The 72,089-nt window shown below is 38.5% G+C and overlaps 3 protein-coding genes across 3 annotated transcripts in view; all 3 read right to left on the bottom strand.

Moving 5' to 3' along the window:
• The window catches only part of LOC141467186 (pancreatic alpha-amylase), a 5,505-nt gene extending 2,681 nt beyond the window's left edge, over positions 1 to 2,824 (bottom strand). The window contains exons 1-3 of the mRNA XM_074151585.1: positions 2,657 to 2,824; positions 796 to 942; positions 406 to 603 (exon numbers count right to left, since the gene is read on the bottom strand). Coding sequence (XP_074007686.1) covers positions 406 to 603; positions 796 to 942; positions 2,657 to 2,824 — 513 coding nt within the window. The remainder of the gene's footprint in view (positions 1 to 405; positions 604 to 795; positions 943 to 2,656) is intronic.
• Positions 2,825 to 8,455: 5,631 nt separating this feature from the next.
• LOC141467026 (pancreatic alpha-amylase-like) lies at positions 8,456 to 19,552 on the bottom strand. Its single transcript, XM_074151312.1, has 11 exons — positions 19,457 to 19,552; positions 17,774 to 17,989; positions 16,012 to 16,158; positions 14,679 to 14,876; positions 13,121 to 13,351; positions 12,047 to 12,180; positions 11,837 to 11,959; positions 11,624 to 11,723; positions 11,290 to 11,411; positions 11,053 to 11,178; positions 8,456 to 9,873 (listed from the first exon to the last, which is right to left on the bottom strand). The coding sequence occupies exons 2-11, from the start codon at positions 17,939 to 17,941 to the stop codon at positions 9,684 to 9,686; spliced, it is 1,539 nt and encodes a 512-aa protein (XP_074007413.1). The 5' UTR covers positions 17,942 to 17,989; positions 19,457 to 19,552; the 3' UTR covers positions 8,456 to 9,683.
• A 6,599-nt stretch (positions 19,553 to 26,151) lies between these two features.
• On the bottom strand, positions 26,152 to 37,896 carry RNPC3 (RNA binding region (RNP1, RRM) containing 3). The gene is made up of 14 exons (XM_074151283.1): positions 37,651 to 37,896; positions 36,536 to 36,583; positions 35,293 to 35,411; positions 34,050 to 34,130; positions 33,203 to 33,314; positions 32,642 to 32,710; positions 31,268 to 31,416; positions 30,201 to 30,326; positions 29,182 to 29,318; positions 28,202 to 28,363; positions 27,936 to 28,030; positions 27,797 to 27,855; positions 27,145 to 27,277; positions 26,152 to 26,211 (listed from the first exon to the last, which is right to left on the bottom strand). Exons 1-14 carry the CDS (start codon positions 37,870 to 37,872, stop codon positions 26,152 to 26,154), a joined length of 1,572 nt encoding a protein of 523 aa, XP_074007384.1. The 5' UTR covers positions 37,873 to 37,896.
• Positions 37,897 to 72,089: the final 34,193 nt, after the last annotated feature.

The following is a 72,089-nucleotide window of genomic DNA, read 5'->3' on the forward strand; positions in this document are numbered from 1 at the left end:
AAAGAACTGCCACACATTCCATCTACAAAAAGTGTAAGTCACTCAACCAGGGTACAACCTTGAACTGCTCTCAGTTTTCCAAGGGGGCTCCTTATCAACATCAGCTGAGTTTACAAGCTATAAGAAAGAGCTGAGTACACTGGGCTCAGCTCAAGTGAGAAGTCCTGCATGTGCCCACGTGAAACATGCAGGGAGGGTTCTTGATTTCTCAGTGCCTAGAATATTTTGCATCATGAGTACCTCTACTGTACCTGTGTTCACTACTGCATTCACTTGTCAGGTGACTAAGCACAGGTTTTGCAAGAGACCACGTACTTTGCTTGGTCTTACTGTAATGTTTACACAACAGGGTAAAAAAAAAAAGCTAAAAGAAAAAGATTTCAAAATTTTGCCAGCAAAAGTTACCTGATACACATCACCATAATTTTCAATTTCTCCACTTCCAGTTCGGCATTTGCCATCATTGAAATCCCAGCCAGAGTATGGCACAGCTGGAAAATCTCTGCTCCCAGCATTAAAATAGCTTCCACAGGTAGAATGCGTGCCTGAGCCACCTGCAGCCCCACACATGTGGTTGACAACAGCATCCACATAAATACGCACCTGGAAAAGCAAGAAGTGCATTTCAGTATGTTTTGTAATGATGGCGACATAATAGCCAGAGGTTTACATCACTATTAATTCGATCTTTTTTTCCCCTTCAGTTTATGCCTCCTTTGGGGACAGCAGCAATAACTTCCCTCAGCTGGTACAGCACTGCCTGCCATATCAGGTACAGATTTTCAAGGCACTTACTCCAACGTTGTTGCATCTGGTCACCATGTCTCTGAATTCATCTTCGTTTCCTGATCGACTGCAGAGCTTGTAGCTGATAGGCTGGTACCTTTCCCACCAGGGTCTGTTTGGGTCAGTTAGGACAATATGTTCATTTGGAGGTGAAACCTGCAGAGGAAATTATGTACTTTGATAAGAAATAAGTTGGTTTTATTTCAACGTTTAAGGGCAAAATCTGCATTCAGCACCTCTGCCCTCAAATGCAGGCTAGTGCCCAGCCCAGTCTCCCTCTCCCACAGCACAAGCTCTGGTCTGTGAGATGTCCATCTTGTAGACTGGCAAGAAAGAAGTTTTCTTTTGCTCCTGTGGGCTGCCCAGGTCCAGCATGGGCATGTTTTCAAGGATACATCCATGGGAAGACTGAAGCCACAGGAATTATTTTTACTTGGAATAGAGACATCCTTAGGAAAGCCAAAACTCAACGCTTATGCAATTCCCTGGGAACAAGGAAAAGAGAAAAACTTAGCTTTGCAGGGAAAGCGTTTCAGAGGAAAGCGTGCCCCTTATAACTGCTCTGCTAGAGGTTTAGTATCGTTCATTAGCCCTGCAGGCTCCAGGGTTGCATCTAACAGCAGTTACTACTTCCACCACCTGCTTTACAACACCAAATTTACTTGGAGCTGGCTGTCTCCAATTGTGGTGGGTTGACCCTGGCTGGACTCCAGATGCCCGCAAAAGCAGCTCTATCACTCCCTGCCTCAGCTGGACAGAAGGAGAAAAAATACAATGAAAGGCTCATGGGTCGAGACAAGGACAGGGAGATTCCTCAGCAATTACTGTCACGGGCAAAACAGACCCGACTTGGGGGAACTAGTTCTATTTATTACCAATCAAATCAGAGTAGGGTAATGAGAAATAACACCAAAGTTTAAAACACCTTCCCCTCACCCCTGTTTTCTTCCTGAGCTTAACTTCACTCCCAATTTTCTCTACCTCCTGCCCCCACAGTGGCGCAGGATGATGGAGAATGCAGATTGTGGTCAGTTCATCACACATTGTTTCCACAGCTCCTTCCTCCTCAGGTGGAAGACTCCTCACACTCTTCCCCTGCTCCAGCATGGCATTCCTCCCACGGGAGATAGTCTTCCATGAACTTCTCCAACGTGAGTCCTTCCCACAGGCTGCAGTTCTTCACGAACTGCTCCAGCGTGGGTCCCTTCCTTGGGTGCAGTCCTTCAGGAACACACCTGCGGGATCACAAGTCCTGCCAGCTAACCTGCTCTGGCGTGGGCTCCTCTCTCCGCAGGATCACAGGTCCCGCCCAGAGCCTGCTCCAGCGTGGGCTTCCCATGGGGTCACAGACTCCCTGCAGGCACCCACCTGCTCCGGCTTGGAAGCTGCAGGTGGATATCTGCTCCTCTGTTAACCTCCATGGGCTGCAGGAGGACAGCTTGCTTCACCATGGTCTTCACCACAGCCTGCAGGAGAATCTCTGCTCTGGTGCCTGGAGCACCTCCTCCCCCTCCTTCTTCCCTGACCTTGGTGCCTGCAGAGTTGTTTCTCCCACATATTCTCACACCTCTCTTCAGCTGCAGTTGCACACGTTTTTTTTCCCCCTTCTTAAACATGTTATCACAGAGGCACTACCACCATCACTGATGGGCTCAGCTTTGGCCAGCAGCAGGTCCGTCTTGGAGCCCACTGGCATTGGCTCTATCAGACATAGGGAAAGCTTCTGGCATCTTCTCACAGAAGCCAGCCCTTTAGCCAACTCACTACCAAAACCTTGCCATGCAAACCCAATACACCGATTCAGGCATCTTAATTCGTTAATCAAATGCTACAACACCGTTTTCCTGCCTACTCAGAAGAAATAACTTACCTGAACTCCTCCAAATCCATTAGGAGCTAAATAGCGTTCACACTCAAGAGCAATATCCACCCAGCGCCATTCAAAGAGATGTACAATAGACGTCCTCCCGGCCTGAGTATTGGGGTTGTACTGTGCCCAGCAAAACCCTACAGCTGCGAGGAGGAGGAGGACCTGCATGATGCCTTCAGTGTAAAGCTGCTGTCTCTCCACTGGCAATTTATACTCCTGCAAGATGACAAAGTTCCAATTGCAGCTGTGAAAATTCACACAGATCAACGCTATCAGTTATTATTTGGCTGCCTAGCTAGCTCAATATCCTTCTTCTGGTTTGTTTTTTCCTGTATTGCCCAACAGCTGAAGATAAAATACCTTTTCACAGTGATTATACGTTATCAGAAACCAAGAGGACTGTGAGCAGTGCACCCAAATTCAGAATTGCACTCTTTCCAATCATGTAAAGAAAAATACTTCATCAAAAGTATTCTAAAAGATAACGCATAGGCCCTCAAAGGGGACTCCGGAAGGTCAAAGGAAAGGGAAGTGATTAAAAGACAAATGAAAATCTAACAGCTCGAGGAGAATGAATGAGTTTGCCAGCATTCTGAGGCATCTAGCTGTCAGGATTCGTCCAAGCTCAAACCAGGTACCATCAGCCACTCTCAGTCAACAACAGATGTATCACACAGCACATCGTGGGTCTTCACCAGGCAAATCACACTCCGGATTAGAAACTGGCCTCTTTTTGTGCCTAAGGATTTTCTAGCATCGTTGCCCGATCCCTGCTAGGAAGTTACCGGTTTTCTTCATGGGGTCATGCAGAGCAACTGTTGCTCGACCTGACTGAAAGCGACCACAGCTGCAAGTGTTTTCCTCTCACATAGAGACTCTGCATAAAGTTCCATCTCGCTTTAAATGACCAGTGATTCATCTGAGACAGGGAAGGAAACCCAAAATCAGATGTAAAGTGATCCTGCAGATGAGTTTGAGCTGCCTGACATAAAACTGAATTTGAAAGGCAGAGCTGTTGCCCAAGCCCCATCTGGATTTCCCTGCAATTTCTGTCTTCAAAAAAAAAAAAACCTTCTGACTTCTTTTGCTCATGACATAATTTCAGCTCTGCGTTTGGAACTGACTTCTACGGTCAAGCTGTAAGCAAGAATGCTCCATGAATAAGCTCCATGAATAAGTCATGCCAATGACAAAACACCACTCTGAGAGAACAGGAAGACCAGAAAATCCCTGACATTTGACAAATACCTGTGAGGAAACCAAAAAAAAAGTCCACAAAAATGGCACATCTACTCCAAGAGAAAAGAAACCTCAGGGCACTTTGTACTTGAACTGCCTCTAGTATGTTCTCTATGAAGCTAAGTCACGTCGTTGAATATATCACACGTGTCCTACTCTTTCCCAGAACTTGTCTTCAAGGACAAAACACAGAAGCAGGTCCCATTTGCCCACCTGTTCATTTTCATATCGAAGACCTTATCAGAGGTCTTTTTTTCTACTATGACAATTAAACAGTAAATTACTGTGAATGACTTTGCCTATTCACTAACAGCAAGGAACCAGTGAGATGATTGCATCTTGTGATTACCTTGTGAGAAAAATCTCCTCCCCTTTCTCACTATTTGACACTGTCCCTCATAACATCCTGGTCTCTAAATTGGAAAGACATGGATTTGATGGATGGACCACTCGGTGGATAAGGAACTGGCTGGCTGTCCGCACTTAAAAGGGTTGTGGTCAATGGCTTAAGGTCCAAGCCAAAACCAGTTGACGAGTGGCGTTGTTCAGGGTTCAGTACTGGGACCAGTGCTGTTTAACATCTTTGTTGGAGACATGGACAGTGGGATTGAGTGCATCCTCAGCAAGCTTGCCAACGACACCAAGCTGCGTGGCACAGTTGACACACTGGAGAGAAGGGATGCCATCCAGAGGGACCTGGACCGGCTTGAGAGGTGGGCCCATGCCAAATGCATGAAGTTCAACCAGACCTACAAGGTCCTGCACCTGGGTCACAGCAATCTCAGGCACAAATACAGGTTGGGCAGATAATGGCAGGACAGCAGCCCTGAGAAAAAGGACTTGGGGGTGTTGGTGGATGAGAAGCTCAACATGAGCCAGCAATATGTGCTGGCAGCCCAGAGAGCCAACCACATCCTGGGCTGCATCAAAAGAAGTGTGGCCAGCAGGTCAAGGGAGGTGATTCTGCCCCTCTACTCCACTTGCGTGAGACCCCACCTGGAATACTGTATCCAGCTTTGGAGTCCTCAGCACAGGAAGGACATGGACCTGTTGGAACAGGTCCAGAGGAGTGCCACGAAGTTGATCAGAGGGCTGGAGCACCTCTCCTATGAAGACAGGCTGAGAGAGTTGGGGTTTTTCAGCCTGGAGAAGAGAAGGCTCTGAGGAGACCTTATAGCAACATTCCACTACCTAAACGGGGCCTACAGGAGAGACAGGGAGGGACCTGTGAAGGGGGCGAGGCACTGGAACAGATTGCCCAGAGAACTTGTGGATGCCCCACCCCTGGAAGTGTTCAAGACCAGACTGGATGGGGCTTTAAGCAACCTGGTCTAGTGGGAGGTGTCCCTGTCCACGGTAGGGGGGTTGGAAGTTGATAATCTTTAAGGTCGCTTCCAACACAAACCATTGTATGACTCTATTACTGAGAGCAACAAAATGTGCCTGAGTTTAATTTTTACATCACCATTCCATGTGGGCTTCTATTGATGTGACGGCATGTCGCTGCACAACACTCAGTTTCCAATGACCTGTGTTTTCCACTTTTCCACTGAAATACACTGCTATCAGCCAAGGAGAGTATGGATAGCCTGATGCAATGGATGGCCAACCCACTGGGAAGGGGACTGGCAGCCTTCAAACGACAGGCTATTCAGCAGCTCAAGCTAAACAGGCTGCAGGATTTTACCATGCTGAAGAAATGCATGAGGGCAGGACAGAAGGTGGCCATCCAGCAGTGGCAATTTATGAGTCTTTCAGAAGTATAACCCCAAGTAGGAAGTATTTAATGTGCAGTTTCAAACATAGCATCTCTTTCAGTATGGTAAAAACACCACGTGCCTGACAAACTGGCTCTAATTTTCAGGGGAATTTTAGGGGAGTTGAAGCCTTGGGTTCTAGACATTGAAATGAGACCCTTTTATTTGCAAGCTTTTACACTGCAAACCTAAAAAAGCAAGCCTGCTCTTGTACCTATGTCCCTATGTGGTCATAGCACAGCTCTGTCAATTGAATACACAATCGATAGCACGCTGCAACGGCAGCATTTTCCCAACACGCTGCTGCAGTGACAATGCGTACACAAGACCTACCAGCATGTGACTGACCAATAAGCCCCTCCAAAGGAAGAAGGCTCAGAGGAGACAGGCAAGAGTGACTTGCCCCTGTAGCTCAGAGAATAATGCAGGCTGTGACTGTCCACAGGTGTTGCAAAGAACAGTGTCTTCATCTCAACACAGAGAAAGCTAGAGGATGGCCTTTATTTTAGATAAACAGCTATGTCAGTTGAGAGCATCAGCGGGTGGTGTAACTCTTCATCCCCAAGTTAATTAAAAGAGCGTGAATGTCTCCCTGGTTCAGCCAAACCAGCATGGGAAGGAGCATACAGATGGATCAGCACAACAGAGATTAGAAAAACTGAACAACTAACAAAAGAATCTCAAAGATAGCAAAGGTGTTTAGCTGGTTTCAGCCCACATATTCCTTTCCAGTGACTGGGGACGCCCAGCATCCTGATGGTGAGGGTATTGTAGACACCACTAACGGAGATCACATTGATGAACTGGATTGTACTTTGCAATTGCTATGTTTTGCTAAGTCTAACTTACCTTTGTGTTGTGATCTCAGTATATTTTTGTATCACTCTGCTAAGGCAGAAAAAGTATCTAGCATCAATTATCTTCAAGTAAGTAAATCTGATATTAAACATTACACCCTCCACAAGTGGAATATCTAAAAGAAGCTGGTCAGAGAGTATTGGACTCTGACACAGAGCAATCTCAATGCAGTTGTCCACCTCACTGCTATTTAGCTTGACCAAATGAATAATCAATATTGTTGTGCTCTGTCCTAACAATGGCTTGAAGGATATGAAAAGGCAGCTAAGCGTGCCTGTGTATTAAACGCAGCATTCAACCATTCCCGGACGGGTTCTTAGAAACAACGTAAAAGACCAAGAGAGATGACAGTCTTAAAGATGCTCAGGTAGTGATATTGGACTTCCATTATCAGCTTTGAAATAAGAACGTCTACATTTACTGCTACTCACCAGAGAGGTGAGATTCATAACATGCTACAAAGTTGAGATTCTCCTCCTCTCGGGAAAGAAACAGTTCTCAAATTTTGGTGGTATCTGCCACAGCAAGTCCACTGCAAATCCCAGGAAGGCTGGTAAACAGCAGAAAAAAAGCCAGTACAAGAAAAGAATAAGCAGTCACAGCTGTAGGACCTAAAAAATCATGCCACTTTCCACAGCAGAGATGTATTCATCATCTTGATTGTAAATTTTCAGCTGCCAGGATACTGCTACTATCACGCACTACATGAGATGTCATGCTTCCTTGAAAATAGCTCGCAGGGGTGTTGTAGCACAAATGGATGTGAACCCATCCCCTTGCTACCCCAGTCTCAAAAACAAGTCAAGCCAATCGACTTCAAAGGAGCAGGAGGGCTCCCTGACCCGACCCTGGGGGCAATTGACAGCTTTGCAATGGCTATTAAAAGCCTGCCACGTGTGTCTCCCCATCATAGGCACCGCTCCAGTGAGCGGATCCAGGGGCTCTGTTTTGCCAGCGTGCCCCTGCCCTCAGCGAGGTGGTGCTGGTCACAGCGAGCAAGGGAGACAGACGGTAGGTCCAGCCTCTGGGCCAGGGACACAACCTGTCCACTTCCTACCACACCACGACGGCCTTGCCAGACACTCACGTATCCGCCCCCAACACCCGTGCAATCTCTGTCCCACTACAAAAAGGAACCAGCCCTTAAAATTACACCTTGACCTCAACAATAATAAAGCCCAGCATTCCTCTTCCAGTTGCCCCTTCACACTGGGTCACAATGAGCACTTTTGGCCAAGCAGACATTGTGACTTAAAGCAAAGGCTGCACTCACATTTACCTCAGCATTTTGTCACGGCTGACAATGATATTGGGAAAGCCGACAAGCCTGTGCTCCATCTGTGTAATTCTCTGAGATATTACAGAATAAGCGAGCCTAACGCACCACAGAGACAAGAAAATCCTGTGCTTCAGCAACCTCACGAGATCTGAGCAATGCTTGCATATACAGTAGCTTCTTCTGCATACACCTTTGGAACAGCCAGAGTGAACATTCATTTGCAGCAAGCCATTGGGGCTAATGACGGAAAGTCTGTGGTTTCGATTTGTACAGGCACAAACTGACTGAGAACCAGGGAACCCGCTGCCTTAACTGGTGTCTTAGGCTGGAATAATCAATTGGCACGGCACAGCTTCCTCTGCTGACCCAGACCCTGGGTTTAGTTTGTCGCAAGAAATGGATAAACCGTCTGTGTGCATAGGCACCGCTCGTAGCTGACTGCCCACAATGTGGCTGCTCTGGGGTACAGATCTGCATGTATGTATGTCCCTTGGAAATACTGCACTTGGTTTGGGTTCTTTTTATTTTATTTTATTTTCTCTCACTGTGTTTCTGTTATCTGGCAAAGGGAGTGTTGCTTTGCCTTAAAACCCACCATTGCACTGCCACTAGTTATGATGTGATAAAGTTACAACCCAATTCATTAAGGGATAAAGCATTATTCTTCAGTTTGATTGCCATTTATTATGCACTAGATACAGAGAATCAGTTATGCTCGAATACCAGGGAATTGCATACAGGGGAAACAGAAAATGTAAAGTCCAATGGAAAAAACCACATTTTCCACTGAGTTATAATTGGCATCAACTTGAACACCTGCGGGTGTTGGTCTACTGTTGGCTGAACATGAGCCAGCAGTCTGCCCAGGTGTCCAAGAAGGCCAACAGCATCCCGGCCTGTATCGGGAACAGTTTGGTGAGTAGGACTCAGGAGGTGATAATCCCCCTGTACTCAGCACTGATGAGGCCCCACTTCAAGTGCTGTGTCCAGTTTTGGGCCCCTTATCACAAAAAAGACCTTGAGGTGCTGGAGTGGGTTCAGAGAAGGGCAACAAAGCTGGTGAGGGATCTGGAGAATAAGTCTTATGAGGAGAAGGTGGGGGAGCTGAGGTTGTTCAGCCTAGAGAAAAGAAGGCCGAGTGGAGACCTTATCACTCTCTACAACTACTTGATAGGAGGTTGTAGAGAGGCGGGGGTTGGTCTCTTCTCCCAAGTCACAGGTGATAGGACAAGAGGAAATGGCCAGGGGAGGTTCAGATTGGATATTAGGAAAAATTTTTACACTGAAAGGGTTATTCAGCATTGGAATGGGCTGCCCAGGGAAGTGGTTGAGACACCATCCCAGGAGGTATTCAAAAGACGGGTTGACATAGTGCTTAGTGACATGGTTTAGTGATGTGTTATTTTGGTTTTGGTTTTTTTTAGAGTTAGGTTGATGGTTGGACTAGATGATCTTAAAGGTCCCTTCCAACCTAGGCAATTCTATGATTCTATGAATTGTGCCATGTTTCAGCACAAAGGTGTCTTCTCTTGATTTTTGGACACGCTGTTAATTCCCTGCTCAGCTTCACATGAAGAGAATCACATTTCTACTTACGCACAGAGCAGCACAATTTAAAATTAAGTAATTTCATTTTTCTCCTTTCATTTTTTGTTAGTACTTTAACTGAATAAAGCGCACTTACAAAGGTGTATACTACCTCTGCCAGATCTGCACTAGCACCACTATCTCCTGTCTCTGTGTAGCAGTTACTCAGTATTTTATTTATATAAGTTAATACACTTTGCTCTATCATGGTTCGTTTGGTGCTGGAGAGCCAAGACAATCAGACCACCTTGTACGCTGTTAGCAAAAATATAGAAGAGAAGAAACAACACGTGCACAACAGATCTGGTTACAATTTAGCGTCAATGTGAATTGCAACGAATGGGTCTTCATCCTCATTACTGATCAGGAAATTAGCCATGCCATCAGCAGCAATATGAACTTCAAGTGCTGTACAGTAGTCACCTTCCTTTTGCCCAGAAATGACATCGCAGTAAGTGCCAGCAGGGAGACCAGTCTGCAGAGTTACATTCAAAGACCTTTGGAAAATATTGAAAAGCAATAAGGATTATTTGGACTCTCAGATGCTTTGCAATTCATCTTAGAGACCTTCTCAGATGTCAGGTAATTCTGGAGTTGTTATTCTGCAGCACTTCTCTGGACACGTCAGAATCTATTCTCCCACAAAAATGACAATACTCTAGGACTACTGAGTGAGGAGCCCAGAAAAAACACCAAAGTTCAGGCATCATAAGGCGGTCAACACACACTAGTTAGAACCATTTTTCATGTGAACTCTTTTACATTGTGGGCACTCAAAGGAATTTGGTTCTAATCACACAGGATTACACTCCTTTACAATGAATAAAAATAATTACATAAACAAATTAATTAATATAGTAATATTTAAACATTTACCACAAATGACAGGAAGCTTGGGTGTTCTCACTCTCCAGGAACTTTAGGACTCCAGAACTTCAAATTGCACTGTAGTGCAATTTTAATTTTTCCCTACCAAACCGCAGTTAGCTATTTTAGATTATCATATTACAAATTCTTGGAAATGTCTGTTAGTAACCTGTTCTGTAAGAAGCTTAAAGGTACCTGAGAAATGCCAGATTTCATGCAGATATTGTATTCCTGACATCACAGTACACTACAAGAACATACCAAAATAGCCTAAAGAACGGTCATCCCTAACAGAACTCCTCTCAAGTCTTTGCAGGATGTCCAAAAGGAACTGTTGTGATGGGCAGCACAGTAGGCTTGGAAAACAAAGTTAAATAAGAACTCAACCACTACATTCTTGAAATTGCTCATCACCCCAACCTATTTCTAATTGTTATAGATATGACACAATCCTGTTCTCTTAAATGACATCACGTTTGTGTACAAGACTGCAACACAGTTTTTAAAATTTCCACTTTTGGACTATATCCCTGAGTTGCCAAGTTTCCTCACTTCTATAAGTTCAGATGCTGCTGGCTGACCTTGCTTCTCAGTGATGCAGCCCACTCCAGGAACTGGGAAATACCAAGAGCACAGTAGAAGGCCTAACCTCAGACAGTGAAGAGAGCTCCGGATAGGGTGGACAACGCTAAGTTTACACTGCCAATCAAGACTGAGGAAGTATGTAACAAAGATCTGTTGGAGCTCACAACACCTAAAAGCTTTCTCTGCTAAGTAGGGGAATTATAATTTATTCCTCTTGTACTTACCAGTCATCATTATTGAAAACGATGAAGCCTTTATTTCCACGGCCAAAAGCTACTTGATTGCTGCCATTGTCCCACCAGTTGGAGAAAGGCTGACCCTCCACCACATTACGGAAGATAACCATGTTCCTGAAAATGCAAGGAACGGCTGTCAACGTGGCTGCAAGAGATCTAAAGCCACGAGGAACATCAAGCAAAAGCAACTGCCTTCACTTCTTTTTTCTCTCCACAGTGTCCTACTTTATTTGGCGCCAGCGATGTTCACAAACCCAGTCGTTGCCACAGGTCGTGTCTGGATTGATTGTAACAGGCTTTGTTGATCCATCCGAGTTACTTGGTGGTCCAACCCAGTCATTGATGTCCTGCAATTTGAAAGATAAGTGTAAAACTCCTCACTGAAAATGCAGAGAGCCTATCTGTAGAGAAAAGCTAGATAAAGCATCAAATTTCCACCTGCTAGACCCAACACGGGACAGAGAAATCAATTAACTGATTTAAATCCATGGGACTGCTTCTCAGGCCCCCTTCAGATCCTTATTCACCATTGAGTGCATCTCCAGCGTTACAAGCTTACCCTTCCATTTACAAAATATCTTGGCCAGCGAAAACTTGACATCACACGTGTGAATCCGTACGGATGAGCAAGCATGAAACCAACAGCCATTTTATAAAGCCTGTTTGTCAGACAAAAAAAGCAATGAGACATGGAAAGGGAAACCATGCCAGAGAACAGAGAGACAAACCAGCAAAAGCAAAAAACATCACCCAGACAAGAGCAATCCCTTACCTGGCGTCCCAGAAGGTTAGAATGGAAGCTCCACCGGCCCCGTGCCCCCGCTGGTTGTCGTGATTATCCACAAACACCAGGGCTCTGTCGGAAGGCACAAAGCCCCAGCCTTCTCCCCAGTTCCTAGCCAAAAACACAAAGACTTGAAGCTACTCTGTCAACCGGTGTACCCAGCATGGCCCACATAAGTCACAGCATCTTCATCCTTACTTTAAGTAGGCCATCTTTTCTCCATTCCACTTGCGGATCACTGTCCCCAGTTTTGCACCGTATTTGAATTCTGTCACTCGTCCATTTCCAAAGTAGTCACTGCCTTTGATCGGCTCTCCGCCCAAGTCAATTACCTGGCACACAAAGGAAAAACGGTGCATTGGTTCTCCTCTCACTGAGATAAGAAATACAGGAAGACAGTGCATTCCATTCTACTTAAAGAAACAAACAAGTACAAGGCATTGCCTTAGACATTGTTTTAAGGAAGAGGAACTACTTGATCTAAGTAAATTATTTGGCTTACTCGCCAAATCATATTTAAAGATATTTTCTTCATTTTATCTCAGCCTAGCTGTGAATTTGTTTTCTGTCTCCCTCCTATATCTCCTTGCCATTACTGATCACTACCACATAGTTAAGGCTTGGGCTGTACCAACTTTAGTCTAGTCATCAACACCTGTGCTTCCAAGCACACTGTCAACCTCATTTCACTATCTAGCTCAAGAATATTTCACTGTTTGCCCTAGACTTTGCATGCAACATCTGATTTAATGAAATGTGTCTAGTATCTTTAGCTTCTGTTGACTGAAACCAACAATTACGTGCTTCTTAGGTCCTGTTAGGATTTATTACTCAAACGTAAAACACAAATTCAGAATGTCAAGTAACACTGCTAATGCCATTGGCAAACGAAGTTTCAGATTGTAATCATCATTTATATCTTCTGTTGCAATTTATTACCAATTCAAAGAGTGAAATGTCTTTTTTAAACCAATACAATTTTTACTCTAAACTAGATACAGTATATTTAATCTCAAGAGGAATTTCCAGGTTATTTAGTTCCAAAAGGTCCAAAACAACTGGGGCATTTTGCATGTCAATTACCATTTTGGGGGCAGATTAGGTATTTGTAAATGATGGTTATTAAATCTCAATGCTGTTTTCTATAGATCTTGAGTCTGAAAGCCTCTAGGGCCCAGCTCAGGCAAAGTATGGCTTCCAGTGTGGGACTGAATCTCTACTGTGCATGCAAGAAATATGTTTGTAAAGTACACTTAAAAAAATAAAGATTACCTCCTGGTAAATGAAAGGTTTAGCTCCTGCAGAAAACCATTTAGTATTTAGATCTTTCAGCTTGTCTAAAATAGCCTTCACATCCTCAGGCCACATATGTTTGGCAGCATCAATTCGGAAGCCTGCTACACCAATATCAATGAGGTAGTTCATGTACTCAGCAACTTTTGAGCGTACGTAGTCCTTCTCCAGGGCCAGATCAAGAAGGCTAACCAAGCGGCAGTCACGGACCTATATAAAATTTTTGAAATGAAACATTTTTCACCTAATAAACTAAATGTAGTGTTCTACATACATTTTTAATTTTGCTACCTACATTACCATGCCAAATAAAACCTTCACTAGCCATTATTCACCATGCATATCTTTGCCTTGGACAGTCATCTACACAGAAGGAGCATTAAGAAGTCTGCATTCACCCAGTTTACACAGCTGTATGTGCTGCAGGATTATATGTCAAACCATTAAATCAGCTTTTTAATGCAAGTATAGAGCAAAAATATGATAAAATACTTTTTCTCCAGTATATTAAGGAACAGATTCATTACTATTTCAAGTGCACTCATTTCTTCTCTGGTGTAGGAAAGATTTCCAGAAATTGGATTTCTAAGTATTTTAAAAATCTTGAGTTATTATACCCTTACAAAACATTAAATTCTTGTTTTCTGTATCAATTTTGCCTTTGTTTCCTGTAAATACAAAATGATGGGCATCAATTTTCATCAAAAGAATACTTTGAACATAAACTGAATATACTGAAATGCTTTTTTAGTAACTCTTATGATGGGTTTCCATAGCTATGCACATCTGTCTGGAGAGAGCAAGGTGCATCACCCTATGTTGCAAACTGTACTAAAGAATTGGCTATAAAGATGCTCCTTTAGAACTGCTCAAGAATTCAGGGACATTTAAAGTCTTACCTTCTTCTGCCATTTCTCCACAACACCTCTCCCCTCAACTTAGATTCAGGAAATATCAAATGCGTTTGAAAGGCATAAGACATTATTCAGGAAAGATAGGTATTTATCTTTATAAAATAATTTTTCATTTTGTGGTAGTTTTAAACTCCTGACTTCGTATTCTGGTATAGAGGAACAGATAGACTCCTAGGACGAGAAATCTCTAAACAGAGGGTTGATTTTCAAGATTTTAGCATTACTATTTCTCTTTATGAAATTCTAATCTCTCTCTTCTGAAATTGAGACCAGAATGTAAATTTCCAAATTAAAAGGCAAATAACAACTATTACTCTTTTTTTTTTTAAAGCAGAAAAAACCCACAAACGATAATCCCTAAATAGATTTACTGAGCTTTAAAACAGTCTTTATAAAGTACTTAAGCACATTTGTCTAAATCTGAAATTGTGCCATTAGCTCAAGTAGAGCTATCCCTTTAGGAAGTGGTGTTCCTGATAGTAACGTTAACGTCTATTATCAATTTGGATGGATTTCCATACAGGTTTTTGTTTTGCTTTTAAAAAATGTCTGACACTAAAAGGGAGCAAAGAAGTTACAGCCCAGGATGTACATGAGAAATATATTTATAGTTCTAGGTTTACCTGAGATATATCATGATAATCCTCAATGTCTCCACTTCTAGATTTACATTTATGATCATTAAAATCCCAGCTAGAGTACGGCACAGCTGGAAAATCTTCAGTCTTTGCATTGAAATAGCTTCCACAAGTAGCATGGTCACCAGCACCAGCATTAGCTCCACACATATGGTTGATTACTGCATCCACATAAATATGTACCTAGAGAATAATATTCACATTTCAATTTGAGAAAGCTACTTCCCACAGCACCACTAACTAACATTCTCTCTTCCTTACCTCCTGCCCTATCCCCCTATATTTCCTTGCTTGCTTCCCACAACACTTTATTTAAAATATTTCTCTTTTATTAACATATAGCAATGGTGATGCAACATGCATCTCAACAGACAGGCAAATAACATTGTATCCATTTTTAAAAAAGGTAGAACTACCCTTTTTAAAACTACTGACATGTAGTCTCACCTTTGCACCTGGGAAGATCATGGAACAGATCCTCCTAAAAGCTATGCTAAGGCATACGGAGGACAGGAAGGTGATTCAAAAAAGAAAAAGGACTTGGGGGTGTTGGTGGATGAGAAGCTCAACATGAGCCAGCAATGTGCGCTCGCAGCCCAGAAGGCCAACTATATCCTGGGTTGCATCAAAAGAAGTGTGACCAGCAGGTTGAGGGAGGTGATTCTGCCCCTCTACTCTGCTCTGGTAAGACCCCACCTGGAGTACTGCATCCAGCTCTGGGGCCCCCAACATAAGAATGACAGGGACCTGTTGTAGCAAGTCCAGAGGAGGGCCACAAAGATGTTCAGAGGAATGGAACACCTCTCCTATGAAGAAAAACCGAGAGTTGGGGTTGCTCAGCCTGGAGAAGGGGAGGCTCCAGGAAGACTTTATTGTAGCCTTTCAGTACTTAAAGGGGGCCTATAAGAAAGATGTGGACAAACTTTTTAGTGGGCCTGTTGTGATAGGACAAGGGATAATGGCTTTAAACTCAAAGAGGGTAGATTTAGGCTAGATATAAGGAAGAAATTTTTTACAACAAGGGTGGTGTAACAGTGGAACAGGTTTCCCAGAGAGGTGGTAGATGCCCCATCCCTGGAAACATTCAAAGTCAAGCTGGACAGGGCTCTGAGCAACCTGATCTAGTTGAAGACGTCTCTGGTCATTGAAGGGGAGTTGGACTAGATGACCTTTAAAGGTCCCTTCCAACCCAAACTATTTTATGATTCTATGAAAAAAAACCCCATCTTCACTCCAGTGCTACCATGTCTTCCCTTATAAATTACCAGTTGTCTGTATCCTTGCATTGTTAACACCAGGAGGCTTTCAAAGCACTTACTCCAACATTGTTGCACCTGGTCACCATGTCTCTAAATTCAGTTTCATTTCCAGATCGCGTGCATAGCTTGTAGCTGATGGGCTGGTATCTTTCCCACCATGGTTGCTGGGGGTCAGTAACGACAACATTTTCATTTGGAGGTGAAATCTGTGAATAAGATGGTGTCTCTTAGTAACAGGATACTGATAATGGTCTATTTGTTTGCCCAATGTTGTTAGAGAAAGAACATAAAAATAGAAAATCAGGTCACTTTAACGGAAGACTCTCACAATACCTAACCCATGTAGATCCCCAGTATCCTCTGCTTACACTGTAGTGGGCTGGAAATAAAAGACATAGGCCTGGACCTGCAGCAGGTAGAAACAGACTATAAAAATTACATCCGTGGACACAATATGTCTTAATTATCTATACGAATGAAGGCCTCAAAGATCAAAAGGGTCTGAAATCTGAAGGACTAGGTCAGTAGAGACAGCCCTGAATCAGGAAGGAATTGACTGCAGAACTGATGTAACATCCTGCCTTCAAAATTTATCTGACTTACCATTTTTGTAATGTTTTGATAAAAGCATTCTTGACATGAGACCTGTCACAGTTTCCAGATAAGCTATACCTCTTCCTTTTCTGGACTCTTTCCAGGATACTTTTCAGGCAACAAGCCTTTACTGCAACCTCCCAAGGCTCCGGGCATAACCACCTGATCCCACCATTTCTCACAAAGATCCCTAGGCTACCATGCCTTTGTGACCAGCTCAGCAAGTCTGCACCTGAAAAAACTTACTGAGATCCTGTCACAGCATGGATTAAAAAGATATCCAAGCATATACCACAGTCTGAGAAATCAGTTTAAAATCAATCAGGCCTGTGTGGCTGGAAAGAAGGTTGCAAAGAAAAGATGTATTATTTGAAAATTATGGGAAAGTTGTCACTCAGGCCAACTTGTAAATTCCTGGGCTACAAGAGACAGGCAGACTTCTCTTGCCAATTTTCTCTGAGCAATCTGACAAACAAACGGAAATAGCTTAACAAGTGACTGCTCTCCAACCATGTGACACCACTGGTTCCACAGGAACACGTGTTCGTTGTTCAGAGGGAACATTTCACTGAATTTCACTGAATTTTTTTAGAGTTGGAAGGGACCATATAGATCATCTAGTCCAACTCCCCTGCTGAATGTTCAGATTCACATCAACACACCTCCGCCAGAACCTGTGTTCAGTTCATTTCTGCCTGCTCATGCCAGGTTCCTCCAAAGAAGGGTCTCTTAATGGCTTACACTGACACTAGGCTTTACAGAGAGAAACTTGCCAGTTGGGGTGAACATAATTAGTGACCTTTACATTTATTTATTTAAAGCCTTCAGCACTTTAATATTCTCTTTGGGAGCCCTTTTTTTTCAGTCATAGCTTCATTTTATGTTTACCTAGCTCTTAAGAGTTTCATTCGATTTAAATAATATTAAGCAGATAAATTTAGGTTACTCTTCACAGCAATAAAAGAAAAAGATTTAGCCAGTTATATGCAATTATAATTCATTGAAATGTAATAGCACAGAGTGCAAAACATACATTTTGGAGCAACAAAATAAATTCACTCTTGCACAATTACAGCTGAAGAATGTATTTGTCAGCATTTACTACTTCCATTACCAATTTCTGTTTCTTTCTCCGTACCTGTCCTTTGGTGAATTGAACATTTTCTCTGAAAAATAAATTATCATCTATGTAGCAATTTTACTACTTACTGATAGGAACAGACATACCTGAACTCCTCCAAATCCATTAGGAGCTAAATAGCGTTCACATTCAAGAGCAATATCCACCCAGCGCCATTCAAAGAGATGTACAATAGACGTCCTCCCAGAGAGAGTGTTAGGGTTGTACTGTGCCCAGCAAACCCCTATAATTAACAGAAGAAAATAGATACCCATCCTGTGCTCTCTGATCAGTTGCACTCTTCTTACTGCCTATTTATGTTCCTGCAAGAGGGTAAAGTACACATTACAAAATACACATTTAAAAGTAAAGCCCATCTCTGGCATCATATTTACTTAACTTTGATTGTCATTTTGTTTCAGAACTGGGTTCTATCTAAGCTATGTCAACCTCCCATGCTAGTGGCAACTTTGTTTTTCTGAAGTTAGAGTTCAGATATTGTTTACTACAGGTTGTCTATAGTGTTCAAAAGTTGTATATTTTGTTAGTATAAAGCCAAAAAAAAAACCCAACCAAAATGCAAAGGAGTACTTATATAGACTGAATCAGACATTTCATTTCTCATTTTAATATATTTTATGTTCCTATTTATCCTTGAGAGGTGTTTTGGTTTTTTTTTTTTTTTCCAATCTGTATTGCTATGACTTGTACATATTCAGTCAAGGCCTTGGAGAAGTTGCATGTTTCTTATTATGAGTTGCTATCAGCTGTCACTGTACTTCACAGGCAGCCAGAGTTATTTAGAATGAATCATCCGGTAAATTTAGCTTGTTTTTCTGCTTGTAAAAAAAGTAATTTAAATGAAATTATTTACTTGTAGATCTTCAGTAGAGTATACAGATAAATTTCAGCCATAAGCAGTTGTTCTGTGTGCTTCCATTCTCATGAAAGAATGCTTCTTTGCCCTAATAGGGAGAACATACGTTAACAGAAGATGAGCTAAGAAAGTTCAGTCTTCTCTGATGGGAGAAGCCGTTTATCAGATTGGCAGTTTTTACTCACAGCAGTAAGCACACAAAGCAGTAAACTACACAAAGCAGTAAGAATGACGTATTTTGACCCAACCAGCTTCAAGGCCTAGTGCTTGAAGAGAAGACTCAATGGAGTTTTTAAATTCTTTGAAATAGGTTTATGGCTGCTTTAGATTCAGTACAAGCAATGACAAGCAAATGGAGGTTTTGAAATCCCCACCACACTCCGAAGGCTCTAGCTTCAAAATGCTTTTGAAACTTGGGAAAAAAGAGAGAAGCCTGTATTCTTCTATGGAAGAAAAGAGAGCACAACTGATCGCAATTCAAAGAACATGGGACAGAATTATTTCTGAAGAACACTACTGCTGTCTTGGACAACATGAGAACTCAGGTCAGCTTGTCTTCTGCTGAATTAAAACTCTGCAGTATGAAACTCAGCAGCTATCTCCAAAATACTAGCAATAATATTTAAATTTGCGGGAGGTTTGACACAGGCCTGCTGAAGCTTCAGATGTTAAAGGCTGTTACAGCAAAGTAGTTTCCATGTGAACGTATAGTCACTCCCCCCAGAAACTCCCTCAGCAGCCGCACGTTTCATACAGACGAAGCAACTCCACTCCGCACCTCCTTTAGACGCGACACTGCCCCTGACACAACGCTCCTCAGGAGCGGCTCTGCCGACCGCAAATCCCGCCGGGCCTCTTCGGCAGGTACAGGCGGTAACCACGCGGAAAGCAAGCAGCAGAACTCCATACGCACATTTTGGGGCTAGCCTGCGTCATTTCCAGCCGACTCCAGCAGCATCACCCCGCACGCCGAGCGCCGCCGGGGCAATAGGGAGGGGAGCCCAGCCCCTTCCGCCGGGGCGGAGCGGGGCGGAGCAGCGCGGTTGCCCTCCAGCGCGCCCGAGGAAGCGAGCTCCAGCCCCCCTCGGCCCCGCGCCAGGTTTGCCAGTGGGAAATTGCTATATAGTAAAATAAACTGGTTTATCTAAAAGCTTTGTATTATACGTGGTTACGCTGAGCCAAGATAAAACTACATTCTGAAATATATTCTCGAGATTTGAGAAAGGAAATCTCTCTGCATGTATGCTTCTCTGCTGCTTTTTTTTTTAAAAAAGTATTTATGTCTTTGAGTAGAACACCACCTTGCTGTTATCCCGCTTCACTGCTTTGAAAATTTACGTAGTTGGCCTTTTATGCAATATTTTAATAGCTTGATTGTGTACTTGTAACTCAACGTGGGTGTTAGGATGTATTGCATGTTTCCCCTATTATATACCTTTTAACACGTAATAAATTGAGTCACAAAGCTTTGTAAAGTGGCTCTGTCCAGATTCAGACTAAAAATATGGTAGCACAAGGAAGGGTTCTGCATCTTTGAAGGCTACAGCAGATTAACTAGTATTTTCTACTTTTATCTTGTTACAGTGGCTTTGCCATACAAAGTAACAAATGGAGTTTGTCATTATCAGAATAATATTTCTGTTCTCTGGGAATAGTCAAAGCCACAACTACAGTAAACATTTGTCTGTATAAAACATAAAAGGATCTCATGCCAGGAGCTGCTTGCTAGGCTGGAGTAAGAGGCTCAGGTAGGAATTGCAGGACTTAAGTGTTTGTTCTACAATAGGAACAGTAACAATGTAAGGTACTTAATGAAACCAAAGTATCTACAATGGCAAATGTGTTCTCATCAGTCTTGTATCAAGTAGAGAGATACATTTAAGGAATAAACTGGAAGCAGTTGGAAAATGTCCTAGGAAAAAATAAAGGAAAAATGATTCTCAGCTTGGCATTAGGTCCCCTCTCAGCTGTCAGCTTCCAAAGATATGAAGGGATAACAAAGATGCAAACTATGTAACATGTGAAATGTCTTAGTGAATTTTCCAAGTCACTATTGTCATAAGGATCTAATTTAGCTTCTGCTATCACAAGATCTTTGCTGTATCAAGAAGGCAATTTATACAAGAGCACTATAGTAAAATTCATGACTGCTAGATTTTCTGAGTCAGCCTCACCTGAATAACAGTGACGTGAGTATACTCAAAAGTTTACTTAAATAAGAAATATTGCTGTGTCTATACGTCATTAGCTAATGAAGAAAAACTGTGAAATAAGCCTGCATTCACCACTTAAGTGTGATCTCGGAACCCGGCCCTAATGACTTGTTAAAAAAAGAGATCATTTGACCTGAAATGTCAGATCAAACAGAACAAACGTTCTATGGGAAAGAAAAAAAAAAACAAACCCACAACCCAAACACCAACCAGCAGAAATGGGTATATAAAAACCCAGCTGATTTAAGGGAATGAAAGCTTTGCCTTCTGACTTTAAAAAAAGTTCTCTCAACTGGACTGCAGAAGTTTCTTTGATAGATTATCAGTATTGGATGGTGGAGTGTGTTCTATAAAGAACACACAAAAAATTTTAAGCCAGTTTTTTTTTTCCCTAAGCATCATAAACCCTTCAAAAGTTCTCATAAAACTTCCTTTCTAGTGTATTTTTCCTGGCCTATTACTCCAAATACAGATAAGATAAACTAACAAACAACTACACAGTCCACATGGGAACACAAGCAAATAAGCTACGAAGAATTCCAGTAAAAGCATTCTGAAGTAATCCGTTATGTCAGTTCATACAGAAAAAAGAGCAAAGATACACTTATTTTAGCCCAGCAATCAATACTACTGATTTAGGCTCTTCGCAGCTGGAATGATGACAAAACAAAAGCCTTTATACCAGCCTGTTATCACACAATCAACTATGAATTATGGAATAATTTTCTCCTTAAATCCATTGGACTGTCTTGCTGGATAAATCTTATTGCAATGTTTCCCATATGGTTTTGGAAAGTTACACTAAACTTCCTAGTATGTCACAAATCTTACTATGTGACCTCCACAGCATTGATTTTTATTAAACACAGTTCAACAGGGCAAGGACCACACCTACACTGGTTTAACACTGTTTTAAATGCTACGTTTATTTTAATGACCTCAGTCTCATAAATTCTCTCTCATATTTCTCAAGATGTGGATGAACAATGACAGTTAATTACTAAGGAAAAAACAGTGCCTAATTTTCACACTACCAAGTCATACCAGTGCACTAGTCCTCCCTCCTTAGTCTCCAAGACAAGAAAGAGATATGCACTAAAATAAGATTATCCTTAGATTTTTCTTACCTTTTAACCCTGAAACACTAACAGCTAAATATCACACTCATGGCAGTGCATAAGAATACATACTCTGAATCATCTGAATCATGCTGCACAGCTACAATTGGACTGTTCACCTTTTCAAAAGAACCCAACCCCGCCGCCCCACCCCAAACATGTCTTCCTCCTCCTTCCCACTCCAAAACTCCACAACAAAGCAAAAGTCAAAATGAAGAGAAAAAGGCAAAACTAAGAGAAAGGAAATAATTTATTAGAGATTTCACAGGCAAACTAACATAAATTTATCATTTAAGTTTTGTGACAGTTTAAAGATATCTGGAATCTTTAAGATGAGAAAGTTTGTACTCTGGCTTAAATACTTTAGAAATGCTACTACGCACAGTTAAGAGTCCTGATGATTACACTGCTTCTTCCCCCAGCTTGATAATACTTGAAAGAGATGGAACACAAAAGGGACCTGGAACATCACAAAGGCATGTTAAAAGTACGAACAATCAGAAAATGGTAGTGTTATGCTTTCATTTGACAACTAAATTGAAAGATGCTTAGTATTTAGAAAAATGCTGAATGTCTGGAAAATAGATACAGGCTGCATTAATTTTATATTACAGTAAGTTAAACAATAATGTAATATGAAACCCAAAAGAAAAATGTTAGTCACTGGCAACACTACCTCAGTGCATAGAACAATGTAGAAAAAAAACCCAAAACCCCAAAAAAAACAACCAACAGAAAGGTAGCAGTGATTAATAGTTCAATTCAAAATAATTCATTGCAAGGTATTGTTAGATTGTCTTCTCTACTCAAAAGAGAAAAAGTAAGGAATGCACAAACTAAGTCAACTACAGATTGTTTCTCATATACCAGGACAACAATAATAATCAAATGATCTAAAATACTAGCCAACCCTTTAATATTATTAAGAATTGCTCTGCAACGTATTTTAAACCAACTTACTATTATTATATTTAAATTAAAACAAGATTAAATCCTCAGTGTGAGCTCAGCATAGCTCCACAAACATCAGTGGAACACTTCTAGCTCATACAAGCTAAGGAACTGGACCACAAATTCAAGTTATATGACCTCTGAGGAAGAAGGTGGAGGCCACCTTTTAAGAAAACTTCATTGTGTCTATTCACACAACACAGACAACTCATTGATTTATTACCCCCCCGCCCCGCCAGAAAAAGTGCCCTTTGCTTTTAAAATTACCAGATGATTTCAAGCTCTAAAACCTGTAAACTCCTCCCCATACCTACTCTATATGAAAACTTAGATGTAGTTGAGTGCTACAGGAAACATTGCACAAAAAAAGGATACAACAAGAAAGGATACACTCTGCATGACAGTATTACTGCAGAATTTACGCAGGAATGTTTCTAAAGAAGAACAGCAGAATGTGGTTTAATTTTACTTGATTCTCAGTATTGCACACACATAACTTTATGCTACCTATCAAAAGCAAATATGCCTCTTGATAAAATACAGTTTTGACCACTTATGAGATTCAATGAGAGCTGATGAGTCTACCAACACTAAACTTCATACTCAAAATTAAATACATTTTTTGATAACTTGAACTACTAAGACAACACCAGACTTTTGTGTCTCATTAATTCTCTTTTAAGTCTTTGCTATTTTAAAGACTCGCTTTTTCCATCAGGTCTAAAACCCAATCACGTTTCCATTCAATGCAGGCTTTCAAGCCACTTCTTCCCTATGACAAAGTGGGGACCTCTCAACATCAGTTTCTTCTACATAACCTTTCTCCCAAAAAGGCGTATTTAACTACAGAAAAAATAGTCATCCCAAATACCAACTGAACTTTTTGCCAGTCCCTCACAAAAAAGACATTTCAGCCAGCAAGGAGTTACATAGTATTTTTATAAACCATACATATTATTTTCTCTACAAAGGATAAAACCTCTGTAGAGACAATACTAAAAGTAATAAAAATATTTGCAATAGCTTTTCATGAATTTAACACAGCTTCTTCCTGTTTAAAAACAATCACAAGTTTAACTTATGTCAATTTAGTTGTTAAATAAAAAAGAACAATAACATTGAGACTTATGATACAGATCAAATTTGAAGTTTGCATAAACTTGTTTATATGCATATTTATGTTTCAAATGAGATTCTGACACTGTTCTTCCTTACAGACTCATATTTCTATCATGGAATTTTGCATCATAAATCAGCATCCCTAAGAGTATTCCAGCAGGAACTGGAAAACACAGTCATGCAGAAATAGGGTTCAGTTTCATCATTAGTTGGGAAGTGAAATAAATATTTTTTAATTAAACTTCATGGATCCCTAGAAATCTGTATTAGTCTGCAGCACATTCTGTGATCTTTGCATACAAATGGTCAAAGTAAGGAAGACATTCTGCCCATGATACTTTGGTGCCATTGATTTAATGTAACTCATGTAGACTTTCAAGCACGTAAGTCAGTCTTGTGTAAGTACATGTTCTCTCACTCAAAAAAAAAAAAGCTTCCGAGTTGACCATCAACATGATTAATAACCAAATAACACGTCATTATTTTCTTTACAAAATTCAAGTATTAATTAGCATTTTTAGTGAAGTCAGAATAAGATTTAACACACAAAATTACTTGGAAAGATATGGAATTCCTAAAAGAATAGAAGTGTTCAGACTTCATTTACAAGACTTTCCAATAGCTAAAATACTTCAAATTTCTTCTTTGCATTTAAAGAAACCTTAGGAATTTTCTTATTATTAGACACTGGATAAAATAATATAAATACAAGGTTTTTTCGGTCTTGTTTCATTTCCTTGCTAGAAACTTTCCCATAAACCCTTGTTCCAAATAGAATACTTTAGCTAAGTCTCATTTGTCTCTTTCCAATGACCAATACAGAAGAATGCCTGTAAAAAAAGTGATCTTTAATTTGATAAAATTAAATAGAGATTTTGCAAATCACAAATCAGTAACTCAAAACAGGAACTGGTAACACCAAAGAGCATCTCGAAAGTGAGGGAAACGTGCTTAAATACAATCTGATGAAAAAATCCTTAGACAAATAACAGAAAAAGAAGCCTACAATTAAAGTAACTGTTATAAATAGAAATACTACCCTCAGAGTAACTATAGTGTGAGGTATCCAGCCAATTTTTACAAAACCAAAACCAGCTGTTCACATCCTTTATTTCAAACTACTTTTTTCTTTTTTTTCCAAAATAACAATGATCAAGACATCCAGATTACAAATATATCCTGGAGTAAATAGAACATTTCAGGAGCATTCAGTCTAATCTTTGAGTTCACTTGGTCTTAAGTGGAGGCCCAACTGTGTAATCTGTAATTAAGCTAAACAACCCTTTAAATTTGAGCTAGCTCATCTATCAGAGGGTGCAGATTGAGAAATAAGTGGTTCCAATTCTTGCACCAGTTACTTCATGTGCCGATTTAAGACAGTTCACGACTCAAATTTCTATAGGCCATTTAAACCTTCATAGTTAAATTAGAGCTGATTTTGCTTGAGCTACTCTCATATAAAGCAAATACTTAGAGTAAGCAGTAAAGCTATATTGTAGGAAATAGTTAAATAGTGATTACTTTCTGCTAAAAGTTACTTCCCCATCAAGTTTAGACAATTAACGCCCAAAATCAGGACCTATGCATTCCGCAAAGTAAGTCTTGATCAATGCAATGCTAAGTAGCACTTTCTGATACAGTATCCTTTTCTTAAATCAGGCAAGTTTAAAGGATGCTGCCACAGTACCAAGTGCTAACTTTCTAAAGTTAGGAAAGCCAAAGGACCTTTACAGAGCTAGCAGAAGTGAGTTTATTACTGGAAACAGTTCTTCAGAATCCTTCTACAATGGCAGGAATGGAAGGGAAAGAGAAGAGAGGCAACTGTCTTCAAAGCCAAAACCCCAGAAGGTTACTAAAAGGTAACGATCAGATTCCACAGGGAATTCTACTCAGCTCCCCTGATTAAGGATTAGAGAAACTGACAACTACCCTAGGACATGAGGATTAGGGAAACAGCAGTCTCCAAGTTTCTAACAGAGGAAGAAGCAACATTTTAAACTTACACCAACTATACAACTTGCATTCTGGTTTTCTGATATAACTGCACATTTTAAAGAAAATTATGTGGAACAATCCCACTTCACCATCACTATTTCTAAAGCAGCTATAAACAAACAAAAAACCACCAACAAAACAAATTAACAAAAACCCCAACCTAGTTGTTTATTTTTATTTTCAGGCAGAGAATCCATACCTTGTGCAGTGTTCTACTTTTTTCTTTTCCCTTCATTGGCATCCTGTTTTGGTCTAGCTGAACGAGCAAATTGCTGAGATTCTGTTAAGGACTACAAGTGTCAATGACAAACAGAAGCCAAGCAAGAAGCAAAAAAGAACTATTACTTCAGCAAAAGACAGTTTAAGAAGTGGCATTTATTTGTGAATCAACTCTGCTACAGTATTAAACATTGTAACAATAGTGTCTATTAGCCAAAGATTAGGACCTCACTGATCTGCAGTACAAAAAGATTTTAAGAGAGCCTGCTCAAGATTTTACAATACCAAGTAAATAAGGAGAACTACCCAGGAATGGGTTAGGTGCAAACAGAACAATAATAGTATGATAAATGCTTGATATTTAAGCCTTCATCCCAGCAGGGTAATTCCATAACTTTGATGTATCAGTGGGTATCTGGGAGGAAACAAGCTAAAATGAACAAGAGTACAAAGAAAAGGAAATAAACTATGAAATGTTTTAGTGAAAAATAAGAAAGGACAGGAAGAGATTTAAAACTTACAGACAAAAAACAGGTCAATGCAATCAGGAAGTATAAAAATCTCAACACGTGGGCCTCACAGGCCCAAGCAGTAATTGACAGTTCCAGCTGGAGTAGCAGTCTAGAGACTACTGATCCTGATATAAACATTTCTTGATTCTGCAAACACCAGCTTAACCAAGTCAAAAAGCCTACTTAATTTAAATAGAATGGTCATACAAACTAAATTATATCTTGCATTGAGTTTGCAGGACCAAAGAGCTAAGACTAGAAAAGTAATTTTTATTGTCTTAAATAAAGCACATTTCCTTTCCTATTTTAGAAGGGGTGCCTCTATATATTTTTCAGTTATAAAATTAACAATATTACACTATGCTATGCTGCCTGGTTTTCTTAAGGTATATCCCCTTTCCATAGAACAATAAAACTAGAGATTGACAGACAGATTACAAAGAATATAATGTAAATGTTTGAGGAAAAAGATACAACCACCATGGGTTTTTCAAATAAGACATATCCATTTGCTTCTTTTAAAGCTTTAGCAGCTGCTTTTTCATTAGGAAGTCCAATGAAAGCCTGTCCTTTCATACGACCTTCTTTCATCAAACGTATATCAAACCTAGAGGCAAAATTGAGAATTTTGAATTACTCATGTTTAACCGCACTTTCATATTTCATAGCACAAATATAATTATCAGACTTCAAGTTGGAGAAAATGCAGAAATGGGAGAAGAGCATACAAGCAGGAATTATGTCATTGGAGACCACTTCGCCTGGGGAAACCACTTAGTAAAAAGTGATGTTAGACCATAGGATGGCAAACTGGTGTGCAAATATAGTAAATGACATAGGCAAAACAATCAGATATACAGAATTAACAGTGTTGATGAGTGTGTCTCAGCCAATAAACAGTAAGTTTGGTCATAAAAATATACAGGCAAAATAGTAGGGTCTTCAGACACTTCAAAAAATAATTCTTTCTGTACTTGTGATAAATGAAGATTTTCAGACAAAACATTTTTTCTTTATGCTTCTGTATAAAGAAAAAAGATGACTAGTTTTTAAGTCAAAGTTTTCACCAATATTATAGACATTAACATAAAAGGCTTAATTTTAACCGAGTATCAAATTAACTTACATATTTCGTTCTACTTCTGACTGGAAGTCAACATATCTTCCAAAAATGAACTTGAGATCCTGAAATTAAAAGGTAGGTATAAAGAGGAAAGCTGATAAAAACCCCTTTTGATAAATATTTAATTTGCTTTTTTACCTACCTTTTCTTGAACTTGTTTAGCTAAATTCTTCACATATATCCTGCAATTTGGATCACCTGGCTCATAGTTTTTGAAAACAGAAAATTTTTCCATTTCTTGAAGAAGACAAAAACAGACAATGTTTTAGGTCATTTAATTACTTTGCATTTTTGTTCAGTATAAAATAACCAAATTTAATATAAGATCAATTAATAAAGGAATATTTAAACTATTTGTTGCAACAAATCGAAGAGCTACTATTAGGTAATTTATTCTCACAGTTATACCTTCTTTAGAAAGTCTGTTTTTTTCTAGATCCCTTCTAGAAATAAATTCTGATGGTATTTCATCATCCTCCTCTTCGGTTTCCATTTTATCATTTGAGATGGGAGCTGGGAAAATCCTTCCAAAGCCTGTATTATTGATTTCTTCTGTGGTTGCATAAAGGTCTGAAATTTCAACACATTATACAAGTGGTTTATGTATTTGTTCACAAAAGGATCAACAGCAAGCAAAAAACTATACTCCTTCCAGTACCGTTTTAATATAGTAGACTTGGTAAAGAAATTTGAACAGATCCTTAAAGAAATGTGTCCTAATCCCTGGTTTGACAAACACACCTGCTCTATATGGTCCTATAAAATCAACTGTACTGCAAATAAAAGCCACGGCATATGCCAGTTAAAGTAAAACTAGCCTTGCTGCTCAAGCCTGTATCCATTTTAATGGTTTATCTAATTTTAATTCAAAGAAACTGTGTATTACTGTAAAGTACCAAGACACAGACTGACCCTGTAAGAAACCATCACACCTCATTGCTATTATCGCCCAGCATTTTTATAGCAGATAATCAGTGCATCACAGAGGAGTTGGCAAGCACTTGAATGCTGCTCTCTTAAGAGCTGGAAGAGGAAAATTTGAAATTAGCCCGATATATTCAATTACACTATCTAATACTGAGAATGCATTTGTAACATATTTTCTAAAAACACCTTTACGTTTAAAAGAGAATGCAATTCACCATAAACACACAGATCACATAGCAGAGAGACAGACCTTTAAAATCCTCTAGATCCCTTACCGTACCAAAGCACAAAGTTCTGTGACAAGGTGGAAGTTGGTGTTCTTAAACAAACCCTGATGTATACTATTTATGTATACTATTATCTAAAACAAAAGGATGAAAGAATTCCCTGGCCTAAATTTTAGCAGCCTTCTATACACTGAAACATTAATTTAATATTAAATACATTTGAAGTACTCTTACCATTTTTTTCTTTTTTTTCTGAGTTTATCTGAAGAACAGCTGGGATGTCAGTAGTAATATGGAACTCGATTTTCTTATGACCTACATGCTGTGGCTGCTCAAAGACATCTGAAGGTGACAGCGTAGGGTGCAAATTACTGTTTAAAACAACAACGTGTTAACTAAAGAGTCAGACACTGATGAATGCATAGCTGAATACAAGATTTCTTCCAGATAGATTTTATGCTGTTATCACAAATACATGAGTCCTCCATTTCAGAAATTTCACCCAATATAGTTCAAGTTGATTAAAACATTGAGAATACAGTAGGTATGGCTGGCAGTGAGAGCAAAACCAAGAATTACATACCACATTACAGTACAGACAGGCACTTATGAAAAAATTTATTAGTAACTTAAATAAAAAAAATAACTGGCCTTGCTGCTGCTCTCACATAGCATATAAAATATACCAATTTTTGTTTTTAAAATATAGAAAATCACTTGGAAGAAGGCGGCAGCTATGAATAAAAATGCATTCACTATTGAACATCACTACATAGAAATACTACACTGGTGTCTACTGTGCCATAGTACTGCAGTTTCAAAATCCAAAATTATTTAAAACCAAACCAGCTTTTAATCTTCCAGTATCATCCATTTTTAAAATTATTTTAAATCTTTATTTTAAGAAGTATGCCAAACAATAAATCCAGATTGCTTCAGTCAGGGCTGTGATAGGATATTGTTGTTCTTTTTTATGAAAAAGGAATTCTGATTAGTCTGATAGCAGGAGAAGCACAGAGCTTGAATCAGGCACACTTTACAGATTAAGGTTGTTGAGCAGACTCGAGTTCAAATTACATGAAAATTTGGACCTTTAGAGCAATAACAGACCAACTTTACTACCAAATTTACATACCAGTGAAGAATGCTTGTTTTAAAATAGCAACACTAAAGCAAACATGATACAGAGAACATCATTTAGCAAAAGGAGTGATCTTCCGAAAAAGTGCAAAACCACCAGAAATAATACAAACCTGTGGGGAATACACACAGGAACATTCAGTAAGTCTTTAATTCTTTGCTTTTTTCTAACACTACGTCTCTTTGTGTTTATTGGTCTTTTAGGCTGAAGGGTTGCTAATTCCATCAACTTGGTCATTCTATTAAAAACAAAAATGAAAAAAGAACCAATGTGGTTTACAGTTAATTTGAAAATACTGATTTTGAAAACCCTTCCCCCTTCCTGAAAGCCCTTGAAATACAACTTTTCAGAATATGGTTATAAATCTAGCTACCTTAAGACTAAGACTACAGCAATAAACTATAACACATAGCAAATCAATACACACAGAGAGAGCACTTAGGTAACCGATCAAAATTGTAATGAGTTAAATGATGTCCCTTCCCAAACATGCACCCAATTAAGATATTGGAGCTGCAGAAATGCTAAGAAGCACCAAGCTGAACCTTTTCTTATACTATTTCCACTCAACAGGACTGCCTTTTTCCCAATGCATGTATTTTTCTGAATATAGCATAGGAACTTTCTGATTTACTTTTCAGTTTAAACAGCAAATAAAGAAAATTGCCTCTTCATTTAGTATTAAAGATTAAAAAAAACAACAAACAGCTATGATACAATTCAGTCCCAAAACTGCAAGAGAATACACATGATCTCCCATTATTATTACTTCTAGCAATACACACTGATGTACAAAGAACATTTTGGAAGTAAGAGTGCACATATGATTCAGGCCAAGTAGCTTACTCAATTAAGATGCGGAAAAATGAAGAATCCAGAAAACAAACAAATTATTGCTTCCTTCTATCTCCACTCTCTCTTCAGTCTGAGGTTTTTTTTTTTGTGGACATGGGAACAAATGATAAAATGCACACCATTTGGCCATCTTCCTTCTCTTAATGTAATTCAAAACAGCACTGTCCTGTTTTTAAGTCGCTCTGGAGCTTCCTTAAGCATCTGGAAAGATTATCTATATACTGCAAACTTTAACAGTGCTATTTGCTGAACTAAAAGCTAGAAAAGTAAACACACCACTTAAAAAAGAGCCCAGAAGATTGTAAACGACTGTAAAATCCCTACCTCTCCTTTTCCTCCTGATTATCACTTTCATATTCTGATTCATCTTCACTAGATGGTTGCTCTTCTTCCTCTTCAGGCAAAGGAGGCTCTTCAGGAGGCAGAGGTGGGATTGGGGGAGGTGGCACAGGCACTGGTAAATACTCTTCATACTAATTACGGGGAAAAAGTTAAAAAAATTACGTATCTTGTTTTTCTTTACATAATAAAAACAGTCAAAGCAATAAATTAGAAGCATTTTTAAAGCATGTTTATAGCAATCTATTTTAATAAACTACATTGCTAATTAAAACTTTCCACGAGAAAACAATTTCCTGCATTCTGAAGCATAACAGTGAATGTTTTCATTCTTTTAATTTGACCACTGGGTTTTTACTTTGCACTCAGGTTTAAGGACTTCCCTGGAAGAAACGTGGTCATACGGGAAGAGGTCTACACTCCCAAGACATCTCAGTTTCTACAATGAATCTTCCACCACCTATCAAAGTTATATTTCTACTTCTGTAAGGAGTAAGGATTTCATAAAAGGCATCAGTTTTTTCACTGAGATTTCAAAAAACACACAAAGAACTCCGTATGTACAAAATGATCTCCAGCCAACTGTAGTAACAATCTTACTATACTTACTGTACTGATGGTACTTTTATGTACTATCAGTTCCACAAGGCACCGATGTCTTCTGGCATTAGAAATACTCTGTACCCTTTAGAAACTGCTCTAGGAATTTCAAGGACTGGCCTCTCAACCTTACTACTCTTTTAATTAATGCAAGACTATTAATGCAAGTCCTCCCTTGCTCTATCTTCCACTGGCAGTCAAACTACTATATCACAGCAACAGAGAACTGAGACCACAAAGCCGGTATTTCTATTGGCTTCAGAAACAGCTCCCCCTAAGCCTCTGTCAGTTTTAAAAAACATCTGCCTCTTTAAAAAACATCCTGGAGACAGAGCAAGCTAAATCCAAAAGCACTGTGCAATCTCACTAACAATCTGAATCTGATCAGAACTCCAAAGAAACACATGGAACAAAGGACTCAGCACATCTTCATAAGTCAACGGGCTAACTGTATTCTTTATTTCCTGCATCTGTAATGTGATGCTATAACATCTTTTTTTTTCTTTTTTGTACTCAACAGTTCAAAATATTCCAGTGCTACTGTCATACATGTATACCTCTTTGTTCTAAGTATAGATAAAAGGATTTTTTCAGAAGACTAATATGCACATCTTAGCCAAGGAAATGCAGCAGTATTTGCTATCACCTAGAGATTTCCGCAACTGTTAGAAATTTGAACTTAGATCTTTTACCACGTTGCTAACATTTTAAACTGTGAATCAGTTTTACAGTACTTAAAACATACAATAAAAAAGTTACCATGGGAGGGCGAGCAGTAATTGGTCCAAAAGGTGGAGGAAGATTCATTTTATTCATAAGATGAAGTACCTGGAATGATTCAAGAAAAGTAAAGTTTCCTTTAAATAAATAAATAAATGAAAATAGTTCCTTGCTAGGTATTAGAGTGGATAACTTCTGGCAGGTATAAATCAGCATGACTTTAATGAAGACACAACTATATTGGTTATTGACCAATGTGAAAGCCTGAGCTTGAGATCCAACACTAATGGTAAATATGAGCAACACCCTAAAAAGGCTAATCAAAAGGCAAAGCATCATCTCAGAATGAAATTCTAAGTACTCAAGTCACATCTAATTAGGAAGATCATATCCAGTTAAGTCTTCAGGGTCAATGAAGCAACATTTACTTCTGGTCAATCAAATCTTATTATCTTAAGATAGTAAAAAATTAACATTGATTAACCCTATCACAGGAAAACTAACTTAATATTTACTGTGGCAAAAAATATTTCTGTGGATAATTAAAAGAGGAAAAAAGAGACATTTTTATACTTTCTTTTTTGCCATTTTTTTACTTACCTGCACATAAAATTTGGGCACACTTGCCAAGGCATTTGCTATATTTGCTAGAATTGTACTTGAAGGTGGTGGATACAAATACTTGAGGCAAGAATTGATGGGAAACGTGAGGCTGATGAAAAAAGATTAAAAACAAGGAATCTTAGCACCATCGTCATGTAATGAATGATAACAATTAATGATTACTAGAGGTTTAACTATTAATTATAGTTTCTTAGTTAAACTATATTGTAGTTAATTGTAATTTCCCTACAACAGTTTAGGGCCACTTACATTATGTCTTTAACATCAGGGAGCAGAGCCCTAATGCATGACAGACTTACTGGGCTTGGGCACAATGAAAGTATCAACACATGCAGAAAGCCTAAAGCACAAAGAAACAATCAACATGTCCAAAACCAAAAGCACAGCATAGCAAGCTGTACAAACATCATAAATTCAGTGCTCAAATTGCTGGATTTATTAGCCTCAGAAGAAATATATTCTTTGTGTATGCAAAAATGCAAATGGAGAAAGAAAGAACAAAAAAACCTCTGGAAAAACAAAAGGACAAACTACCCAATCCTCACACTCTTCCTGAGAAAGCAATGCATCACACTAGAAGGCTATTATTATGCAATCCACAACCTCATAGTTCAAAGCACAAGTTGCTACTCAACTGTGAGGTTCTAAACTTGAAGAATTTCATCTTTATGACAATTCCTACAGGTATGCATGTGGGACAGTAGCATACAATAAAACAAACGAGAGAATGCAGCATACCTCATTCTCTCTTGTTCAACACTGTATAACTCCTATTTCAAAATAAACTGTAACAGAATAAAATATGAAGAAAAAAACCACTAACCCATGGTTGGGTGCAATTCCATTCTCTATTTTAACACAGTTTGGTTCTTTCTTCTCTTCTTCTTTCACTGGTTCTTCTGAACTGAAAAATAATTTAGCATTAATTAAAATGAGGCAAAATTTAAGTGACTACATAATGTATGAAATATATTTAATCTCATATATTAAAAATATAAGAAATAAATTAGTATAGTGTTTTTAACATCTTTTATCAATGACATTATTACAGCCATTATTAATTCTTAAGGATTAATACATGTGGATACTTATAGTAGCAAGACTTCTAAGGCCTACATAAATAAAGATTTAGGCAGATTTAAGTAAATTTCTGACTTAAATCTACTCACAGGAAAAGAACTAAAATTATTTCAGGTTGCTCTGTTCAGAGACTGTATAAAATCAAATATATTAAATATTGATTTGTCCACATTCAGAGAGTGGAATAAATAACTTAAAACCTCTATAAATAACTTAAAACCTCAAGCACTATCACATAGCTTCTATCACTTAGTTACATATTACACAGTTAAACTTGAAAGCCTAACTATGTAACTTACTTTTTTAATTAAGTACTTGACAGACAATTGAAACCCAAACTATCACAGTTCTTGGTCACACTAGCATTAGGAGTTTTCGGTGGGTTTTTTTTTTGTTGTTGTTTTTTGTTTGTTTGTTTTTGTTTTGTTTTGGGTTTTTTTGGTTTTGTTTTTTTTTTTTTTTTAATATTACATATTCTTTTGAAGAAAGACTTAGACAGTTTTGTTTGTTCTGTTCATGCAACAAACTAGATAAATGCAAATCAGCTCCAGCCTAGAAACCAGTGACTATAACAGTATAGTCTTATACAGTTATGCCAGCAGGTGTCAATTCTGCCTAACTCTCAATTAGATTAGAAAGAAACATCAGGAAAGCATTGCATGAGTTGTTTAATAGCAAAAGAAAATAGCAAAAGCAAATCATAATCCTGACACTCAAAAAAAGTAGAAGAGTTTTTTAAAAAAACAGGGAACCTGTGCAACACAGAGGTCAGCTTACACTGGAATCTTGCTCTGGAAATGACAGCAAACAGGACCATCTGCTGATTAAAGATATTAATAACTATAGAATATAGATGAGCATTATTAGGTGATGATACTGAATGGTTATGATTTAGCCTTTTACTTAACAGTACTACATAAGGATCATGAATAAGGAATTTCTTTTCCTTGACCACAAACATAGAAACTGAATTATTACGCACATACCTTTTACAATTCTCTGAGACAGAAGGCTGGCTAAGTACCTGCACACTATCTTGCTCCTTCGCAAACTCAACAACTAAGGTGTGACCTAAAAGTTTCAGCTGATGCAGTCTTGACAAAGCCTTCAAATAATTATAATAGAGAAAAGAAAGAAAGGGAATAGGAAAATGATCAGAATTATTTCAAAGCATAACTGTTTTTTTCTTTGGTTGGCAAACTAGCCATAGGATGCAGTCCCAAATGCTTTAAGCTAAGTGTGTGCCAGTACAGACACAGGTAGTTCTGCACCGTTCCTGCATTCAAAGCCCTGCCTTTTAGCAGCCTCTTTCCTGCGAGCAGGAAGGAAAAAGATGAGGTTGCACAACTAGAACCACTGCAGAGACTTAGGTCACCTGAACACAGTAGCAAGACTGCAGCCATTACAGTGATACTTATCACATAACCTAATAAATCTCTGCGATTCCAAGTAACCAACCTCTTACTCATGAACCACAAACATGCTGAAGTCCACTAGTAATAGCTGGGAATTTTAAAATCAAGATTCTTAACAGTCACACTAGGAAGCTTCAACATTCTGCTAGTCCTGATAAAGCAACCTAAATTCACCACTATTTACCTCACATAATCTTTGTAACTTTTTTGAGTAGTACTTTACAGCATGGCCTAAAAAAATATAAAAGTAACACCAAAAAAACCACAAGGCATAAGAAGGAATTTCAGGACACAGGCTTTTTACCAGATTCATATTTAAAAAGCATTATTAGTATTACCTTTTTGGCATCCATGTCCCCTATTAACATGGTAGTTTTCTTTTTCTTATCATAGTTGGGCATTTTAGGCAGTCTTGAATTGTGTACACCACTATGTCTGAATTTTATGGCAAATATGCAATTATGCAGGAGACAGGTAAATCATGTTTGGTTTACAGTTTATATATAAATGCACACACACCCTCGACAAGGCCCTGATCAGTCTCAACTTACGTAACTTTGCCATGCTCTAAATGACCGGTTGGGTCAGAAGACTTCCGCAAGACCCTTCCAACTCACCTTTCTTATGACTCTACAGAAATGTTCATTTTATCAAATCTTTCAAGCATCTCTTCAAACAGAACTCTAATATTACATTCCTTTGCTTTTTTTTTGCTGACACTGAGAACTAGTTGACATGTAAAACATTTTAGAGCCCAAAAGGCAACTCAGAGAAGTGCTTTGCTAAAACATTCAGTAACAAACTCTATACGAACCTTCACAGCTGCATTTTCAGTGGGAAAAGTAGCAAATGCAGTATGTTTCTAGAAAAGAAACAAATAAAAAAAACCATACTAAATTCAAGTAAAAAAAGGTAAGAAATTACGTGTAAAACATATACCCACAAGTAATTTGTAAATTCAAATTTACACATTTGAAAGCTTCCAAATAGTAGTCATTTAACTCCTAGGTGGGGCAAAGGTGAAGGACTAAGGAAATTTTTTTTGAGAATTTAGGACAAGCACCTCCTGCATTCAAAAATTAAGACAGGAACTCAGCAGTTAGAGAAATACAATAAAACAATATTTTTTCTGCTAGTGAGCAAAAGGCATCCTAAACTGCAAGCAAGTACATATTGATAAAGAAGTTTAAGCCTCTTTTCAAAAAAGGAAATTTATTCACTTACTTTTGAAGTATAAAAAAAACCTTAAGCTTTCCAAACTAGATCAAATTCTCGCAGAATACACAATTCATCTTAAATTTATTTTAACACACTGTATTATTTCATCTTGCCACTACATGATTGGGTATTAAAACCTCGAAACATTAGTACTGTTAAAATAGCATCCACCAGAAAAATCATCACAAAGTCAATTGTGACCCTGTCAAAGAAAGCATTACCCCAACAAAAGCTGCAGACATCATTTATCTGCAGTTCTGCAGGAATACGAGGCTCTTCCCCACCAGTGTTTGCCACCTGACAGATACTCCTATGCTTTTGTAATTTAGAGGAAGGCAAAAAATAAAGATCTCAAGAGACAGACCTGTGAAACTGCATCCCTACACCTCCAACAGACACTCCTGCGCTGCTTTTCCACTGCCTTATTCCTAACGACAAGCGAGGCCAATGCTGCGGGCAAGGGCACGGGGCTTAGAGCCGGCGGGAAGACGGGACCCTCGTGTCAGGCGCTCCCTCGACCACCCCGCCTCGGCCCTGCGGTGCTCTCCCGCCACCGCTCCGGCCCGGGCGGGGAGAATGCAGAGCCCTGACTCGGCAACCACACTCACCCCCTCCCTGCGGCCCGCTCCCCACCCCTGAGGGCGGCAAGCCACCCAGGGCGGCAGGCAGCAGGTCTCTCCCGCCCCCGCCGCCTCAGGCCCCGGCCCTCACCAGCCGCCCGTGGTCCGACAGGACGCGCACAGACACGGCCCCGAAGTGCTCCAGCAGATCCTCTTTCTCCGCCGCCGTTAGCTCTGCCGGCAGGTGCCGCACCAGCAGCGTCCGGCCTCGCCGCCGCGCCACGCCGGGGTGAGGCGGGACGCCGGGCTGCGGCGGGCCGACCCCAAGCCCCACGCCGGCCGCCCGTGTCTCCTCATAGCCCGGTGCCGCCATCGCAGCGAACAGGTCCGTGGCAGCAACCGCGAACACGCGGAAGCAAGGGGGCAAATCGCGCGAGAGCTGAGGCGGTGGCTGCGGCCTCAAGTCTCGCGAGACCGATGGGGTATTGGGACGGGTTGTCGCTGGTGGGGAAGGGCGGGAAGCGGACGCTGAGGCGCGCTGGGGCCGCGGGTTCGGGTCCTGGCGCCTCGCACAGGCCTTGGCGCTGTGCATTGGGGTCCGCTAGCAGCTGAGGGGTGGAAAGGGGCGCCGCGGTAAGCTTCTGGCCCGTGTGCCGGCACACAGAGACACACACAAAGCAGCAGCCTGAGGCAGTCGTCAGGGTCTGCCCGCCCCCTCGGTCTGGCTGGTGGCGGGCTTGCTGTAAGGGCTGTGGTGGGCTGGTGGTGAGCCATTCTTCAGGGCCCTGTTTCTGTCAGGTGGCGCCTTAGACAGATGGTATTCAACACCTGCCTTAGTCAAATCTGAAATAATGCTCCAAAGGGAGATGACCTTCCCCTTCTTCCCCTCCCTTAAGAGCTTGTCTTCAGACTAGATTTTAAGAAGTTGTATTGTGTTTGAAATACCACTCTCATTAACCTTTGCTGAAGAGACTTCGGTTTTCCTCCTGCCACTTTATCTGAACACCAAGGTGTTAAGATCTTTCTGGCACAGATGTTAATATGCTGCCTCAGGATAGCAGCTGTTAAGTGTCTGGCCAAGGCAAGCAGTGTAGGTGAAACACAGCCATAATTACAACCTGTAATTATGGGCACGAGAGGGTATTCTGCAGTGTGAGTAGTGAGTACAGAGGCAGTTACCAGCCAGCTCCTACTGACACCAGACAGGCTGATCTAGAGCCAGCCTCTTTTTCTGAGGCCAGAGGCAGTGATCTCGAAAGCAAGGAGGGGGGGGAAATCCCCAAACTCCACTTACGAAATCTCAGGTCTTACCATATCTAATGAGCTGGTTGCTGGCTGGCAAAAGCACCACCTGCACAGATTATTGCTGCCACTGGCTCTGGGTCCAGCTGAGACATAGCACTTGATGCCACTGTGCAGAACCTGCAGGGCTTGATGTGCCACTGGGCAGCAAGAGCACTGGGGGAGATCCAAGCTCTGGGACTGCTGTCTGGGGTGCACTGATGCCAGCTACAGAGAAAACATGTTTTGTAGGCTATACAGTGTACCTGGTGAATAGGGAATGATTGTTTAATGTAACTTTAAACAGAAAAAAATAAGGCCTTCAGTCCAGAAAGTCCTCAAGGCTGCTTGTTTTCCTTGAAGACTCATGATGGAACTGGCACTGTATGCACAGTACACCTGAAGGGTCTTAGGCCATGCTCATTTCATGACTGAACACTGACAATCTGGGAAAGATCTGGCCATTGTGAGTGGTCACAGTGGTCTCACTGAGTAGATCAGATGACAGTCCCAGTTCATCCAGATGGGTTTGGGAAGGAATTGGGGGAAAAAGACTGGGGAAGCACAGGGTGTTCAAAAGGGATCTAGGAGAAAAGCAGAAATTTGGCAGCAATTTGTTATGGGATCCATTACTGCGTTTTTGTTGCTGTCATTAGTATAAGCTAGGAAATATTTATGAACTCAGAAACAGGTGGAAGAATCGACACAGTAAGCAGCTTACTTTCTCTCTTGATGACAGTAGCAACACTGTTTTTTCTGAGGCTGTCAAAACTTTAAAAGGAGTCCGGCTGGCCTAGTAGGTTCTGTGTGTGGCTCGTGGTTTGTATGAAGAATTCCTAGGATATGCTGGTCAAAGTGCAATTGTAGCAGATGGGAGAGTCAGGATTGCAAAAGCAAGTCTGCAGTGGCTGTGCTGCTGCATCCTGTTTAAATTGGCCAGACTTGTAGTTCACTCCTGGGTAATGACATAGGAGAACTTTTTATGCAGCAGGTCAATAAAACTTGTAGGCAAACCAAGCTTCCCTGTTTGCTTTGTAACTCTCTAGTACATTCCAGTTACTAATCTGCACATCAGTCAGCAGATGGTGAAATAATGATATAACTTCAAATATATTTTCCTCTCAGAACTAAGAAACACTGTTCTCGGTTCTGGTCAGGGTAGGCTGAGAAAAATACGTATTTTCTAGTGATGCTGAACACTGCAGTGACAAGAACAATTTCACTGGAAACAACTCTAATATCTCATGGCTGTTCAGCCCACCTGTCCCTGCCAGCACAGAATCCCCCTCAAAGAAAGAGAAAAACTATTTTAGAGTCTGATCACCCTTATGGACCAGGCCCTTGAAGCTGAACATCTCTAGAGCAGAGGTTTAACAGAGTCATGCAAGTCAAGGCGATAAAAATATGCAGGCTTTTTTTTCTAAGATTCAGAAAGAAAAAAATAATTAATTTTTTCCTTCTGTCCCCCTCATCCCCACATTCAAAACAGATGACTAATATGTTCTTTTTTTTTTACTTTCAAGGATATAAATTTATAGATACTTGAACAATAGAGTTCCTCAGCACAAATGCATCATGTTTTTGTGTTGAAATTCTAGGTTTAGGAGTTCATTGCTTATACAGAGAAATTTCAATATAAGTGTTTTAGTAATACCAGTAAGAGTCAGAACTATGGACTCATTCAGGTCAGAAAGGAAGGAGATCCTTTTATGGAGATGCCTAGTCCAGCCTCCTACTCAAATCATGGTCAACACTGAATTCTAGCCAAATCACTCAGGACTTTCTCCAGCCTAGTCTCAAAAGGGCCTAGGGTTGAAGATTCTACAGCCTACACAGACAAGCTTTTCCACTCCTTAATTAACCTCCTGGTGATTTTTTTTCCTCCCCTTTTATCCAGTTGGAAGTGACTGTAGTTGTATAAATGTATGGTAACTTCATAAAGACAAAATTTCAAATTCTCAATTAAATTTATTGGGTTGGTAAGAAATACAATGTTAAAAAAATCAAGAAAGCTGTCTTTGCAGAATAGCCTGGTGGTTTGCACACCATTCATTACCGACCCCATACAGTTGTCCAGTAGTCAAATCAAATCAGCAATGGCCAGGGGCAGATACAGTTGTCCAAAGTAATAGAAGTCCAACTCAGCCGGTTCTTTACAGTTATTTATGATAGCAGCAAATTAGTGACATGATGAATGATTAACCGATTTATGTAAATTTATAAAAAAATATTTACATGTCCACTTCTAGTAGATGAGTTTACTTCTGGATGGTATGAGCTAGCAGGCTCACAATTTTTTGGAAAGTATTTATCTGCATCCTTAAACAGGGAAAGGTGAGCATTATTATGAAAGCAGCAATAGTACTGTTTTTTGGAGCAATTAAGATACACAAAGATGCTGTCAGATCATCATCCTGATTAAGTGAGACCAGAAAGAGGCTAAAAGTTGAAGAAAAGCTGCAGTGTGGGATTTCTGCACCCTGCTTATATCATTATTGATTATGTCTTTTGTTTGTTTGTTTGTTTGTTTTTTTAATATGCCTCTAGGTATCTTCTGTTGTCTCCAGTAGATGTTCCAGTTGGGTGGACACAGGCAAGCTCTGAGTGAGGTGACAAGTAGCTGTGTTAGCATGAAGATAAGCTCAAGATAGTATGGTTTGTTTTACCTTGTCTACAAAATACTGTACTTAAATCTCCGAGAGCTCCATGTACTTAAATCTCTGAGAGCAACCTAATATTTTGGAACTCTCTTGTGTGGCTAGGACCAGAAAGGCCACCAAAAGCAGAGTTTTAAATGGCCTCCAAAACTGGTTGCACAATCCACAGAATAAATAACACTGTCTAATGGGGTCGCATTCTTTCATTAATGAAATTGTGTATTAAAGATAGCGCTACAGAAAGACTTTAAAATTCAATTTCCTGGCTCTTCTGGTTTTGCATTAATCCGTTACTGACACAAGGAAAAAACCCTTCAGATTACCACAGCAGCAACTCCAAATAACCTTAATTCAAGTTCCTTCCCCCAGAAAGAACAGTCAGAACTTTTAATACAATTTGAGAGTCTGTCAGAAAGGCTTTTTTAAAGAAAACAATCTCTTCACTAAAGGAAAGAAAAAAATGCTTTACTCAGTTATTTTTTTCAAATGATACAATTGTTTTTCTTGGGTTCTTTTTCTGCCTTTAATGAAACACATGAAACGCTTTTGGTACTCTCTGTATATTCTGTACATTATTCAGAGTGTGGCAACTAGAGTTCTGGTATCAGAGTAAGAAAAGGGTTGTCCCTGCACAGTGAGAAGCCTCAGCAGCAAGTCCTGATCATTTCTTTACTTTTTAAACAAAGTTCACAGAGTTAGTACTAAGAGTGGTGCCTTTTGCTTTCCTTTCCCGATGCAGTTGTGCTCTGGCTGCTTTTCCTCCAAGTCTTCATTTGAATAAAAATTTTTGTAACAGGTGTCTGCATGTTTAAGCATGTCTTGCAGCATAGGAGTAAGAAACCATTTAGTGTAACACTTTCTCTTTATTATAGAGTGCTACATTTTAAGAGTGAATTGTAAATCAAAACAAATTACCTTTCACTCAATATGTTGGGGGGAAGAACTACATGCTGCATTTGATCAGTTTTCAAAGTCAGTTCTCAGGTTACACATCTAATGCTAAGGTGATGTATTTCATATCTTAAAGCAAAGATCAACAACCTTTCAGGTGAAAGCCTAAAATACACCTCTTCATAAGCTGAGTTCCAAGGGTTTTTTTACCCACAGGGGATCAGGTTCAGGACCAATGCCTTATTGTGTGTTATACTCCTATGTAAGACACTTAGTGGCTTTTTCCACTAACTACAATCAATACTTTATATGCAAGTAGAGCTTCATTCTAGATCATTGGGCTATGAAATTTCAGACATGCTGCCTTATGTTGAAATGAAGAGTCTGTACACTGCCATTCCAGAAGTAATTGACGTTTTACTTTCAGTAAACTGTTTGACACCACAAGATCTAGCAATTGCAGTCTGCAGTTTCCCCTTTTTCTGTCCCTCCTGCTTCGTGGAATGATATATATATAGCTATGTAAGAAATAATTATAGGTGACAAAAAGTAGCTGGTGGAGGGGGAATCTTTTTGTTTCATTCAGAAAGAAGAATGTATAACAAGCAAATGGCTTTTAGAATAACATCCAGAGAAATATCATTTTAGTTCTCCAGAGCTGCAAAATTGGCACTTATCAAAATTCATATTCTTTCACTCTCATCCTGTTTTTTTAATTTATATATTTTCTGCCTTATTTCACAAGTCAATGAAAGAGACTTAGTTTAATCAAAGACCGTATAGTATTGGACATTTATTACTTGTGAGTTAATTCATCATATAGGATTTTGTGACATCATTACTCTTATTTCAGTGTTAAAAGTGCCTAGTGACTTCAATATTTGTATACTTAGTGTTTGGCATAAGAAACCAAAGACATTCAAATATATATATATACATAAAACTGTTTGCATTCCAATTGTATGTTGATACGTGGATTTTCTCAAAATATAAAAAAATTGACCTGTTCAGCATTAGCTGTTCTTTAGGATGGTATGAGTGCTGACTTTGCTCTTTCTGCGCAATTGCATCCTTTAAAGCAAAACATCTCAGTTTGTGGATCATGGTGCAGAGTAGATTCTATCAATTGGCTGATAAGTAAATATCTTTCTTTTGTGGAAGAGCACGAGTACCCCACGGGAAAATAAACCATATAGTTCTCAAATGTACCTTCATCACCGGTGGAAGTCTCTGTGTGAAACCATATGCAACACTAAGCTACTCAGCCTGATTCGTGGGGCACGTGTTAAAGAAAGATTAATGTCATTTAAAAATACAAGTTACATCTTAGCTCTCAAACTCCACATGAAACAGCTGATCTGTAACTATACAAACAGTGACTTGCAGAACTGTAGAGTGCAGCCAGGCCTGTTTGACTGGTTCTCTGGGTGGAGCCTGCTTTTACTTTTCCTTGATAGATTCAAAATACAGGTTACAAATACTGTGTAGCACTCCAGGTTCTACAAAGTTTCTACAGTCACACTTGTATGTTTGCATTCAAGTTGAGAGGTTGATAAGAATGTCTCCGTACACCTCACTGATTTCAAGGCCTCTGCTGTGTTACTAGGCCTGTATTCCTGCATTAGATTAGAGCTATAAATATTTCATTCTATACAGAATGACTACTCCTTACTACAGCATATATCAAATCTATTTTTCAGTACAGAGGTAAACAAAAGTAAATGAAATTAGGCATAGCCACCTGATAAGAAAAATTGATGTTACATCTAAACAAATTAAGACAAAGCTCCAGACAGGTCTAGATGAATTCAAGCAAAGCGAGTCTGACATGCCTCAGTCCTGAGGCTTTGCAAGCTCAGTGAAAGCCTATGGCTCATGATTAGTAATGGCAGTACTGTATTTACTGGCCTACAGGGTAACATCCTATATCACTAGGTCTTTATTGCAATAAGAACTCTGTAGATCAAAAATATTGGAGGTATAGGTGGTATTACTTGTTATTCAAATCCAGTTCCCAAAAGTTATTTTTTCTGCCTAATTGCTTGTGAGCTAGACAAGGCTAGCAAGGTGTTTGGTAAGAGCCCTAGAAGCCTCAGGACAAAATGTTTTAATTACTAAGGAAAAAAGAAAATCACAAGGGTAGCTTTGAGACATAAATGGCAAAACTGCTGGGGAAAATTTTATTTCCCTGGTGACAGTTCTGTAGCTTTCTTCATATTACCATCAATAGTATAGTGTCACAAAGTAGCCTTAGAAATAAGGTCATAGAAGGACCGGAGTAGCTCTGACAAGATAGTATCTATTGCCGCTAGCATCATGTATACATGTTACAGAAGCTTCAGGCATGGACAGGAGCTGTGTTTTGTTAGTTACTGTGTAAGTATACGACCAACCTCAAAGAGGCTGCAAAATGATTGCTAAGTGTCATTTTGCTTGACTTGTTTTGGAGGATTTTATTTCCATTCGGTGTATATCTGAATACAGTTAAAGAAAAAACAAGTAACAGTACATGATATCTTCTCTGTTAGTGCGCTTTATTAAATTTCTTTTCTATGAAAAGAAAAGAGAAAGTAGATATTTTTAAATGCCTTATGTCAGGTAACTGCTTTCCCGGCCTTTGCCTACAATGCTCTCTGAAGTGTAAGTAGCCATTTTCTTTATGCTTTTAATTTTTCTGTCTGAATAAAGTACCAAAACAATAGATAATTCACTTAGAAGTCTGGTTTTCATATTTGACCACTAGATGACGCTGTGACTCTTAGTTGCAAATGTTACGGTACTGTTAACATTTTTTTGTTATTCTTTCATTTTGTAGAACTCTGCAGCATTTAAATATATGAAAAACTGGTATTTTTTCTTCTTGTTCTTACATACATTGTAGCTGTTATAGTGTATAGACTAGTTATATTTTATAAAAATCCATGTAGATCATACATCCTAGTAGTAGCACTTTCTGCTAATACTGACAATATATGACTCTAGAAGCTGTGCATGTATATATTCTCCATAGATGCAGATGTGGATTGCTTTTAGTAAAGATTTTTGCAAAAAGTGGAAAGTATACTGAGAAGATATTTGATATCTTTAATTCAGATTTATATTTATATTTTGTTCTGTTTATCTCTCCTACATAATTAGTTAGAATGGTGTTTTCAGTTTCAGTTTTAGAATTTATTTTTCTTTGCTGTAACTGCACCTAGAATTAATGGTGACAAAAAAAAAAGTGCAGTGGTTTGATCCACACTGTTGGATTACTCTCAGCCAGGAGCTCCATTAGACTTTCAAAGATGACACCAATGTGCTAATGATCTTCTCAAAGTGATTTCAAAAGAACTGTGTTCTTTCATGTGAGCTAATTGTATTTTACTGTTTGCCATTTCTATGAACTCCTACAAACACTTTTTAATTTCTGTGGTAATTCTTCCATTTCTTATAGAAAATGTTAACTGCAAGAAGGTTAAATTGACTGCAGCAGACAAACCATATATACTCAACTAGCTGCCTCCTGTAGAGGAGTGTTAAAGGCACAGCTCCATTCAGGTGATCCCCATATGTCAAAAACAGTGCAGGAATGAAAACAGGTTATACAATTCAGAACAGCCTGTAAGCTGGGTCAGCGCCTGCATAAAAGAGGTTTGGAACTAGTTTAATATCAGCCTCTCCCACTTCTAGACATGCATGTAGTATACTTCTGCTGCTCAGAGATCTGGATCCTATTTTCTATATGTAAGCAAGGAAATTACACTCTTTGAGAGATAAGTAATACATAAAGCCTATTTTGCCCTCACTGAAGTAGCATCTGCTAGTCACGCTAGGGCCTAACCAGGAAATGGCTACATTGCACTATAATGCCAGCTTCACCATGACATTGTTATGGCCACAGCAGGCTCCGACTTGAGGTGTAATTCATCATCCATTTTAAAAGTGAGCTTCCTTTTTGCAAACTCATTAACAATTATACTGAAACTGAGCTCCTGTCACATAAGCGTGCTAACTCTTGTTTTGGTGTTTTTACTGATTTACTTTAGGGTAGACTTATACAAAGGACACCAAGTTGCAGTGGTTATGCTAAATATATAGGATATTACTCATTTTGCTTCCAGCTATAAGCTTACTGGCACCTTCAAAGGCATCTAAAAGTGCCTTCTAAAATAGTCATTATATACTTATACAGGCAACAAGTACATGAAATAAAAATCATTAAGTGAAATATTTGCCATTAAAATTTGTTGAAAATTCTATGCCACTAGAATGACAGTGTTAGGGACCTCAAATCTATGGACCATGCTTACATAGTTGCAGTGGGCATTCAATAACACATTCTAACAAGGCAGCATGACAGAGGATCATAAGGCTTTCTTCAGGCTTCGCCAGAGGCCAGCCTTAGTTTCTAAGAGACCTAGAGCAAAGACTAAAAGCCACTTGTTTTTCTTCTTCCACCCCATGAACAGACAATTTATATCCTTGTTTTACTAACAGTCCCACTGATAGCCAGGTACTGTATGAGGTGTTTATTCACAGAATCACAGAATGATATGGGGTTGGAAGAGACCTCTGGAGATCATCTAGTCCAACCCCCCCGCCAAAGCAGGTTGCACAGGAATGTGTCCAGGTGGGTTTTGAATGTCTCCAGAGAAGGAGACTCCACCACCTCTCTGGGCAGTCTATTCCAGTGCTCTGCCACCCTCAAAGTAAAGAAGTTCCTCCTCATGTTTAGATGGAACTTCTTATATTCAAGTTTGTGCCCATTTCCTCTTGTCCTATCCCTGGGCACCACTGAAAAAAGACTGGCAAGGGGTATTCAGCATTAGTAAGGACATCAGCATTCTACCTGGACTTTACCTGGTCTTAAAACTATTGGTGTACGACTGTAAGGATTAAAACTGATATAAGAGTCTTCATCACCAGAATTTCCATTTAAATAAATCCGTATATTTCCCAGACCCTGAAGAGTCTTGGGTTGTAACAGACTCCTATTTTGTTTGAGAGAGTGATTTATTTGGTGATTTTTTTTTTAAAAAAAAAACCACCTTTTTCCTTTGTGTCTTAACTCTAGTAGGTATGTCCGTTTCTACTCTGGCAGAACTTCATTGGTCAGAAGAAGCTTCCCTGCTGCAAAAAGAATTTTCCTTGATAACTTTAAAAAGTCATCTGGAGATTTATTGACTTGAATTACAGCAGCTCACTTATCACTAAGGCTTTGTTTAAATCACAGAAGAGGATGACAAATTTCATTTGGGAATATAGTGGATTTCACCCATTGTCACTGATAAATAGAAGAGCTCAAACAGTCATTAATATTAGATGAGTACATCTACTTTATGTATTGGTGCCGAAGTCAGTCAGACATTGGAGTCAGGTCATATTTAAGAGGAGGAACAGAGAAGAATGAGAGAACACTATCTTAAGCCAAACTGCAAAACATAAGGAACATTCACTAGTGGTTAAATTCTTTCCAGTGCAGAGTGTCTATAAAAGTTCTTTTGCAGCTCTGCTTCGTTTAAGACAGGATTATAAAAGGCTGTACTTCCCCCTAGGTTCTTCTCCTTGTTGTATCCTAATTCGGGTTTTTATCTAGTGTATTATTATTATGATTCAACTGAATAAGAGCATGACTGTTTTGGAAGGCTTTCAAGAGCACACTCTCATAAGTCCATTTTTTTTTTTCTGGCTTTTATAAAGCAAATGGTCTTTATGTTTATAGGACGATACTTAAGTATTAATTCTCCTCTTGAGACAAACACTCTTTTTGCACACAAGCCAGAAAAAGTTGTGGGGCTGGCAAAGCATTTTATACATTCAGAACAATATTTTTGTAGTGTAACTTTGATAAAAATCTACACAGTAAATTATCACAATACCTTCATCTGTATGCTTTCAGAATGATCTGGCAGAGGTCTTCAAGTGAAAGATCATCATTTTACTAGGCCTTTTTTCCTATAAGATTAATACTTTTCAGACCAGGCTACCTTAGGCCAAGACCATTCTATGCATTTTCACTGAACTCTAGTACCTGCAGTAAGCATTAATATGGACTGTTCAGTTTGCCTTTTAAAAGCTTCTACATGTATGGTGCTGAGCACTCTCCCTCAAGTAAAGCACTTCAAGCACAAGCTATAAGCATGTTTGTCTCATTGATTACTGGCAGGATTGAGGTCTAAGTACTCAATATAGTTCAGACTTGAAACCCACTGGGAAAATTGCAATTTAAATTTGCTATACATTGAAGCAGAACTTGCATATGGCATACCCTGGTCTAGGGAACCACTGGAAATTCCTACTCTTAGTTCCTGAACTTAGGAGGAAGAAAGGTCATACTGCCTTTTTGAATACTAAAGTAACCTTTGTGTCCAATATAGAGAGACAGCAATGAAATGGTGAAATAAACGGGAACACGGCACTGTTGAACACGGCCTCGGGATCATGGCAGTTAGGTCATAGAAACAGCTATTTTGACAATTGGAATGATAGTGGAAAGAGATTAGGAACTGTAAAGACACTGGCTGCCGTGGTTTAATTCCTGTCATGGAAAAAGAATTTGTACTGAAGTAATACCTAGCACTCTCAATCTCTTCACCTGGATAAAGAAAACTACATGATCTCATGTTGAGCAAAACACTTGGATCAGAAAAATGCAAAAATGAATATTGGTGGGGATGGGGGAGGAATAAGTTATTTTCTTCATGAGAGGGCTGCCACTGTGACAAGGGTAATAGGAGGAAGCTTCTTTGGTGCTCAGAGCTACTACTTCCAAGAGCTGCATGGAGACAAAGCCCCATGCTGTCCCTGTATGGCCATAGTCAGGTGTTGTTGGGGTTTTTTTTGTTTGGCAGTGTTTGGAAGAGGGTTCCGTTGAGTTTTTTTGTTGTTGTTGTGGTTTGGTTGGTTTGTTTGTGTTTGGTTGGGTTTTTTGTTTTGTTTTTGTGGGGTTTTTTTTCCGTTTTTTTTTTTTTTTTTTCCTAAACATGTAGCCCTTTTGTTTGCAAATCAATTCAGCAATGTGGAAAATACACCATGGTACTTGGCAAACAAGGCCTGTGTGGGCTTCATAAAATCTACTAGTAATGTTTCTGGTTTTATAGCCCCTGATAGAAGAAGCAAAGCAGCAGATGCTTATTTACACTTCACATAATCTTCAGTTAGTGGAGGAAGTTTCTTGGCTGCTCTGAAAGAAGCACGTCTGTCAAACACTATATTTACTGCAGAACATGCTTCCAGCTCATTACTCATTCCAGAGTCTTGTCCCAGAAAAAAGCATGTTGGCATTTTCCTTTTTGTTCATTCAACATTAAGTTTGCTAAGACAGAGTTTACATACAAATTTTAAGAGGAAGAACTTGGAGTTTTTACACCTAAAATTCTATTTAAGAGATAGCTTGGCATTTTATGTTCCCCCCCACCTCTAAGTGCAGTGACCTTTCTCACATGTCACTAAGAGTTTATACTAAATTATTACTTACCTTCTAACTCCCAAGATTTTTCTCTCTTTTTTTCAATTATTCTGTAAAATGATTCTGATGTATTTTATGAGAAAGTCCCCTTTACTGATTTAGGGAAAGATCAAGTCATTAAACCCCTTTACACCAGGATAGGCATGAAGTAGTTCTACTGAAGACAACTGACAGGAATTTCCTAGGGGTCAGAAGGATTTGAGAAAGGAATAAGAACCACAGCTAGGAGGCCTAGTGAGAACCTGAGAAGAAAAGTATGAAAGGAAGGGCAAAGCAAGAGTCAATTGGAAACCTGAACAGAAAAAGGGGCAGGAAACCTAAGAAGGAAAGATAATTATTTACAACTGCATAGTGAGAAAGTATACTCAGTACTAGAGACAAGCTGCACAAAAGTAAGCATCAGGGAACAGCACTGGCTGTTCTCTCTGAGAGAAAGCAAGCTAGGAGCTGGGCATAAGAGAGCCAGCCTCAACAGTCAAGACCCAGCCCCCAAGTCCTAGAGCAAGGTAAGCAGGCCATGTTCAGAGATGGTCACCATACCCAGCCAATAGTCCAGATTACAATGCAAGTTCATTGTGATGAAACAGGTCTAAGACCAAGGGAGGGAGTCAATCCACACACATCAGGATCAGTTCCAGTGGTTGCCCAGCAGGTCCACAGCAGCATGGTAGTCCAAGGTGAAGCCAGGAAGTCAGTTTCTAGGTCAAGGCTTGAATCAGGGGGCTCAGTAGCCAAGCATAGGTATGATTAGCACAAAACTAAGACCAATACTCTTCCATCAGTGTGTCTCAGGCCACTGAAGGACCAAGACTGAGCTTAAAAAGAGCTACCCCATGGGCAGGGGATGTGAGTGGAGGTTCCAGCTGAGGCTGGTCAGGGCCATTAAAGCCTATTAGTGCCTTGAGGGCTCTGACACTAAGAGTACGCAAGTCCTTTCTTCTCTAAAGAGAGTGCGGTGACAGTGTGAAGAGTAAGGCTGACTGATGGATGTGACTAGTTGAAACTATGCGGTAATGGAAAGTTTAATATAGGCTAGAGAATATTACTCACAATGAACTGCTGCCTGTATATTTTCTACATGCTCTTTCATGAACTGCGGTTGAATTTGGTAAAAACATCATCTATGAAGTTTTGGAAGGAAATTTCATGAAGGGAAAAATTCACCAAACCCAGTAATTTCCTTTTTTGCCTATTAACTTCTATTTTTTCTAATAAATTTTGTAAAAATATTGGCAAAGAGGGAAGTTGAAGAGGCATGGTAAGGAAGGGAGGAGTAGGAAGAAAAGATCTTTGATGTTGTTCTTATATGACTTGCTCTGATGGAATCTTTCCCTGGCTTTTTTTTTTCCTGTATTCTAGTAACAAGTTATATCCACTTTTTCTTCAGATGACATTTTTTTAACCTACTCAGTTGTGAGATAGTTTATTTCCCTAAAACTACATGTGCTGGGATTATGCTGTTTTTATTTTTCCTTTCAGCGGTTTATCCCACTTCTTCATGAGGGCCCCTGAGACATGCATAATCCTAAATTTTCTGTAGATTTTTCTTCTGGATCTTATTACAGTAAATCTACTTTATGTTAAATATCTTTATTTTGTGGTTTAAGAGGCAGATCACTAGGTTTTTCATTCTGTGTCAAACTGCACTAACCAAGAACTCACATGGTTTACGTTTTCAGTGATCATTGGTGAATAGTTGCAAGTTGCTAACTTCTACAAGCTTTTCTTTATATTTGTGTACCCTCTTGAAGGCCAATACCAAGACCAACACCATATGTGCAAATGAGTTAGACTTTTAAATGGATGGAAGGTTTGACAGCTGTTAAGTATTCCTGTTATGTGGCATCTGCAATGATTAGAACTGTAAACTATACCCATGTTGGAGGCATATTTTGAGCTTTGAACTGTAACTCTCAAACTATTTATTGTGAGATAAGTGGATCACTTAATACAGTAATATACACGACTCTTTACATCCTTAAGTACAGCACTGGTCTGTCCAACTAATTGCACCTGGTGGGGGCAAGAATAGGTAGAACTGAGGAACAGTCTGGAGTGGATACATATTGGACTGACCAGTTTTACAGAAGGGTTATGTCATCTGCATAAATTGAAAAGGTATTGGGCAGGCAGTGTTAAATAGATGTTTTATGTGCAAGGGAAATTTTTCTGATTCAGAAGAAGGTATTTTCTACTTGAGTACTGAAATCAGCATGTTCAAGTATTTCAAGGGTCCTTGAAGTGGACCATCTGAAAAAAGCTGCAATTTACCATAGGGAAATGGAACTGGTATTGCATTGTTTGTTTATACAACATGCTTATAATTGAATGCTGTACAAATAACTCTTTGCCCCTTAATGATAATAGATTCAAAAATAATACGAACCTTAATTATGGATTATGTCATTTTTTCTAAAGATTATTCAATTTGATTTTTAAAAAACTCTGTTTTAAATTTCAAGCAACAGTCCTGCTAAGAAAGATTAATTTAAATTGACATAGCATAGCTAAGCTCCTGAATCACGCTTCTACTGTCAAGAAATAAACTTATTTTCTTTTTCTTTCTATTTTATAGAATCTTGTGACATCAAAGGTAAATTTCTATTCAAAAATTCGGTTGCAAAAAGCTGTAACACCTCCAGGAAATCATGTTCTACTTTCCAAACTGACTGCGATAAATAAAAATCTACAGTGACCTTGACATTTGTAAATCCTTTAAAATGTACCATCTACCTTCAGGATATGAAAATCCATTTTAGAACTAATTTTTACATCAGGCACTAATGGGTACCCCTCTAGCCAATTTAAAATTAATTTGGTATGCAGCAAGAATGCTTCAAAACATCCTGAAAAATGGACCATATATCAAATGCCATTGAAATGAAGAAGATATTAGTAACTGAAACCACATACAAGTGCAAGTTTTAGTCATCTGTTTTCTTTTGTTTCTTCTTTGTGTACATTACAAGCATATCATTGAAAGCTGAAGACTTCACTCCTCACTGAGGCAGTATTCCCACTGAGGTCACGTAATGACAGTGGATCTGGCTCTGAAATCTGTAAATCTAGGGTAAATACATTTCTTAATGTTTTTTGAGTCTGTATGGTAAAACCAGATTATTTAATTCTAAGTGGTCAGGCAGTTAGACTAGATGATTGTTGTAGGTCCCTTCCAACTGAAATATCCTATTCTATTCTGCAATCTTTATAAGAAAAAACGAATTTAAAAGTCATGGCAAACCCAGGTATCTGGCCTGTGCTACATGCTGTTCTTCCAGAACTAGGGACTGCCATAAACCCCAGATGGTCTCCCCAGGGAGAATAGAAGACACTTTGACTTTACATCCTGTATACTTGACAAAAAAACAATAAAAACCAAAACCAGAACCAAAACAAATCCTTCTTCCATATCCTAAAAAGTAGATCACTGCACTTTATGTAAAAGGATAAACTGAGAAACTGCCTCTTGTGCCTGAAATCCTGTAGTCCTTTTTATAAAGGCAGATAAAGAACAGTAAAGTAATATGACTGAAAGCACCTTAGCAGCCACTGTAATTCAAATATTGTGTTAAAGAAATTATTTCAAATCCAAAATAAGACTAAGTCAAATCTAGAACTAAAAAGCATTGAAAGCCCTAAGACTTTTTCTCCGAGGGTCTGGGAGTGCTCACCTGAGATTCAGCCCACCTGGCTTTTGTAGTCAAGCAAGGCATTGCATTACAGTGCAGACATATCTTTAAACCAGCATGCTACTCACAGTAAGAAGTTACGGCACTTGAAACAGCAGCCTCCTGATAAACGCTTTTCAGAGCAGTTATAGAAGACTGAGGTAAACTATACTGTGTGCAGAATAGCAAACTGTGAAAACTGATGTTAGAATCACACTTGGAAATCACTTACAATCCACATTTTTCTTCCATTAAATAGCTTCTCAAACCTATGAAGTCACCATACACTTTTGGTTTTGTGAATGAAATATTCTACACAAATTAGTGACACACAGCTGCCAGGAGAGAAATATAAACTTTCTATGCAATCCAAAGGATCCAAAGTAAAGGAAATGTTATAGCTAATAGTCTGGCCAGATCTCTAATTTTGAAAGGAGAGTTCTGGTGTATTATCTGGAAGTACTGTAGTGCAATTTGGATGATTGTTTTGGCAGGTTGGCACGAAAGGGTTATAGTGTGGTAATCAGATGAAGCTAACTAATGCTGCTGTCAGAAGTGGCATTCCCTACATCCTAGGCCACATGTTCTGCTGTCTACCCTTCGTTGGCAGACTGCTGATATGGTCATACAGCTGGATGTTTCTGCTTGCTCATCTGGCTGAAAGCTAACCTGGCAAGAGCAGAATTGCTTAACTTTAGGCATGTGCCTGAGACGCTTCTGCTACAAAACAAGTTTCCTTGTCCTAGAAGAGATGTATAACCCCTCTGGGGATAATGCAGACCACTTTTAAGTTAGTAGATTTTTTTCTACATTGGCTTTAGGGATCATAATGTTAGACTTTGCAAATAACCCCTCAAATAGATAACTATGAACATTAATATTTATTTTCATTTTGAATATAGGGTTTGCAGAGTGTCTCTGAGGTGTCTACATGTTAAAAAGCAGACAGAGCTCTTCTGAGATAAAATTATTCCAGGCTAATGTCATTTGTCCCTTGGTAGTTGTTTCAGTTTTCCATCAAAGTTGATCAGACAAATCGTATGCTCTACTCATGCAGTAAACCTCTACTTCCACTGACGAGGAAGGATGGTTCTTTGGCTATTAATTGATAGAAATAACAGGTCATTGTGTGTCAGAACTCCAAATGGCTTGAATGGCTTTTAGAGAAATAATTGGATAAGTATGGGCAGGCACTTAGACAATGTGAAAGATGATGTATTTTGTTTCCAATTCATAAGTTTTCTACAATCCATTTAAACCATCTGTTTTGAGCAGATGTCATAATATGATATTTATGAGTTCTCTTGTATTTTGAGTAGGCCTCAGAAATAACAAACTAAATGTTTCACTAATAGTTTTACCAAAAAGTTTGTTATTCTAAGTATGTTAAACATTTTTTTCTTTCTTTTTTCACTTTGGGTAGGCCTTAGGAATGCCAAACTAAAAGGTTCCCTGATATTTTTGCCAAAAGTTTTCTATTCTAAGTATGTAACTTTTTTCTCATTTTTCCTTAAACATTTATAAAGGTCATATTGCTGCATGCTGAATCAACTATAAATATTTCCTGTGAGTTGGATTTTATTTTCAAAGTTGCTGACCTGACTTCTGTGTATGACTTTGTATCAGATGACCATCTGGGAGACATCTGTTAAGCTGTAATATCTCCCAGACAGGGAACATATCCTACAGTACAAATGTAAAAAGCCGAGGTAACCTTCCACCTCTATACAAGTGTTCTTTAATAAATAGCAAATAGTAAATAATAAAACTCCAATCAAGTTGCTTGGATTCTGTCCATAACTGCGGATAAGACCCAGTTATGAATTTGGTGATCTCGTATTTGATTACAATAAACAATAGTTCAACATTCTTATTGCATATCTATCTGACTTTCTTATAGCACCATGTCCCCTTATCTTAGAAAAAACTAAAGACATAGTTCATGTTGCAAACTGAGTTGTCTCATTGCTTTCAGCTATCCCAACAGACTTTAAGAGATTAATATTTCAGAAAGCGACCATATAGATTTTACCACGTATATTCAAATGTGTTTACTGGTTCTCCAGCTGTATTCTTACAAGGTATATTATTCTTAGTTAAAAAACCATAAAAATCTCTCAGAGCAATAATAAAATCTCAGTGGAGACAGAGGCTCCACATCCGAGTATGTTGAGTTTCAGAAAACTATCCATCCAGTGAAAAAAAGTCTCTGTTAGCTGTATTTTTACTTTGTGCCAGAAATCTGTAGACAAATTCATGCCTTCCCATCGTGAATCCATTGATTTGGCTTGTTTCATTCTAGCATTTAAAAGTGATCTAGTTGGAAAAACAGAAAAAGTTCACTACACTGCAAACATTGTAAGGCTTAGAATAAGTTCTATCTTTTAAATCCAGATAGTAGGTTTCAAATTAAGAAAATGTATATTTTCCTTGAGGAGTATACTGGTATAGCACATCTTATGACATTACCTAGTTAGTACCAGCCTAATCTTGTTCATTAATGTCACATATTACATAGTCTTTCTGCATTTAAGTCCTTCACCACAAAAGAAGAGTAATTCCCAGTGAATATCATTGAACTAGAGTAATTCCCTGGTGTGTTATTCTGTGAAATAAATCTGTCATTGGCACTTCACACTGTAGTTCTATGCAATAGTAGGAATGGACTTGCTAACTACAGATGTTACCAATGAACACATAATTTTAGTAAGTATAATATGACATGCTTGGTTGGCTTACTAAGAAGATATGAAAATGAGGTACAGAAATATTTTTTTAGTAATTGTACTTCCATACCATTATGTTTAAATAAAAGTAAATCCAAAATTAAGATCTTTCAAACAGTTTGATATATAAAAGTACTTCTTTTATTACTTGGAGTGTGCATACTGCAAAGTCATTCAATGCTGAAAGAAATAAAAGTAATTCACAGAAGCCTAATAGTGAAGTAAAAATTGTGTAGGTCCCTATTATTTTATAGAGTGAGAGCCAGTATTACAGAAAATTAGAGAGAAGCAGGAGTCTAGAAAGCATTGTGTCTCATGTTGGTGCTATATTACTAGAAGACAGGGGAACAGACATAATTTGATTTCCGACTTTCTAATAATCTCTTCTGCTTCCTGCTTACTACTTAGCTGGAAAGTGTGAGGACCAGAGTGCAAACATGATCAGTTTTCAGATGCAGCGCTGCAATGTCCTGACAAGACACTAGACTGACCGTGCTGCAGATCTGCTAGAATTTTCTTAATTATCTAGGACAGCTGTGCTTTCTATGATCATTGGATTGTGCTAAGCTGTTTTCCTGTACAGTGTCTAGTACAGTCTGTAATTTTATAATTTAATTTATATAATTAACAGAAAACAGTCTCTGTTCCCATTCTTCAGAAAAATAATGCTAGAGCTAACATGTCACCAGAAGTAAAGTCTGTAAAAGGTCTTCATCTTGCTTTAGTATTGGACTGAATTGTCACTGAACTTTGCTGCTTTTGCACCAAAAATCCAATTAAACAATATTTTCAAGTCCATCCAGGAAAAAAAAGCTGGTTTTCCCTTCCTTTATGCTGCAGGCATCCAGAAATGACAGGATATTGGGTCTGTGGGCTTGCCTAAACTAATGTCACATCTAAGAACTGAGGAAAGCATCAGGAAGCAGCTATCTGAGTGAAACCAGACATAACAGATATCATTTTCTAAAATGTCGCATCAGCTAAAAAGTCTGCTAAGAAAAGTTGTGTCTTGCTGATGCTTCTCTTTTGCTGACCAGATACACAGCAACAAAGATCAAAGATGTCTTGGCAGTCTGGAAAGAGCTACTGCAAATAAAGCTCATCCATCAAATCCAATACAGTTTAAGCCAGTTGGCACTGGGACAAAGACAGTAGGGTACAAGACAGCAGGGAATCAGTGCCTTATAGGTGCAAGACAAGTATGCTTATAACAAGTCCAGTGAGTTTGTGACAGGCATATTCACTAAGTGTGAGCAAATGCCATGGACAGGTAGCTAAGTCTGGTGCTATCACTAATTTATCTTATTTACATATAAACATAAAAATACCTCTGACCTGTAAATTCTATTCATACCTAGTCCTTGTATCTACACTTTCTTATCAGACCTTTTCTTCTCTGGCTTGCTTACCTTGCCAGTTTGTGATACTAAGTCTGAAATTAAGCCATAGTCCTACCATCAGAATGGCACAAAGGTAGAGGAACATTTATGGGTTGTGAGGCTGAACCTACTGAGCCTCATCCACTGTCTGTTGAAGTATAAAAAGTTCCTTCCTTTAATTTCAATGAATTTTGAAAAAAGTTGTATGTATTTTAAATATACTGAAGCAAGACTTTCTTTTACACTATGTTTCTATAAAATCTGTCACAGATAGTTACATTCTGCAGGTATTGCTTTGAGACAAGTGAACAGTATCATGTAAAGGAAGCTTAACTTCAACTTAAATGGCTGTCAATATTGAATGTTCACAGTAGAGTGTCCAGTCTAATCCAAAGTTCAAGATAGCATGAATACATTGAATAAAACCTTGGGGAAGTCCTAAAAGTTAAATTAGTTTATTATGAACATATTTTACAAATTTTTCTATAGAAAATGTTAGCTTATCTTTAATAAATCTACCTATGTGCAGTATGGTTTCTTTTATCTTTGAAGTTAATTATATATTGATGAGATATTATATATGCTTAATGGAAATGTGTATGTGTATTATCTTGTCTTTGGTTCAGAATAGAGTGTATAATTCCACTCGGTAAAGTGATAAAGTTTCTGCTTTAATCTTTTCTTTGATGTCTTTTCACTATTTGAGCCAACAGCTGATGGACAATGAAATGAGTTATTTTCTGAGAAACTCAGTTTAACTGCTAAAAAACCTGATCTATTTAGCAGTATTTTAATACTGTTTAAATGAATCTCACTGACCCTTATTTAAAGCTGTTCTACCATTGAAAATGATTGGTCTGCATACAAGAAACAGAATGTATTCTGATTTCAGAACCTAATTGTTAATGGTAATACAGATCCAGAAAGAGCTCCAATTAGGATGAATTTGCTGACTGTAGACAGCCAAATTTAGTGTGAAATTTGGACATACATCACAGTTACTGAAACTGGCATAAATCTTGTTTGCCTGACTTATCGAGAGTATTATTTAGGGCTGACTTGCACAGCGAAAGTACTTCTTGAGCTCCTCTTTCAATTCTCACAGGAAACACCGCAGTCAGCATCTCTTGGCACTCAGGCATGAAATGGTACTACATGGAGAGCCATATTCCAAATGACTTCCTGAAATAAGGGGTATTGTATCGACATGCAATCATAACCTGTTATGAAGCAGGTCTAATGATATTGCAGAGCATATAAGAAAGAACATACTGTATACTATGCAAAACTAGGAAAACTGGCAAAGACAGGAACTGATGGAACATCAAAGCATTTCTGATTAATGAAATGTATTGTGTCATCCAGCCTGTGCCAAATTATAGGCAAGCACGACTATGTGCCATAACAGCTTCATTGACTTGTTCTAGCCCTAAAAGAGATTCATTGCATCATTTGGGTTTCAGACTTCTGCCTACACCAGCTGGTGGCACTGGTGGTATAAGGCAGCAAGGATGAAAAGTCCAAAGGGGAGGAATGCACAGGAAGTGGGAAGAGAAGGCCACACAGAAGTGGTCCACTTTTGAGATTTTCTAGCAGCTTTTTCAATTAACATTACGGCTCTGTTCTGCTCACTGTAGAATCCTGCGTTATTTGTTTGACTTCACTTACTCATTCACGTCCATTATCCATCTGTATCTGTGATATAATCTTTCACAAGGACATATACATGAGTCACATATATGGATGATTCATGTTCATCCATATTCACAAAGCTCAATGTTTCTGCAGTTAAAACTGAGCGATAATGTTTTAAGAGAGAAAAGACATCCTGACATATGTATAATGATGCATTTAAAATATCAGCATGTCTGCAGTCATCTGAGCAGGTGACATAAAGATGTTCATCTCTGCCCATTTTGTTTTGACAAAGAAATAACCCTTATTTCTCGTTATGAAATCTTTCACTCCTTTATAGAGAAACATACAGAAATATGGTTTATAATTTATATATTCCAATTGCCTCTTATTAAGGGTCATATCACATATGCATGATAGCAGGAGAACGGTCGGTCCTGTTAGGGAAAAGTGTAATAACCTTCATATTTTATGCTCTTCAACTCAGTAGAGTAGGACTTTGAGAACAACAGAAAATCATTTTCCTGTCAAAATGACAAAAGAGAAACTAAATTTCTTTATGTAGAGTATTTGGACTGACAAGTTGTCAGAACTGATTTTCCTGATCCAAAAATGAGAGTCTTATAGACCACAGAATAAGGAAATCATCTTTGAATTTTCTGACCTTGAATGACCTCCTTATTAGTGACTTTTGGTAGTATCAAATCAGGACATAAATGATTGCATTCATTATGAGGAACCAACATTTTTTATTTCTCATTTTAACATTTCCTAGCAAATTTATTACAGCCCTAATCTTCCTGTAATTGGCATGGCTTTACTGCATCTGATGATAATCATATCAAAGTTGGTAAATTCCCAAGTAACACTCTGTATAGACAGATTTGCATAGATAAAATATTCTTATTATTGGTAAATGAGTTTTCCCTTTCTTCCATGTACAAGATGTCATTACATTGGAAATATGCTTAGAATTAGGTGTATTTCCACTGAAATATATTGTCTTTTTTTTTTTATGCCTGCATAACTTCAGACATTACATGAAAAAGAGGGCCAAGGACTTTGGTTATGTAAATAGCAAAGACCTGATTTGCATCCAAAAACCTTGTATTTTCCCAGTTTACTTGGCAAAATTACCTCATTAGGCAGGAAATTACAAGAATATATTGCTGAGACTATCTTCAAATGTTTGTCTATTTAAGGTATTACAAAAACCTAACATATAATTTGGAAAATGTAAACAGAATTTCCAAATAGCAATTTGGCAAGCTACCAGTGGCATCTATTGAAAAAGCAAAATGTGCAAGAAGGGGCAAATAAAGCCAAAATACAGAAGGTAAGTTGATGGGTATGTAAGGAGATCACAAGGCAGTTATGAGCCAACAGCAAGCTTTTATTTTAATTAGGACTTTGTACAAAACAGGATTATGATGCTCATAAAGGCTTCATAATTATTATACGAGAAAAGAGTAGTCATTGTGCATACTGGGTTATGAATTCTCAGCCCTGAAATTGCCTCTGTAGTGTATAGCAAGTGGAAAGTAAATGTGGAGGAGCACTTCAGGATTCCCTCTGTTGCAGGGTTTGCCCAAAGCATATCTAATTGAGGGATACCACCAAGATATGCCAATCAGAACAAGCAAACAAAAAGCATGACACAACTAGGAGGCTCAGCCCTATTGTTTACTTACAGACAATTTAATAAAGCCTGCAGAGCATGTGTAGAATGGAAAACATCTGTCTCCAGTGATATATTTAGACTGCTCTGGTGTTTAAAAGAAGTATCTAAGACTATGAAAACACCAGGGAATTATGTGAAGAAAGATTCCCACTAAGGAATAGCTTGCATTATTAGAGGCAGAATTTGGGATCATTATCGCCTACATTTATGTATCCATCTTAGGTACTTGACATTGGGAGCTTAGGACTCTTTGCAGGCAACGAAATAAAAAGTGACTTTTACAGGACAGGTAAGACTCTCATTTCATAGGGAAACTAACATCTGAAATGGCATCTAAGTAAGGTGATTAAAACAACCTGGTATGAATATGCCTGATGTTGGGCACTTTGGTCATAACCACAAGTCTGCTCCATATAAATATAGGGAGCAATGAGTTTCCACAGGATTTCCAAGTAGACTGATTTAGGATGTGTACATGTATTGAAATATGTAAGGTGCACTAGTCAAGTATGTATAAGGAATATGCCATCCTTACAAAACCAGCTCTGAAGAATCAGGCTAGGCAAGGCATGTAACTTTTTTTTTTGAGTTAGGCTCTCTCACTTTTTAAAAGTAAAACCTGATCATCAATTCCAGCACGTACTCTAGAGAAGCGAGAGTCTTCTGACAAAGCTGTGCTTATAAATAGCAGATGTTGAGAGTCTCCTGGACACAGGATAGTCTTCTGTCTTTATGTTAAGTTTGTGTAGTCCTAAGAATGGAACTAAGCCGTATGTATTAATATTTTACTGGATATGAATATTTCCTCAAAATAAAGACATAGCAGAAGAAATAGCAGCAATCGCTAACTAAACTATTGCAGTATGGAAAGAAATTACATTTGTGCCATAACATTTCTTTTTTTGATTGTTTTTTGACTGCGGATTATACTAGACCACTGGCCAGGCACAGTAAATGAGGACTACATTTTCTCCAAGACACTGAGTTGGAGAAGTGTGCCCAGATGCTGTAAGCAAGCTGTGCTGGTGCAGTAAGCTGCGCTGATTCACTGGAACTCTTATCCCCTAAAGGTACCTTGCAAAAGTAACTAAAATCCATGCAAACCACTATATGAGAAACTGTCACTCCCAACAACACGGTGAAATCCCCGTTTATTCTCCTAAGTGCCTAACATCAAAGATATCCATTTAGGTCAGCTCAAAAAGTCCCGCAGCTGTCACCAGGAGCTCGATCAGGCTCAATGCCCAGCTAAGAAACTTGATACAGGGATTAGTAGGAGATATTCTTTAGCCTGTATCATATTTGTAGTTGTGAGCATAATCTTATTTTCTGACCCAAAACCAGAAGTCCACTTGCATGGAATTTCAGCAGTCTCAGAGCTTTCCTGTTTTGCCAGGCCGGCATTTCAGTTCAGTGATGGGCAGTGCTCCAACTACAATGCTAGTACAACAGGTTTAAAGGATTGCCACACGTTATACTAATTTAATGCATGCCCATGTTACTGCCTGGGTCAGAAGTCAGAACAAGGAAATTCTTGTTGCTGTAGCTCTCTTCATGCTCAATTTTGGTTGAACAACAGCAAGTACCATAGCATTGCTCCATTCCTAACAGGATTTAGTCTAGAGAGGGAGGACTGTCTGTGTTCCAGGACACCCACACTCTTTAAAAGACAGAACTGTTCCTACCTTTATCACCTTTAATATTATTTAAGCACCTAACAACAAGAAGATCCAGCTTTTATAGAAGACTAGTGGAAATGTGGGTTGAGTAAGTTTCAGCTCATTTCTTAGGGAATTAAATAACCTGAGAAACTTACCTAAAGAATGCTAATCTTTACTCCCTGACAGATTTAAGACACTATCTTAGAAACTTTATCAGAGCTTCTGTGAAATACAGTTTTATTTCAAGTATGCAAAAATGCTTATTGGGAAAACCCAATAGGTCTTCCTATATTTTCTCAGTTTGTCAGTTTTCTTGACTGACAGAACTCTTGTTATCACTAGTCTTTGATCATATCTCTCATGTTCTACCCAGGCTCCCACATTCTGCCTTAAACCTGGCTTTACAAAAACTCATAAATCTAGAACAACAGGTCAAGCAGATACATACATTAGACAGAGAAATAAAAAAGATTTGTTTTCTTCAGTATCATCAACTATGATGGCAGAGGACAAGTAACCATACCTTCTGCAAGGTTGTTTTGTGTATCGTCTGAAGACTTACACAGAGAACTGTACAGGTAATTTAGTATGCTGAACTTGAAACAAGCCCATGCTACTAGATTTGAATCCAAAATAGCCTAATTATTCAAGATATTCTTTGAATTGACATCTTCATCAGACAACTATGACATATTCTTAGAACAAAATGTGTGATTTTATACTAGATGAGTTCTGTAACATATTTCACTGCTTATTTCCCACTAATAGTCTAGTCTATACAACCATTGTACCATACTTACACGCTCTGTATTTTCACTTCAGAATGATCTTTGATCTCTTTAAAACACTTACTTCTCTTTGTTTTCCTCCCCATCTTTTGGGCATTTCCTCTGCTTGAGGAGATGACTGTTTTGTCTCATTAAGTAGCTAAGGAGGTGCACAGCAAACCCATTTGTTTCTACATGTCCAAAGGGTAAGCCTATAGTCTTCTCTGTGTTCAGGATGTAATTCTGCATTTGGTACTAGAGCTTCCTGCTCAACTATACCCTTTTATCCAAACAGTAAAGGTCTTATGGTGTTGATTTGAGTGCTGGGAAATCTTGGTTTAGGAGCTTTCAGAGGAAAGAATACATCTGTATTCAACATTTTTGCCTTCAGGCAATTGCTAGGTTGGCTATTTTGAAGTTGCAACTTGGCATTTCCACAGGACTGTTCATACAATTTGAAGACCTAATGAACTGTGATTAAAATTTTCCTATGTCACGGTTTTCTAATTGGTTAGATTAAAATGTCGTTGTATTCATCATTTCACAAGTTGAACTGTTGACTGTAAATGTCCAATCACCAGATCAAATGATATAAAACTAGTGCCAATCTAATACATTGAATTGTTTCACAATGTGCAAACCAAATTCAATCATCCTGTAACATGCAACGTTTCCTGCTTTATCTGTTTCCACTCTGTGTAACCTATGAAGCTATATAACAGATTTCTAATGATAATGATGAAAGTATACTAGCAGTTTGGAAGAAAAATTACACATATTTTATGCACAGCAGCTATCAATTAAAAATCCAATATGTCAAGTATGTTGCCAGTCAACATTTCTGCTGTGCTTCAGGAGTGTTAGTTTTATAATGTTTGTTAACCATAGCAAACTAGAAAAGGGTTATACGCTGAAACACAATTGCATTGTGTTTTATTTAGTTTACTTTAAAATCTTAGTTATTCAGCTGATTTACAGTGCTGTTATGTATTGACATTGTTTTGTGAATGGATCTGTGCCAATTTAATACTGCCAGAAGATTTGGCTCTACTAACGGTATATTTTTGTCTTTCATCTTTTTCTTTTTAGGAAATTCGAACATCAGGTGCACTCAAGATGTAAAATTGCAATGAAAATGAAGTACAGTCTAAGTACATAATTGCTGAATATGTTCTCTTTTGCTGGTTTTGAATTGAGACTAACTTACACACATATCCAATGTTATAGTATTATTTTTAATGTATTTAGTATGTTGCTTTTGTTAAGCCAAGAAGCTCAATCTATCAAAAATAAATTTTGATTAGTCATACCCTGCTAACTGAGATCACAGCAAATATTCAGATTTCACCAGTTCTAACGCATTTTTTATTGACAAACCTATTTGTATATACTACTAAGGCCTGGTTTGGGAGAGGCAAATTAAAATTTGAAGTCACTCAAAGATTAAATATAAGTTACTCTAATGCAAGTATGTTACTGTAAAGTGAGTCGTCTAAGATTGTTGACACCCTGCTGAGTTTTAAATTCCTAGAACTTAGCAGAATCTTGGATATTTTTTCAACAAGTGTCTTCAAAACATCTATAAAAGAACCTTCCCTCTTCCTGTGGCAACATAATTTCTCTAATAACTTTTGCTAATGAACATTCCTGAAAATCAAAGTGTGTTACATCCACTGGACCTCCTTTGTGAATATGCCTTTTGACAGTGTCATTGAACAGTAGCAGGTTACTGAGGCAGGATTTTCCCTTACAGAAGGCATCCTGACTTTCCCCAACAGACTATGTTAATCTATATGTTCACTGGTCCTATTCCTCATAATTAACTTGACACTTCACCAGGGAGAGAAACAAACCCTCCAAGAGCCCTTTCTGCAAAAGGAAGTTCTCTAGCAGCCTTCCAGTCCTCTGGCATGGTGGCAATTTTTAATGACAGGCTATGCACTTTGGCCAGCTGTTCTACAATTTCATATGTGGATTCCTTCAACACTCCAATGTGCCGTTCAGTCCTGGTTATCTATCAACAACTAACTTACCTATTTGCTCTGATATTATTTACTTCAGAATGATCTGATTGTAACAAAGCTACAGGAATCTCTCCAGCACCTCCAGGAGGTCTTATGTCTTCATCCTGGAGTGCACCTTGACACCCTTGCCATCATCAATCTAGGTTTTCTAGATGACTTACTGCTTTCATGCATTTGAAGAGTCTTTTACTACTGGTTTGACCATCTTTTGAAAATGCTTTTCAAATCATTTTGTAAGCCCTTTTAATCTCTTGTTTACGTTTTTTCTTCTGTTTTAGGTGAGCTGTCCATTTTTTTTAAATGCCAACTTTTTCCCTACATTAGCCGCCTTTAATTTTATATTGATCCATATGTTAAGGGGATAGTTTGATCCATTCGATATAATTTTGAATCGTGGTATGCATTTTATCTAGTCTTCTAATAATACAATCTTTTTAACAGCCTCCAGACTTGAAGAATTCTTGGTTTCTGGACTTCTTTTAGATTTGTTTGACTAACTACCTCCTTTTACATAGTTCCTTTCTAGTGATTGAACAGATTTATGTGGCTTCTCTCTCCTGCTACCATGTTAAACCTTATTGTGTTGTGGCCATTTTTGCAGACTGGCTCCTGCATTGGCACCTCTTTATTTAGGTCTTATGCACCAACCAAGACCAAATCCAAATAACATCTGTCCTTCAACTTAAGTTTGGTGGAGGAGCAAAAGCTTTGCTTTTCAGTTTTCATATGAGCTAGAAATAAGAATCTTATGTAAAAAAAAAACCTTACAAATGTTCTCCCGATAATTTACATAAAGAATATTTTAAATCTTTTTGTACAAATATAAGCAGTTTCTTTCTGAAACACCAAATCTTCTGAATTATTTTACAAAGTTGGATAAAAAGTACAGAAGTGCTATCTTGTATAACATTATCTCATAATAGTTTCTTTTTAGACCAAATTATTCCTGCATCAACAACCTGTAATTTAAGTACATTTACAATTCATTGTTAAAGATTCTTATTAAATATTCTACAAAAAGCACAGATCACAATAACCAGTACATCCATATGTCTTTCAAAGCATGGTGTAAAAAAGAACAGCACAGAATGTTAAAGACAAGTAAGAGATATAATGGTGCTTTCAGGACTGACTGCCAAATTCAGGTACTAAATATGCCCACAGAAGCATCAACCTCTTTGATCCATTTAAGGTCTGTTACTAGTTTAATCAGCTACAGACATGTCCTTGGAATTTCTGCAATTACCATGCTTTATTGTATATTGAGTAAAACCAATTTACAATATAATTTTTCTCCTCAAAAAAAGAAAATTAAACTTATACCCATGTTTTCCAGGTGTTACAATAAAGTAATAAATCTTTTACTTAAAATTCAATAAATATGATATAATAAATTAATTAAATAAGATGTTTAAATATATCTCATATAGAATTATACAATGGTTTAGGTTGGAAGGGACCTTAATGATCATCCAGTTCCAACCTCCCTGCCATGTTGGAGCCACCGACACCCCCAAGTCCTTCTCCTGGGGGCTGCTCTCAATTCCTTTCCCTCTCAGCCTGTATTTGTGCTTGGGATTGCCCCAACCCATGTGCAGGACTTTGCACTTGGAGTTGTTCAACTTCATGCGGTTGGCACGGGCCCACCTCTCAAGCCTGTCCAGATCCCTCTGGATGGCATCCCTTCCCTCCAGCATGTCAACCATGCCACACAGTTTGGTGTCTTCAGCAAAGTTGCTGAGGGTGCACTCAATCCTGCTGTCCATGCTGTCGACAAAGATGTTGAACAGCCTGGGTCCCAATATATAATAAGGTATATGTGATATATATGGTATATATATCACATTATATGTAGGGTATATATCAGGTGTATATGTATATCACATTATATATAAGGTATATGTGATATATATATCTTACAGATGTTATTTATTTTATTAAATAAGATATAATAAATTGATTTTTAAGATGTTGAAGTATTGTGTCTATATTAAGGTTTACTGCCTTTGATATGCTTATTGTAACAAAATGAGTGTTTCAGAAAAATCCCACCAGCTTCTATACTACAGATACACCGAGTCAGCTCTACAGAAGATACTGTACTAAATAAAGTGAATAAAACTAAGGATTCATTTTCTAAATACAGTCTCAACTTTCATATGATCTAGCATCCACTGAAATAATTTTAAGCACTCATAAGAGTTTCATTGCATTTTAAAACAGCCCCCAGGCAACTCATCAATGCTTCTTTGACTCCACTTAAGTCTTTCCTAACAGCAAAAGTGTGTAAGAAATGTCTAACAAGAGCAGACTAATTGTTCCATCTTGTTCACTACTTTGTATCCAGCTAATGACAGGTTTTTAAGGAAAAATAGCAAGCTTTAGATTGTATAACACTGTATAAACACTCCTGTTTCTGTGCAAGGGAAGAAATACATTCCTTAAAGCCTAATGATTGACGGATCTTATTATAAGTTTTGTCCTAGCTACTGCTACTGCAAGTGTTGTCCCTGTTGAGCTTGATTTTTAATCAGCTTTTGCATCTGTCAGAACAGTAGCCTGTGCCAGTCAGTTTCATAGGTTAGTTATATGCTGGGCATGAGAATTTATTAACCTTTTCAGTGTTTTAAAAAAACAAAGGCCAGATTTCCTTTCTGGGCTATTAATACACTGATCATAAGCAAATGTATAGCAAAGGCAACTTTATTTTTTCAGAGACAGAAAATGAGTTAAAGTAATTAATCAGTAGCTAAACTGATGTTAATGGAGCCACGCTACCTCACACACTCAGAATCAAGCTCATAAACTCACATATACATTTTGTTTACTGATTTTTTCAGTCTACCAGGATGTACTGTATTGATGACTGGAGGCTTAACCCAACTTTTCATGAGTTGACTCCTGATTGGGATGTATTGCATATAGTTATTTTTTCAATTTCTGAATGTCTTTGCACTGGGAAATGACAACTTTGACATTTCCTGTGACTTAAAGAAGGAGCATGTATTTATAGTTCTGTGAGTTTGCACAATATACATTTTTTCTGTCACAAATTTCTTGCATGAATATGTACTCTGCATGAGACTGTAGTGAGACTATTGCTTGATTGTTAATGTTTGGGTTTAGCTTTCCCACATATATTGAACATGTCTGTATTTTTATCAGCATCAGGTGATCTGTATTTTCCAAAAGTGGGAACTGGAAATGTTTAAAAAAAAGACGACATCTTCTCAGTATTTCAGGTTCATATAAGTAGTTCTATTCTTTGTTGAGCCTTCAGAAAAAAGTAGGCAAACACAGTCTCAGAAGTGAGCTAGGAATCATGATTTTCTTGCACAAGGTTCAGCTGAATTAATGGAGCATGAAAGACAAAAATAAGGTTCCACTCTTGAGCATACTTTGTAGAGTCATGTGAATCCGGAGTTGTACAGGCGCTGTTCCCATTTGCTTTCTTGACACTGCAGTTAAAAGGGTAGGAAGGCATTACAGGCACACATTGCTTTTGTGGTGCGTTAATGACACAGTTGAGAAGTGAGCTGAAACCTATATTCATATGTTGGTTTTACAGCCTTACTATAAGCTTAGTAAGCAATGCTTCCTCATTTGACCTTCCTGGGTAACCTTGTTTTCCTCTGAATATAAAGGGAGCTTAAGGAGGCTAGGATCTGAAAACTAAAGATATTGGAAAAAGCAGCCACACCTCTTGTCCTGTTGTGGTGACAAGCACTCACAAGCACTCCATCCTTCTCAGAACAACTTCATCCCAAGTATTGTACAGGCACAGACTGAAGAGACTTTGTCTTTATGTAGTTTTTCCAATGCATTTTCCCCCTTTCCTATTGACCATCACATTCTTCAGTAAAGTAAGGTCAATTTACTAGGAGAGAATATATCTATCATTAGACCTTGAATTGATGGTAAGTTTTCTTTCAAATCCTTCATGCAAAGAGTTTTGGCTGTTGCAGGTATTTTCTAACGCTCACTTCAAGTCAACTGCTTCCATGAATACCAAGAAAACGCATCTTCTGTTACAGAAAGCAGATGCAGAATGGCTGAGAGCACAGTCAAAGAGAATTTGTCGTGAAATGTAAATGAGAAACTTTTCAGACATTCCAGTTTTTTAAAGCTCTAGTTAATAAAAAGTAGAAACACTTCCGTAAATATTTGACCCAGTTCTTGATAACTAAAAGTAATACTGAAAAAGTCATTGCTAATACCTGCCCAAACTCTTTTCTTCTTAGACTCTGGAAACCAGAATAATTTAACAGATATGAGAAGATTTGGTCTGAATTTATGCTGTAACAACAGAACGAACTTCCTGTCCCTGTGTCCCCACCCCTTTCTTCTCTATACTAATTTTGGAAATTGGTTCTGTCTTGGTATTCTTACGATGGAGATATTACTGTTCTCTAGGAGATTGTTAAATTGTGCTAGTAGCATATTTCAGCATGACAGTATAAGCAGGCAGCATGATGAGTCATCCAGTGGCAAGTCAATCCTCAGAATCTGGAAAAGACAAATCTCACTAAAAAGCATCACAACAACATGTTTTCCAATCAAGAGGCATTCAGCGCAATCACAGCTTAGAAGATACTTGGCAGGGATATTCATACCCCCAGAGTCTTCTTTACAGTATTTTGATATTGATCATATCCCCCTGATTTATTCATGCCTATGTTTCTTGAATGTCATCATTTACTTATGACGGCTCTTTCCTGGCACTTAAAATCATACAAGTGAAAGAAAGAATCCATTTTAAGTATCTTTTGTATTAAATCAAATACAGTGTCAGATGAGACAGCATTAGCAATGCCTTCCAAATAAATTGTAACTGCACAGCATCGTCTCTAATGTTTTTTCTGTCTGGGCTTGCTTCAAGCATCAATTAATTTAGCTACATCAGAAGCAAAAGAAACACTGTTTTAAATTTTTATCTCCCCTTTATGGAAGAAGTGAGGCGTGTGAACTCCATGGCTCAGCATTAGAATCATTCTCAAGCAAATTAATCTGAGACTACAGAAGTTAACAAATCCTAGTTAAAAGTTATTTTTAAATATCAGATTTTTAAAAAAAATTTAGAATATTTTTTCAAATATCAGAAGAGCAAAGATGACATCTTTCTCTAGGCTTGGAAGTTGTGATAAGGCTTTGAACAGTTTTGCAGTTCTGAAGCTAAACATCTGTCCTGAAGCTAAACCCTGCGTTACAAAAGCCCCATAATCTTTCCTACTGGCAAATGCTCTTTCCTCTCTTCAGTTAAAAAAGCCCGTGATATTCAAGCATGTAGCCATTAGAGGTCACTATTAACAGGGAAATGCAAGGTACCCCCCGAGGGAAGGGAGACAGGGTTAATGCGGGGCTGCGCGGCCCCAGCAGGCGGGATCTGGGGGCCGGTCTCCGGGCGGTGAGTGCGGCGTGAGTCACCCCGCTGAAAGGCGGCCAAGCAGCCTGCGCTGCCCGCACCCGCGGGGGCTCCAGGGGCTCACAGCCATCTGCACCCACTGCACCATTAACTTGTTAGGTGGGAGTTTTATTTTAATATAAATAGAAAAAAAAAAAAAAAAAAAAGGAATTTACTCCCACGACTTGATTTGGATTAACCTTTTGACTGTACTCTCAAACACTGCCTTTGTGATTATCTGAGCAAATTGACACAGGCAGGGGTGCAGCAAGGATGAGTTCCTGTAGGTTTGTATTGTTTATTCTTCTACTTTCTCATATTTAAAATTTGAATCTGCAATTTTGGAGGATTTTAACTTTGCGAGAGTCAGTCAGTTGCTATTCTCTATGTAAATTTGCACAGCTCATGCAATCTATGAAGTTAGGAATATCACTACGAAAGAACAAAAAAAGTGGGGAGGGGAGGAGGGAAAGCAAAAAGCAGTTGGAGGCTGAAGTAACAAACAACTTATCTTTAGGACTTCATGCAGCTGAAGAGGAGGTAGTGGGGACCTCCTTTAGCATTAACATTACTAAACTATTTTAACACTAAAGGCAATCTGTCATTTTGAGTAAATTCTCTTCTGCTTCTATAAACACAGCCGTAATCAATTAAAGACCTACTTGTGAAGGAGCTATTGTGTGCAGTTCCATTCAGACATTGCTGAGTTGTCTTTTAGACAGCCTGTGGGGAAACACTGGTAAGGTGATGGGAAAGTTCAAAGTGCCTAACTTTTCAATGTGGATTTTGTTATTGAGACTTTTTTCTTTCTCTTTTTTTCCATATTGCTTATGATAGGGTGAAAAATGGGTGATATCTCTCTATGCATTGAACAGTTATAACATGTTTTGCTTGAGAGGTTCTGCTACTATTTTAAATCATTGTCTAATGTAATTCCTTGGGGGACTTATGCATGGCAGCAAACCAATTACTAATATGAAAGCACTGAAAAAATAAACAAATCATATAGAAACTATACATACGTACATATATACATATTTATAATTGTGCACATGGGCTCAGTTGCTAACATGTTAGACACCGGTCCAATGCAATTTTGTGCAGTGAAATATAACCTGATTTACAGTAGATATGAGAATTAATTTCTGTCTGGCACAAGCCCTTCAAAAAGTCAGAATTAAATTTAGTCTTGAAAAAAACCAGTCAAATAGATCATTTCAATGAGTCAAATTAGTTTGTTTTTTTATTATTTTTCTATCATACTTGATCACCTGTGCCTTCAGAGTCCATGAATGTTACCAATCTTCGCTGAAGCAACCAAAATAAACAAGGAAACTTGAACTTAACCTGGGTTATTTTATTCTCTTTC

This window comes from Numenius arquata, chromosome 8 (assembly GCF_964106895.1).
Source record: "Numenius arquata chromosome 8, bNumArq3.hap1.1, whole genome shotgun sequence".
NCBI classification, from domain to species: Eukaryota; Metazoa; Chordata; class Aves; order Charadriiformes; family Scolopacidae; genus Numenius; species Numenius arquata.

What these genes read in the sequence shown, in the direction of transcription:
- LOC141467026 (XM_074151312.1), bottom strand. Translation starts at nt 17,941, where the DNA reads ATGGGTATCTATTTTCTTCTGTTAATTATAGGGGTTTGCTGGGCACAG. An exon ending in AACCTTTCATTTACCAGGAG is followed by an intron (nt 12,181 to 13,120) that starts GTAATCTTTATT and finishes TTTGTGTGCCAG; the next exon opens with GTAATTGACTTGGGCGGAGA. An exon ending in GTTTTCAATAATGATGACTG is followed by an intron (nt 9,874 to 11,052) that starts GTAAGTACAAGA and finishes TATTTTCCAAAG; the next exon opens with GTCTTTGAATGTAACTCTGC.
- RNPC3 (XM_074151283.1), bottom strand. Translation starts at nt 37,872, where the DNA reads ATGGCGGCACCGGGCTATGAGGAGACACGGGCGGCCGGCGTGGGGCTT. An exon ending in TGTCGGACCACGGGCGGCTG is followed by an intron (nt 36,584 to 37,650) that starts GTGAGGGCCGGG and finishes TTTCTTTTCTAG; the next exon opens with AAACATACTGCATTTGCTAC. An exon ending in GTCTCAGAGAATTGTAAAAG is followed by an intron (nt 34,131 to 35,292) that starts GTATGTGCGTAA and finishes ATTATTTTTCAG; the next exon opens with TTCAGAAGAACCAGTGAAAG.